We start from the raw sequence: 72,089 nt of genomic DNA, 5'->3' as shown, positions 1-72,089 counted from the left end.
GGTCAACTATGCTTTGATGATAGAAGTGATCCATGCTTATGAACCCAAGTGTCTTGAAGAGGCATAGGGCAATGATAGGTGGATGGAGGCTATGCAGTCGGAGTATGGCTCCATAATGAAGAACAACACTTGGGACCTTGTGGATCGACCACCAAAACACAAGGTAATCGGAACCAAGTGAGTGTACAAGACCAAGTACAAGTCCGACGGCACGTTGGATAAGTACAAGTCTCAGCTCGTGGCAAAAGGATTTGCACAGGTACATGGTTTTGATTATCTGGATACTTTTGCTCCGACAGCTTGACTAACCACAATTCGCAGTGTTTTGGCTTTAGCTACCTAGGGAAGCTGGCCCGTGTTTTAGATGGATGTGAAATGTGCCTTTCTGAATGGAGATCTCAAGGAGGAGGTATACATGGAACAACCACTAGGTTTTGAGATCCCCAGTTCAGAAGGTAAAGTCTACAAACTGAGAAGGCACTTTACGGGCTGAAATAGGCCCCATGAGCATTGTACTAGCGAATTGACGCCTACTTTCTGCAAAATGGGTTCAAGAGGAGCCCATCTGATGCAAATTTGTATATCTTCAGAAAGGAGGCAGGTGTATGATCGTGGTCCTTTATGTGGACGACCTTGTAATAACAGGGAACCATGAAGAGAAGATCTCGCAAACGAAGCATTTGCTAGGAAGAGAGTTTGAAATGACAAACCTCAAACTGATGCATTTTTGTTTGGGGATTGAAGTTTGGCAGGAGCCAAAACAAATCTTCATTTCACAGCTGAAGTATGTTGGAGAGATACTGAAGGAATTTGGCATGGCTGAGTGCAAGATAGTTGGTACGCCTATGAAGGTTGATGCGAAGCTCTCAAACGAGGATTCATCACCACTGGTGGACAAAGCAAAGTATAGAAGGCTTGTGGGCAACTTGATTTACCTATGCAACACACAGCCGGACATCAGTTTTGCGACTGGTGTACTAAGCAGGTTTTCCAATAAGCCCCAGGAGAACCATTGGAGGGCAGGGATGCGGGTGCTGAAATACATCAAAGGCACAATTGATTATGGCATCACCTATACCAAGGGCAACATCTTGACCAGATTCTGTGACTCGAATTGGGTAGGAGACATTGACAGCAGGAGATCAGTGACAAGGTACTATTTCTCACTTGGATCTAGAGTTGTGTCATGGGTCAGCAAGAAGCAACCCACAGTTGCTCTTTCTTCTACTAAGGATGAGTACAAATCTGCATGCTTTGCTTCTTGTGAAGCAGTGTGGTTGAGGAGGATTTTGGGGGACATGGGTGCAGTGTAGAACAAGCCTACGCAGTTATCATGTGACAATTAGAGTTGCATGGCGATTGCAACGAACCCAATGTTCCAGGCTCGCACAAAACACATTGAGATTCAATATCACTTTGTACACGAGATGATCATGGATGGAGAGGTCGACTTAGTGTACTATCCGACTACAGAGAATGCTTCGGACATCTTCACGAAGGCTCTTGGAAGAGACTTCCTAGAGAGGCATCTTCATAAGTTCACTTGCGGGTGGATATTAAGGGGGGGTGTTAGATATCAATGCTCCACTCTCGTGTAACTACACAGGAACTAGCTAACTCTACTTGTAAGCCCCCTATATGAGGAGAAGGCATTTGAGTAGCTCGGTTATCCAGTAGGTCCTGGTTTGGACACCAGATGGGGGCCATGTGTGGCTTGATGGCTGGATGGCTTCAGATAGAGTTGGCACACCACCAACTAGGCTACATGCAAGTGCAGGAAGGCATCCCTTGACTGACCCCACTAAGGGTGGATGGAGCATTTCCCAGGGCAGCCCACTCTCGAGTTGCAGGGCCCATTTGGAGCCTCAGATGATCCCAGATGGCTGTGGGCCGAACGGCATTCGTAGGTCAGTTGCTTTGTTTTGTGCATCGGGTCTATCGTATGGTCGGTGGCCTATTTCGAGACTGACCCCCAGTCGACCGTTTTGGGCGGACTGGGTCGGCCACCCAATTGAGCCTAACCAACTACGACTGGTGGCTATATAAGAGCAAGCCCGTGAAGCCCATCTCATCACTAGCTATAGCAACCCTGATTTCTTAGCATCCAGCCTCCGTCTTCTACTATTTCCAACATGCCATCGAAGCTTCTTTCATAGGAGCACACGGTTGGGAGGTAGCTCCATCTATTGTATTAGTAATCAAATTTTTGATTCTCCATACTATCTTGTTTTCTCTCTTGCGTATGAGATCCTGTTATCTGTTGAGCACAGACGTTGTATTATTTTCTTACACTTTGGTGTTGAGATATCGAGCTCCACTCGCGATATGCCAGGGTTATTTTGTCACATTTATTGATGACTTCAGCAGAAAACTGTGGGTGTATTTTATGAAAAGAAAAGTGAAGTGTTTGGGCACTTCAAAGCTTTCAAAGCTATGGTGGAAAAAGAAACAGGCCTGTAGATAAAATGCCTAAGGTCAGATGGAGGGGGAGAGTACCTCTCAAATGAGTTTGCAAGGTTCTTGCAGGAGCATGGTATAAAGCAGCAATATTCATGTAGTCATACCCCACAGCAAAATGGAATTGCAGAAAGAAAAAACAGGCATATTGGAGAGGTATCTCGGGCTATGCTAAATGAAAAAGATCTACCAGATTATTATTGGGCTGAAGCAGTTGCTACAGCAGTCTATATAATGAACAGGACTCCCACTGCAGCAATACATGGCATGACGCCAGAGGAGATGTATACTGGTAGGAAACCAGATATTTCTCATTTGAAGATTTTTGGTTGCATTGCTTATGTCCATGTGCCAGATGAGTTGAGGTCCAAGTTGGATCCAAAAGCTGAGAAGTGCGTCTTTATTGGTTATTCTCTGCAGCAGAAAGGGTATAGATGCTATAACCCTTCTACACGTAAGTTCACAGTGAGCAGAGATGTTGTTTTTGATGAGATGAGCAGCTGGTATAAACCAGTAAATGTGATGATTGATATAGATGCACAAAATGGTAATGCTGCACAGAATGCACAGTAGCAATCACAAAATATCAGTGGACCTGGAGTGTCCTCTACCAGTGGTTCACATACTTCGCCATGGACAGGCAGATTGAGATCAGGAGAATCCCCTCAAAGCAATGCAGAGAGTACGCAGGTATCACGAAAAGGAAAAGAGAAGGTAGATCAGCCCATGTTTGATGTGAATGCAGGTCACTCTTGTGTGGATGGTGAATCCAGTGGCTCAGAACAGAGCATTGATGATGAGTTGGGTATTCCTTCTGTTGTTACACCTGGAGTAAGGAAGACCAGGGATGTTTTGAGAGCACCTGGAAGTGAGCCTATTTTGCGCAGGTCTACCAGGGTTAGGTATCCTGTGGATAGGCTGAAATACGATGGATTTACAACCATTCACTATGCCTATATGGTCAAAGTGATACAAGAACCAGAACCCACTTCTTTTGAGCAAGCCATGGGAAATGAAAAATGGGAGAAAGCCATGGATGAAGAAATGGATGCCTTGGATGCTAATGCTACATGGGAATTGGTGCCTTTGCCTAAAGGCAAGAATGCAATTGGCTGTAAATGGGTTTATAAGATCAAGCACAATGCAGATGGTTCTGTGAATAGATACAAGGCAAGATTAGTTGTCAAGGGGTATGCACAGACATATGGCATTGGTTATGAAGAAACTTTCAGCCCGGTTGCAAGGATGGCAACCGTAAGAGCAGCCATTGCTATGGCTGCATCAAAGGGATGGTCTTTACATCAAATGGATGTAAAGAATGTCTTCTTGCATGGTGATTTGCAAGAAGAGGTCTTTATGGAGCAGCCAGCAGGTTATGTTCATACTATTCATCCTGAGTTTGTTTGCAGGTTGAAGAAAGCCTTGTATGGCTTGAAGCAAGCACCTAGAGCATGGTCTGACAAGATAGGACAGTATCTTGTCACTATTGGCTTTCAGATTTCCAAGGCAGATTTCTCACTCTATGTGAGAAAAACAGAGAAAGGGATTATGCTGCTGGTCATTTATGTTGATGATTTGATCATCACAGGTGATAGTGATGAAGATATCCTTCATGTGAAAATGCTAATGAGGCAGAAGTTTGAGATGAAGGATTTGGGAGAGCTGCGTTATTTCTTGGGCATTGAGGTGATTAGATCACCAAGTGGGATACAGCTCTTGCAGAGGCAGTATGGATTGGACATGCTGTCCAAATATGGGATGACAGGCTGTAAGCCTATATTTCAGTTCCTTTGGAGCAGAATGTGAAGCTGAGCGCAGATGCAGGTGAGCTTCTGGAGGACCCTAGTATGTACAGACGCATAGTAGGAAGTTTGATTTACATGACTATTACCAGGCCAGATTTGAGCTATGCTGTTGGGTTGGTAAGTCAGTTTATGCAGGCTCCAAGGAAACCGCATTTGGATGCGGCTAGACGCATACTCAGGTATGTGAAGTCCACATTATAGTATGGACTATTTTATGAGGCTGGGGTTCAGATACAGTTGCATGGATACACTGATGCTGATTGGGCTGGTAGCATTTCTGATAGACGATCTACCAGTGGATATGTGTTCTCTTTTGGGAGTGCTGCAGTCACTTGGAGCAGCAAGAAACAGCCTACAATTGCCTTGTCGAGCACAGAGGCTGAGTACAGGGGTGCAGCAATGGTTGCATGTGAGGTAGCTTGGTTGCATAAGCTACTCTATGATATGCATCAGTCTACAGATGGGCCAGTTGTCATTTATTGTGACAACATGAGCAGCATACACTTGGCAAAGAACCCAGTCTTTCATGCTAGAACAAAGCACATTGAGGTGCATTATCACTATGTGCGGGAGAAGGTTTTACTAGGTCTTATTGATCTAGTTTATGTCAGCACAGAGGATCAGGTAGCTGACATATTCACGAAAGCATTGGGCGCAGAGAAGCTGCGCAAGTTCAGAGACCTGCTTGGTGTGCAGGAATTGGGATTGAGCTCGAGGGGGAGTGTTGAGATATCGAGCTCCACTCGCGATATGCCAGGGTGACTGTTGTGCATTTATGTCACCGACTTGTTAGCTAGAGATGCGGTTGGTACACCACCCACGAATAATAGCTAGATGACAGCTATCCTTATCTACACTAGTTCGTGGCTTAGTTAGTATGCCACCTTAGTTAGTTGAGTTTGGTTTGAGACCCACATATAGGGTTCTTCTATTTCTTTGTACTAGAGTTCTTTTGGCTTTCACAACTAAGAAGAGGAAAACTGTTTTCAGCCTCCACCTTTGTGTGTATTCCCCCATTTGTGCATGTGAGAAAGCCGCAAGTGAGACTCCTTCCCTCTCTCCCACTATCTTCACATTTGGTTCTTTAGATGCATGGATTAGAGGAGTCTCCTCTCTCCACAGATCAGCCCATAGCCATGTGCTCATTGGGGGGGTAAGAGGGGACTGGTTTCAGATTTCCAGATCAGTCCGCCAAGGATGTCCTCTTGCCCCTTTTCTTTTTCTATTTGTGGCGGAAGCTATGACTATCTACCTTAGACTTCAAGCTGATATTTATGGGCTGAGGCTTCCTATCTGCTTGGAAGAAGAGCTCCTGGATAGTGAGCTGGTAGATGACACGGCTATTTTTTTGGATGCCACCCCCAGGACACTCACTTCCTTCCAGACAGCCTTGGATTTATTTTGCATGGCTACAGGTGCACACATTAATTGGCATAAATCCAATGGTTTTTGGATTTGTGATGGTGACACATCGGATTGGGGTAATGATATTGCCTTCATTTGGGTACAAAGGAGCGTCTCTATCATATATTTGGGCTGCTGGGTTGGGGTGGGCATCTCTCCCTCACAATAGTTTGCTCCGATGTTGGAGAGCATTAGAAGAAAGCTCCTTTTCTGGAGCTCAGCCAAACTTGACTTGGCTTCCAAGGTGGTGGTGGTTAATCATGTTCTTCTAGCCACAGCATGGTTTGTTTGCTCTTGTTGGTGCCATTCTAGGGATTGTATCACTCAGATTAAGAGGCTCGTACGAAACTTTTTATGGAGTGGTCTAGATGGCACAACTGATGTTACAACTAGGGTGGCTTGGGAGACCTTGATTCTTCCTACAAGAGAAGGGGGTTTGAATATCACCGACCCAGATCTACAGTGTAGAGCCTTACTCTACAAGGTCGTTGTGAGAGGACTTATGCCAGGGCAAGAGCCTTGGAAGGATTTCTTTATCAAATGCATACAGTCTTGCACGCCCACTTCAGGAGAGGATTGGACACATAGCGCCAGATGGGTTTTCACCACAGCCCACCTCAGATCTCCCTCTTCCCCTCTTATGGTTGCTATCCTAAAAGCATGGGCCAGCTTCAAGAGTACACTTCGCAAGATTCCCCCATCCACCCATGAAGAGATTGAAAGGTAGCCTATCATGTGGAATGATAGTATTTTGGATGAGCATGGCAGACCACTTGGAGCTTCTCCTTACATGCAGTGGCCAAGATGGGAGAGGGGCCCTGCTTCTATTGTGGGAGCATGGAAAGCATTCAGGAAGATGGTTCTTAATCTCACAAGAAGTGTAGGGACAGCAGTCTAGCAGATTGATGTAGCCTTGCCCTTGGATTGGGTGGACACAGATGACATTCCTATTTCTTGCTCCACCTGGATGGGCGCATTTTCTAGATTCGGAGTTCCTTTACAGGTGATTGCTTTTCATGACACACATGAGGATACCTTAGTCTTTGATGTTTCTTTGGGGGGTAGGCTATCCAGATCCATAGAAGATATCTTGTTGAAGGTACCATTTCAGCCAGTCAGGATAGTGGGCTTCTTGGAGCATGGCTCTCTTTCACAATGGAACTTGGATCCTGACCCGCTTCTCATTGCCCTGAGCTCATGGAGGCTGTGGCTCTATGGAGGTGTCCCAATTAAGTTTTTGTAGTGGGACCCTGGGGAATGGGAATGGATAGATGAAGGTCACCGATAGAAGGGCATCCCCTTATTTCGTTACATGGTCAGTAATGCCAAGAAATTCCAGCTCAACTCTAGGGGTTGGAGGCCTACTAGAGCTCCTCATTGGGAGAACTTTCAGATTTCTGCTGACTTGCAGAAAATTTTTTGGTAGAGGCTCTAGGAATCCCACCAAAATAGAAAAATCACTCTCTTCTTTTGGCTCTCTATTCATGGTGGGATAGCAGTGAACCATTAGAGATCCAGGTTCGGGGTTCACCCTACTTGCCCTCATTGCCTTTCTGCTTTAGAGACAATACAGCACTGCCTTTGGGATTGCAGATAAGCGAGAATCATATGGAAGGGGATTGCAAGACTTTTTGGCACTTTTGTTCACCTCCCCTTCTATATGACCTGGGGATCAGTGGCTTGGCTCATTCTTTTAGGGCCCCAGGTTTTCTTTGAGAGACATGACTCCTCTTGGGCTCTTCACATCCGATGACACCTTGTGGAGTCGTGCTCTCTAGAGGATGTTCCAGAAACTCTCTTCAAGGTTTCTCATTCCTCGATTGACTCTCCACGGCACATCTTAGCTAGCATTGCAGCATGGCACATTTGAAGAGCCTGATGCACTAAGGCTTTGGAGGGTTCTTAGGTTCACCCTTCTTAGCAGTACTTGGAGAGATATAGTACACACTCTGATAGCCATTTGGGCGACCATGCAGGGATCCTCTCAAGAAGCCTCCTCTAGGAGAGTTGCTTTTCTCAGAGATTGGAGAGACTCTCCCTTCTTTGCTGAGACTTCTACAGGGTTGAGTTGGCATTTTCAATCTCAGCCTTGGTTTCTTTCTACCTCATTCTTCTAAGGTGTTTTTTTTACATGCTTAGCATGTTGTATTTCCACACAGAGCTTGCTTTAGTGAGTTTCTTTCTTACTTAATAGAAGTCTCTTTTTTGCAAAAAAATAATAATAATAATAATAATTGGAGAGGCTCTATGGAAGTGTCAATGGCGTGAGGGGGCTAGAAACAAGGCTTATCGAGAAGGTGGAGCAGAGGAAGGCACAATGTCTATGGTGAAAAGGCTAGAAGCTAAAGGGAGGGGGTTGGGCTATTGCTAAGAGGATTTAGAGGAGGTAGGGGATGCCATTGCTCGACCAAGGTTGTAGAATGACATTTTAAAAAGTGGTCAAGGAAAAACAAGGTTGGATGTTGTAGAATGAAATATGGAAGACAAAAGCAAAATAGAGGTATATATGGCTCCCAATGACTTTCTTTAGCTTGCATGCTACAATGCGTTGTCTTAATTAGGTTATTTTCATCATTAAGTACAAAACAATTGTAGTATCAAGCTGTGTGATCCCCATGTTGATCCCAATATATATATACATATATATATGAAGTACACATAAATATATGTTTATCCCAATATATATATACATATATATATGGAGTACATAACACAACTCAATATATATGTATATATATATTGGGATCAACATGGGAATCACACAGCTCGATACTTCCATTGTTCCATACTTAATGATCAATCAGCTCGATATTGCAATTGTTTTGTATCTCAGGAGGCTCTGTTGTAGCATGAAAGCTAAAGAAAGTCATTGGGATGCATATATACCTATAATTTACATTTATTTATTTATTTATATATTTATTTATTTATTTATTTATTTATATATGTATGTATGTATGTATGTATGTAATTAGACCACCATCAAGACCACTAAGCCTCATGGAACGTTTAAAAAGATGATGTGTTTGAATGGATGACCAAGATGTAGTTACTAGGTAACTTCAAGCTTGGTATGTCTTTACTTGACTACCATTGAAAACTTTGAGGATAACTTAGCCTCGGAGATCTACTAGTTGTGTTGTCTCGTTATCAAAGTCCTAATAATCTTATATGGTCCATTCCATCCAAGCTTTAAATTAGTTTTAATGGGACTGTTAGAGCTATATATAGCTTGCCCTAACTTAGCCTAATCCTCAACTATATATATGCCTATGATCTATGAATAGAATCACTTCCTTGGGAGCAACTCTTATGTCTATCTCTCTCCTCTTTTTCTTCCTCTCAACATGTTTTCTTTCAATGTTTCTTTTCTATTTAGCTTTGATATCATTACTTCTTGGATATGTTACTTCACATATGCAAAGGTGCTTCTCACATGTTTTCTTTTCGTTTTCAAGGCACTCATTTGTTTTCAAGGTGAGCTCATATCTTCTCTTTCATCACACTCAGTTGTGTCTCTGAGTAGATGTAGGTTTGCACAGGTGCCTAGATACAATCCAATGGACTAAGTGCACATTCGATACCCATAGGATGAGGACATCTACTTTGTTTTTCATACTCATCTATATTTACAAGTGCATGCAAGGTCTTGCTAGAGCAGCAATCCTTTCCTTCTTTTTCTATTAAATTATTGATGACTTATGGTATTATTTACTTATTGGTGTACCTTATATCTTCAAGCAAGGCATACTTTATTTCGCCCTTTATGTGGTGATGTATACTATATGTCTTTCACGACGAACACATACGGTTGACTTATTGAGTACTCGTTTGGCCGTGGCACCTATGGATTACTTATTGCGTACTCATTTGAATGTGGCAAGGTTCATGGTCTTTCAGGTGACAATATTTATGAATGCATATGGCTCACTACTTGAGTAATCGTCTAGACGTGGTACATGGATTATTAATGATTCCTCATTTGGATGTGACACATATTTACTCATCTGGACATGGTACATGGATTATTGTTGAGTCCTCGTTCGGATGTGACACATATTTATATGGCTTTCACGATGGACACATATGGATTACTTATTGAGTACTCATTTGGACATGGTCATATTGTGTACTCATTTGGATGTGGCAAGGTTCAACGTCTTTCAGATGAACACATATGGATTACTTCTTGAGTACTCGTTTGGACATGGCACATATGGATGATTTATCAAGTACTCGTTTGGATGTGGCACGTACGGATTACTATTGAGTACTTGTTTGGACGTGATCACCGTTCTCGGATGCCCATTTTCTTGGTTACTTCTGGATGTTCTTTCTAATCTCGGATGCTCGTCTTCCTGGTTGTTTGGTACTTCCAGATGCAAAGATCTTGTTAGCCATGAACCGAGGATAATATGTAGTGGTAGTGTGGTCATTACCATGAATTCCTTGGTAAGATATTCAAACACTTCCTTAGTGAGAATAATTTCTCATTCATGTGGCATCACCCATCAATGTAGGAAACCATGTGCTCCTTGGTGATATAATTGTCCTCCAATCAGAGTGTTCTTCTAAGATTTCAATTTCAATTGTCTTTGTTTGTCCTTGGGCATCTATTTTGGAAATGTACCTTGAGATTGATGCTGCATTAGCTCATCGTATTCTGTATCAACGAATCCCATGGCAAAAATATGTGCATTCACTCCCTAGTGTGTATCCTATGCAAGTAGCCATGACAAACAATCTACATCTTTTCACGACTTATGAATGATCTTAAAATCAAACTCTTGTTGGAAAACCATACATCTTACCAAGCATCCCAAAATAAATTTTTTATTGATTAAGTGCCACATTGCTTCATGATCCAGGTAGAAATAGAATTCATTCCCAAATGAATAGTGCCAAAATTTCCATACATTGTATACCATACCAAGTGCTTCTTGTTCAATGGTACTATAGTTACACTCAGCAAAGTGTTATTAATCTACAATTTGCATAATAAATCTGTATGGTATAGTTTACCCTCTAGCTGAGCCATGGCTAGATGCATCCACATGAACATGGAGGATGGTATTATCCCATCTTGGCTAATGTAATATTTTATGTTTCCATGATTTCTTAAGTTCATGAATTGCCTATGCCAGCTCATTGGTTCAAAGGAACTTGGTTATTTTTTTAGTCATTTCATATAAGGGACTTGCAATTTTGGCTAATTGTTAATGTAAAACATGTGATAGAAGCTTATGCAACCCACACAGGATCATAACTATGTGAGATTTTCATGTTAAGGCTTACTTTCAATAGGCTTTCATTTTCCCCTGTCTCTCTGCAAATGACTTCCTTAGAAATTATGTTACCCACTACATCTAAGTGTTAGACATAGCAGATCTCTTGACCAAGTTCTTGATAAGCTTGTTTGTTTGTACCTAGAAAATAATTTACCAAAGCAACCAAGATGCATGCATAGATTCCTCAAACTAAATAAAGAAAATCATGCATGTAGATGCAATGAACGTGATTAAATTATCACAAAATGTTTTGACCATAAACCTTTGAGAATTTGATGGTGCATTCGACACTCAGGGGGGGTCACTAAGAAATATGTAAGCATAGCACATGAGTTCAATAGTAGGATTTTTTAAAATCTCCTTTTTACACATTTTTCACATACAAAATGGTATCATATAAAGGGGGTATTCACATTTTGAATAGGAAAGGGTGTCTTTTATTTATGATAAATTTACAAATAAGGGGTTTTACAAATAGCCCTTGAATGCATGTAATATATAGGATCTATACATATTGGCCCCCCTCGAGATTCTGCAATCCAAATGACATAATGCTAGTGACATATACACTCCATTATATTGTGAATGATATCTTGAGACTTGAACTAATCTTTGAGAGCAATTTACATCTTATTTGAGCCACCATTGTACCCATGAATGAAGGAATATATGTTTCGACCAGCTACTTGGTGTAGAATTACATCCATCAATAGAATAGAAAACATATCGTATTGTTTGAGCATTTATATTTCTATATTTGACAAAAACTTAGAATTCCACATTCTCTTTTGTACTACCATGATAGGAAATAACCAATCACTGCTCTCGATGGCATAAATAAAACTTGCTTGGATTAGTTAATCCAAATCTTCATTTTCTTCCTTGGTATAGTTAGGATTCATGTGGTAAGGTTGATGTTTGACTAGCTTGGCATACAAAATCAATGGGTTTCAATGTTTATAGACTTCTAGAAGTACTCTCCATAGATAATCCCTCAAGCTCTAGAAACCATAGAAACTCTACAAGTGACTATATGTTTCTTCGAGGGTTCTTCATCATCAATACCTTTGAAATCTTGAAATTTTTCCTTGATAGGTGTTGAATAGGCAGAAGCACATGTTTTACATCATGACTGAAGTCCTAAACTAGATATTATTAATAGCTATTCTTTGTTTCTTGTGGTATGCAAGGCAATACATTTTTGAACCTTAGTTAATTGCCAACAGATATGAAAAGGCATGACTTTTTGTGGAGGTTACATGATGCCTCTTGTAATCTGATTCTAATCCATCGTCTATTAAAAAAGCGCAGTTTTATCAAAGTGATGTCTATGAAGGAAACTAGTGTTTTTGAGAAAACAGAATGTGTAATCGGTGTAGTATGGTGATCAGAATAATGAATCTATTTGTTGTTTATCATTCTGAATGAAGAATATTCAATTGTTGTGTACAAAGTAAGCCTGTATGAAGTCGATTTATTATTTGAAGTAAATCAGAATGCAGTTATTGTGTGTAGTTTGTATAAGAACAGATAGCATCGTCTTTGTGAAGAATGAGTAATCTGTTGTGAGGGTGGTGCTAGCCCTTACACTTGGCGATGCAACGGTTCAAACCTTCAGAAGATCATAGTAAGAGGAGCCATTCTTGATGCTTAAGCGCATGGCTGATTACTGAGGAGAAGCATGCACTACAGTTGGTTTGTATCTTCAAAAGATCTTGGCAGCAGCAGTAAGACATCATCAACAATTTGTTCAAGAGGCAGCATATGATAGAAGGCTAAGCAGTTTCTAGTCTGATCAAGGTTGCAAGATGGAGGTTCCGATTTTTTGCTCGTAGCAATCTTGAACCAGGGCCATTCCTGATGCTGAATTCTTGGTGTGATACGTGCATCAAGAAAACCGTCATGTTCTCGAAGATGATAATAAGAAGATCCGGTTTCGCAAGCAGTAGAAGTGTGACACTTTGGAAAATATTGGCAACATAATTGTCATGTGATGAAACTACATTGTGGATCCACCACAAAACCGAATGCAAACAGATTGATCATTTGCAGTGTAATAAGAGAATACTCAGTCTTGATCAAGTCAATCTGTCGACGGAATCAGCAAATTAATGGTACGATGCCATTGAAGAAGTGACTTTTCTGTGGAGTTTCGATGGGAAATGGAGCAAGTCTCAGAAGAAATCGACAGAAGAATTCTTGCTATCATTATTGTCAGCCTTTGTAAACAACTACTAGTAGCATGCAAACTTGTGGTAATTTTTGGAAGCGGCTAACATGCGAATTGGTTTATCTTGCATGGAGCGCACGTTCCTGAGGGTTCAATTCTAGACTATTCTTTTCAGATCCTACCCATCACATGTTGAGGAGGAGTAAGATATTCAAGTATTCATGCAAACTGGCAAATCCAATTCTTAATTCCGATTCGGCGAAGTCATTTGAATCTCCATTCGGCTGTCACAATTTAGGTCTAATTCTGATTTGAAGTAAGGCAGAAAAAGCAAAGCAATATGATAGACATTATGGACAATGGGTCAACAAGGCCAATACAGTGAACAGTATGGAAGCATGGCTTCAAGAATTCAGCCGATGGAGAACAGATGCTAAAGAAAGAGAGGAGTTTGCTCAAACTCTTCTGATAGAATTCACGAATCTGAAAACAGATTTTGAAGAAGCAAAGGAATACAATACAGAATTTCTGAATACATACTTGGAGGAATTGCCTGTTGATGTGATAAGAAAGGTCAGAGACAGAGTTTGGAAAGCAACAGAGCAGAAATGGTGCAGAACAGTTCTTCCTTTTGGACGTATTAACATGCCAAGGCAACAAAATTTTTGGCAACATTGCAACCACACATGTGTAAAGGAACATGCAGATGTTCTGGACCTCACTTCTAAGTAAGGCACAGGAATAGAAGAGCATTTAGAATTCCATCAGAGTTCAGAGAATTGAGTGGATGATGTATGTCGGAACAATACAGAGGTGAAGGCTTGGGGTCTTATTACACCAGACTTCAGGCACAGAGAGAACAAAGAGAGAAGACCCTTCAGCAACACAGAAGAGTTGATACAAGTACTCAGATTGGAAATCTGACTGAGGAAGCCACAGTTGTGATCAAGAGGCTCAAACAGAGGTTGCAGGTAGTAGCAATGTGGAACAGACATTATCACCTGAAGAACAGGATAGGATCAGAAATACTTTCTTTGGATTAATAGCATGGACAAGAATCCAACAACAGGTAGTGAGAAGACAACAGTTTAATCCTGTGCCAAAGAGGCAAGTTAGAAGGAGAATTTTACCACCACTAATTAATCCAGTAATGGCTCAACCACCTAATCCAGCAAACCTCAAAGTTAAATTTGCACATTTTGAGGGAAAATCCAAGAAGGAGGACCCTGATGCCCATGTAGCTCAGTTTGAGACAAAATGGGGTGCAAGTGGATTTAATGGGGTGTATGGAGATGATGTGAAAATGCAGCAGTTTGCTGCCACATTGGAGGCCAAAGCTATGAATTGGTTTAGGCAGTATTGTATTGCTCACTTCAATACTACTCAGGCATTGTAGGAGGCATTTCTGGGGAGATTTAGAAAAGAAAAGACTCCCACAGATATCAGAACCAAGCTGCAAGGATTGAAATAGAAAAAATTGCTTGTTGAGGATTTTGTCAGAAGTTTTTAGATCTAAATGGATGACTGGCTGCAAGTGAGAGGCCCACCAATGAGACATTGGGGGAGTGGTTCTATAAAGGACTCATAAAATCTCTCAGGACATCAGTTGCAAGCCAAGATATTCCTGCAGGTGCGGGAAGATTCAATGCATTGGTAGGTGCTGCTAGAAGAGCAGAAAAGAGAATGGGGAAATACAAAGGGTCACCCTCTAAGAAGAAGAGCAAACACAAAAGTAAGAAGGACAAGAAGCATAGCAAGAAATTAGATTCTTATAGTGATTCAGATGAAGATTTTGATGATGAGTCAGACTCAGATGCAGACTCTAACTCAGGTAGTGAGAATTCAGATTCAGATTCTGAGGAGGAAGAAGACTCAGATTCTGATGATGAGGACAGGAAAAAGAGAAAGAAGAAAGGTAAGGGAAAAAGCAAGGAAAAGTCCAGAAAACACACGAAGTCCAAGAAGAAGACTTCAGAGGATCTGGGCAAGATGATTGCTGATACCCTAAAAACCATGGGCATTTCATCAACCCAAGAAAGAAGTAGAAGATATTGTAATGCTTGTAACATGACTAATCATGATGACAGTACCTGCTGGTACAGACATAAAAACATAACAGAAGTAGTGCAACCACCAACTTCTGCAAATATTGTGCAAGCTGAGAGTAGTAGGGGACCAAGGGGACCACCAAAAAGATTCTAGCAAAGGAATTGGGGACCACCTGGCCCACAGGCTTGTGCATCATCATCATCAACATAGAATAGCTGCACTTATTGTGGAGGAGATCACAGACAGGGTCCTGATTGCCCACTTTGGTGCAAACACAGAGAGGAAAGGGGAATACCAATTATAAGGTATGATAATCAAAGGCAAGCAACTGGCAAACAGCCAATTCAGTCAAACAAAATGCCAGTCATTGTGGATCAAATGGAACAGAAAACCATTATGGAGGAGATGAAAGTGGACCAGTCTGATTCAAAGGTGTTGCATGTGGAGTGTGACTGCTCTAAATGCATTCAAGTAGAGGAAGTCCCTGAAGATCCACCTGAAGTTTTGGCTATCACAAGATCTGGAAAGCAGTTCAGAAGTGATTTAGATGTTTCAGAATTATCTTTAACGGATCCCAGAGTTTGGGAGGCACAACAGCAGTGCAGAAAGACAGTGCTCAAACAAGTTCACAAGTTGAGGAACAAAGTATTAGAGCTTCAGGAAGAATCAGATCAGAAGAAAATGTAAGAGCAGATGGCTGATAAACATGTACAAGATCAAATCCAACAAAGTAAAGATATTTCTAGGATGATGGAGCATACAACAGTCACATTAGATCAGTTGCTAAGTTTGGTCCCTGAATTCAGAAAGAATGTTCTGACAAAGTTTCTGGGGTCAGATCTGAATACAGAGGGGAATACAGGGTCAGATCTGAATACAGAGGGGAAGCCAGATGATGTTAATGTTGTCAAAGTAGAACCAGAAGATGTGGACTATCTAGTTCCCAAGATAGAATTGCAATTCAGCAAAGAAACAATTCAGGGAGTTCTGTTGGATGGAGGTTCAGGTGTGAACATATTACCAGAATTCCTGTATAGGAAGCTGAAACTACCCAAATTGGAGGAGGTGCCATTCCAAGTAAAGATGCCTGATCAGAGGAGGATACAGCCATTGGGCATACTCAGAAGACAGGAAATAGTGGTGGCAGGTTTGTCTTACCTAGTGAATTTAGTGGTGCTTCAGATGGAGGAAAATCACAGTCCATACCCTTTACTGTTAGGAAGACCATGGTTTAATCAGGCCAAGCTTAAAATGGATTGGGGAAAGAGTAGAGTTACACTCAGAAAAGGCAAAAAGAAAATCAGACTAAATATGGTTCCAACTACAATCTTACCAATTCATGCAAGGGCATTGCATGCTCAGGCAATTAGCATGGCAAATGAAATAGTGGAGGATGAAGAGGAAGCATTCCTCAGGTCACTTATTCCAGTCTTTGACATAGATGTGGTAAGAATTGTGGAACAATACAAAGTGGAGAAAGATCAAAAGAAATCTGAACTAAAGGATCATTCAGAGAGCATGGAACAACCAGATTTGGAAGGAGCAGACCAATCAGATATAGATACTCTGAGTTCAGAACAGATGCAAAAAATGCATGTGCAACAAATTATACAAGCAGAGAAAGTGTTTAAGGAGCAAATGTCCAAAACAGCAAGGGTCAGACAAGATGAATTGCAGGATCTGAACTTGGGTTCAGAGGAAGAGCCTAGAATGGTCAAAATCAGTGTCCATGTGGAGGGTCAGTTCAGAGAACAACTAACTGAACTTCTCAAGGAATTCAAAGATATATTTGCATGGAAGTATACAGACATGAAGGGGGTAGATCCACAATTCTGTATGCATAGAATAAATCTGAAGAAAGATGCAGTTCCTGTAGTATCTCAGAGATATAGGATGAATCCAAATTATGCAAAAACAGGTCAAGGAGGAGCTTGATAAGCTGCTCAGAGTTGGATTTATTTATCCCTTGGAAGCAGTGACATGGCTATCTCCTATAGTCATAGTTCCTAAGAAAAATGGCAAGTTGAGAATCTGTGTGGGGTACAAAAAATTGAATGCAGCAACACAAACAGATCCTTTTCCATTGCCTTTTCAGGACGCATGGTTGGATGCAGTTGCTGGTCATCAAATGTATAGTTTTCTTGATGGACAGTGCAAAAAGACAGTGCAGAAAGACAGTGCTCAAACAAGTTCACAAGCTAAGGAACAAAGTATTAGAGCTTCAGGAAGAATCAGATCAGAAGAAAATGTAAGAGCAGATGGCTGGTAAACATGTACAGGATCAAATCCAACAAAGTAAAGATATTTCTAGGATGATGGAGCATACAACAGTCACATTAGATCAGTTGCTAAGTTTGGTCCATGAATTCAGAAAGAATGTTCTGACAAAGTTTCTGGGGTCAGATCTGAATACAGAGGGGAAGCCAGATGATGTTAATGTTGTCAAAGTAGAACCAGAAGATGTGGACTCTCTAGCCCAAGATAGAATTGCAATTCAGCAAAGAAACAATTCAGGGAGTTCTGTTGGATGGAGGTTCAGGTGTGAACATATTACCAGAATTCCTGTATAGGAAGCTGAAACTACCCAAATTGGAGGAGGTGCCATTCCAAGTAAAGATGCCTGATCAGAGGAGGATACAGCCATTGGGCATACTCAGAAGACAGGAAATAGTGGTGGCAGGTTTGTCTTACCTAGTGAATTTAGTGGTGCTTCAGATGGAGGAAAATCACAGTCCATACCCTTTACTATTAGGAAGACCATGGTTTAATCAGGCCAAGTATGGATTGGGGAAAGAGTAGAGTTACACTCAGAAAAGCAAAAAGAAAATCAGACTGAATATGGTTCCAACTACAATCTTACCTACGTTGAGTAGCTAGAGAGCTTTGTTTATAGAGGGCAAGAATAATTTATGTAAGTTCAAAAAGGTGCTTTAGAGCTTGAAGTAGGGGCAGAGCAATCGTATGCCATGATTTCCTAGAAAAACTTTTATACATCCAACTATTTACTATAGAATAAAATATTGGAATAGAAGCACACTTGTTCTATTTACAAAAGTTTGTTTATCGAAGTCATTTGAAGTGACAAACCTTGAATTGACACATTATCATCAGGCATTGCAATATGGAAGCTTCAGGACAATAACATTTTGTCACACAAATGAACGTCCTATCACAACTTAAGCATTTGAAATATACCTTAAAGTGTTTGACATGGAAACTATAAGCTCCCATAGATGGAAGTGATCAACTGACACTCAATGACAACTAGGCTTTATTAGTTTCCATGTTATATACACAACTTTAGACAAATAACTTGTGGGTAGTCTTTACTACCGAGCCTAACATAGTATATGCAATCCATAAAGTTATTTTTTTACTTATAGCCAAGCAGGCATCATAAGAAAGCAACGAAGAAAATATACAAGTACCTTATGGCTATCATGCATCTAGGTTTGATGTATACTAGAGTGAAGCCATAGATCTTCATGGCTTTATGGGTGAAAGTTGTGTTAATTCAATGGATGAAAGGAGACCAGCTTCCTGGTAGATAGTATCCCTTGGGCCAAGTGTTAGCAACAGTTAAAAGAAATACATAGTTGCATTAGCCTCCATTGAAGCAAATTACAAAGTAACAAGCATGGCATGTGTGAAGGCATGAGAAACGTGCTTTAATGTATAGTAGTCAAAAGCTACATATAGTTGCATTATCCTCCATCGAAGCAAAGTACAAAGCAGCAAGCATGGCATGTATGAAGCCATGAGAAAGCCACTTACTTAAAGGTTCTTGTAAGAGAAGTTGAGGGAAAATACAGCTATGTTTTGTGACAATAGAAGTTGGATTTGCTTGATTTTTTTTGCCATGTTTTATGCAAGAACAAAGCACATAAAAGCACAAATTTATTTCTTCAAATAAAGTTCTAACGTGCAAGATGGAATTTTACACCACAAATTAGTACGTTGATGATGTTTTCATAAATCCATCCATTGGCAAGAAATTTGAATGGTGCAAAGACATGTTAGGGTTTCATCACATAAAATTGAGCATTAAAATAGTGCGTTAAAAGTTAATGCTTAGTATACTACTAATGCCATTTATAGACCAAGCACAATCAAAATCAATTAGGGCAATATTTACTTGTACAATGGGAAAAAAATTTTGGGCATGTTGCGTGAAATACATCATTTAGGGTTGTGAAAATTCTAATTTGAGACTAAATAGCTTTACTCTTTTCTTGTTTTGTTTGTTCACAAAATAACTCATGTGCATCTTGTCCCTCTATAAGATGTTTTCAATGAAAGTGACCCCTCCAAGGGGCCTAATACCTATACTTCCATAAGACATTTCATTTGGCATGTGTATAAAAAGAACTATCAACCTTGATCATACAATAAGATGTTTTTTGCACGTATGAGTAACGACACCCATCCAAAGATCCACCAAGTAGACCATACTCATACATACTTAAGTATGGCCATCACATATCTTGGCTAAGCTAAATAGTATGGCTTGATTCATTGATCTGGGTAGGTAGATCATGAATGACTCTTTGACTTTTTAAGCATATCATTATTAAGGGAAACGAGCAATGCTAATATGCATGGGTCATCAAATGGTTTTCACTTACATGACATGTCTATTAATCATCTATGGGATACTAAGCCACATGATCATTTGTTTGCTCTAGGAATCCCACATCGTTTGAGCTATGCAGCAAGATGGCGATACAGTTAAGGGATAACATGAGGGAGATGCCCCAAAAGGATAAATCCTTAGCTTCCTTAAATGTCCCAAATAGCACAGGCTTTAGCAAACAAGGATGCAAGCATGATGCCCAAGGTGCTCGACATGGAAGAATTGGCCACAGATCTATTAAACAAGTTGAGCCAACAATGGAAGACAGAAGCACTAAAGATGCCCTTAGCAACCCCCATCTATTTCCACAAAGAGATAACATATGGTGTGGGGTATGCACTAGAAATCATGTCCCACTAATGAATCCCCTCATTTTAGAGCCATGCCAACACTCTACTATGCCCATTGTGTTTGTTGGGGAAATCATGACACATCCCAATGTCATTATCCTAGGGTGATTCCTCAACCCATGTATCAACAAAGCCCGCATCTACCATTGCCTGCACCACCCAATCCATCCAATCAGGCACAATGGGCAATACAAGGAGCCACATCAGCCAATCAAGGGTCATTCAAGGCTCAAAATATTCCATTGCCCCTGCTAGTACTGGGACCTCAACCACCACCTCCATGAAATACTCCCTAGAATCAAGTATTGGTGGAAGAGCTACCTAGTGATTGGGGAGACCCCAAACCTACCTACAATGGACACAACTATCCCCAAAATGGTGACAATGCAAATTGGTCTAGCATTATAAGTCACTACATTATACAAGATGACCGATACATCTCGGTTTACCAAATGGCACCAATTCCTTAAAAAATGGGATATATGAACATCCTAGACAAGACACCACCCATTCAATGCCATACGTGTCAAGGGCCACGCCTAGCTAATGAGTGTCCATATAAGGGGCAAAAGAAACCAATCACAGGTGCACCAGCATCTATTACACCACCACCATTATGCACTAGGTGTGGTGTGGACCATCTTTTAAAGGATTGCTCAATGAGAGGGCCATCTAAGTCAACAAGGCTTAACTTGTTAAGCATTGAGAGAGGCTAAGTGTCCTCAGTATCCTTGAATGTAATCACGAGGTTACAAGCTAAAGCCCTTAATAAAAAGCTTTGCAAACAAACCAAAAGGGATAAAGCTAGCACATCAAAGCCTACAGAGGCAATTGAATCAGCACAAGTAAGCACCAAGGGTGCAACGAAGATTAGGTGCAAAGGACACTACCATAGCAGGGTAGGATATGTCAAAGTAAATGTCAACTACTTCTTGTCAAGTCATATCTTAGTTTGTGCAATGCTTGTAAAAGTGGATCCCATAACATCTTGCCTGATGAGAGAGTAATGAAAAATGTTGGTAAACCTAATTGTTGTATCATAGCAAATAGATTCTTTTTCAACTTGTGTTTGTAGTCCAACGATGTTCTCAAGCATGTGAAGTCCCTAAACCCAACATTGGCCCTGAGTAACTTCTCAATGTTGGTGTCATGAATTGCATCCTTTGGTTGTATTACTCTTCCTTGGAATTGTATTTAATTTAATTGTAATTGTAGTTAGTACTCTCGCGTAATCTATCCCTCGCCAAAAACCCAACCTTTTCCCCTCAACCTAGTCCTTCTTACTTGGGATTATCAGCCCCCCTTTATATATATATATATATATATATTTGTATATAAGTAATTAGTTAACCCCCCTTCTTAATTAACACTCGTTAAAATTTTACCAAGAACTTAACACCTAGCCACCGCCCCAGGTTCCCAAGTGCATGGCACCACCATCTTCGATCTAATTGCCAACTCACTTTATTCTTTGCTTGGCTGGCCTTTTCCTTGCCTTTATAATATTTCTCTCTTGATTCTTCACTATGGTTTGACTCTTCTCATCTACTCTCTCTGTGCCCTTCGCCTCCCGTTCTTGATCTCATAGCCTCCTTCACACATCTTGTTGGCGACTCCTCCATGATCTAGTTAGTTCTCCTCCCTCACACTTATCTCTCATTGTAGGCTCTTCCTGCCTATCCAATGAGCTTCACGTCGACTTCTCCCTCACGCTTGCCTCGCAACGTAGGTTCTTCCTGCCTATCTCTCCTCCACTGTCCATTTCTCTCACCACCTGCATGGACCACTCTCACACTCTGCCTCTGCCTTTCTTGCATGCATGGACCCATTTCCTTTTTTTCCTCTTCATCCATGTTCGACATGCACCATAGTGTTTACGAGCAAGTAGCTTGGCTTGAACAACTTCCTTGATCTCTCCTTACGAGCTAGTACTAGGTCAGACTCTGTAAACTCAAAGCATGAGGCTCGTGTCCCGCCCGTGTCCCCTACCAACCTGTTCATTGTCACCTCTACTATTCAAGACCTTCGATGCATCTCGCCACTCGTTCAAACCTGGTATACACTCACTTACTACTCCTCTCCTCTTATACACTTCTGAGCTCTCACGACATCTTTGTGATAATTGTCATGGTGTTAATAGTCCTTATGGACTGAGGGAAACCCACTTAGAGTTCAATATATATTGTATCATGTTCATCTTTTATTCATTTTACTACTTGACTTTCATCAACGACTATAGTAGATATTGTTGGGTCTACTTTTTGAAAGAGAAATCTGAAGTGTTTTCCTAGATTTCAAGAATTCAAATCCATGGTAGAAAACCAGATAGGATTAAATTCATGAGATCAGACAGAGGAGGTGAATACATGTCTTTAACATTCATGAAGTTTTGCAAAAGTCACGGCATTCGAAGACAATTCACACGTGCAGATACTCCTCAGCAGAATACAAGAGCTGAAAGGAAGAATGGTACTCTAGCACACAATGCTAGAGCAATGCTTAGTGAGAAGCATCTTCCAAATCAGTATTGGGTAGAAGCAATAGCCACTGCAAACTATTTGCTTAATCCGCTTCCGACCGAAACCGATTCAGGGTATGACACCTTATGAAGTATTCACTGGACACAAGCCACGCATTCACTGGACACAAGCCATGCATTCACTGGACTCAAGCCATGCATTGGGCATCTCCGCATATTTGGTTGCATAGCATATGCCCACATACATGATGACCATCGTAGGAAATTGGATGTGAAGTCATGCAAATGCATCATGGTTGGCTATAGTGAAGACAGCAAAGCATACAAGTTGTATGATCCCATCAACTGCAAAGTCATTATCTCCCGAGATGTAATCTTTGATGAGGAATCAAAATGAAAAACCTCAAACACATAGGAGATAGACACACCGACTACTCAATCATCTACAGAAAAGGTCGATGAAGAAGAGAAAGAATTTCCAGAAGCACCCCAAGAAGCAGCAGAGTCACTATAGCTCAAACGGTCTACTAGGGAAAGTAGACCTCCAGCCAGATTGACATATGCTCAGAAAGTCAAAGCAATTCAGGTTGAAACCACCAACTATGCTCTTACGACTACCATCATGGCTACAAAAGAGCCAGTGTACTTTGAAGATGCAATAGACAAGCCAGAATGGCAAACTGCTATGAATGAAGAAATGGATAAGAATAATACTTGGAAATTATGCAACCTTCCACCAAGAAAGAAGGCCATAGCAAACAAATGGATATACAAAGTGAAGTACAATCTAGATGGTGGTATTCAAAGATACAAAGCCAAACTAGTTGCAAAAGGATTTGCACAGCAATATGGTGACTATAATGAGACTTATGCTCCTGTAGCAAAGATGGATTCCAGATGGTTCTTGCTATCACTAGCGACACTCAGCCAATGGAATGTGTATCAACTCGATGTCAAGAATGCATTTCTCAATGGTTATCTAGACGAAGAAGTCTACATGGAACAACCAGCAGGTTATGTTGAACCAAGAAAGGAGAATAAGGTTGGCCATCTCAAGAAAAGTCTCTACGGCTTAAAGCAAGCACCCAGAAGTTGGTACAGCAGAATCGATAAGTATTTTGTTGATCTGGGATACATGAAGTCCAATGCAGATCATACTCCCTACTACAAAGTTCAAGGGGAAGACATTACTATTGCACTTTTGTACATAGATGATCTGATTGTGACCGAAAGCAAGGATAGCTTCATTTGTTGACTGTCTCCTGAAGAAGTTTCATATGGCTGATTGCAAGATTGCAGCCACTCCCATGGAATAGAGTTTGAAACTTACAAAAGATTTAAAAAAGCCTACAGTCAATGGCAGGTACTACACGTAGCTCATCAGATCTCTTATATATCCGACTATCACATGGCTAGATATTTGTTATGCAGTAAGCTCACTAGAATAGTTTATGGCAAATCCAAAATAGTCTCACTGGAATGCAACCAAAAAATTCTTGAGATACATCAGAGGTACAAGACAGTTTAAGATAGAATATAAAGGAAGTCATCTAAGGTTGCATGGATACTGTGATAGTGACTATGCCGGAGATCATGAGACTAGGAGATCCACACAAGGATATGCATTTTTCCTTGGTCAAGGTGCTATATCATGGTTGTCAAACAAACAGCCAACAGTTTCTTTGTCTTCGACTACTGCAGAATGTAGAGCACTCACTATAGGTGCATGTGAGGCTATATGGCTCAGAAGACTATTGTTAGAAACAGATTACTTTGATGAATCAAAGCTAAAAATAATATACTGTGATAATCAATTAGCTCAAGCATTGGCCAAGAATCTAATGTATCACTCTAGTACAAAGCACAGAGCACTTCATCAAAGAAAGAGTGTGACTTGGTGACATCACACTGCAGCATTGTGATAGCAAAGAGAATGTTGCAGACATCTTTACTAAACCACTCAGTAAAGAACTTTTTGCGAAACACTGACAAGCTCTTGGTTTGATGCAGAGGAAGTACATTCCCATTAAAGGAGTGTGATGGAATGTAATGCTCAGTCTTCTTCGATTCCCCAAAATCATCATCTTGAGGGAAGGCCTACTTCATGATGTTGATCTTGAGGGAAGGTGTTGAGAGACCACGCTCAACATTATATGATTACATGTGCATAGCATTAACACATATAGAGTGCTATAAAAGAAAGGGTTGGATGCCCTAACCCTAACCCTAAATGGGTTTGTATATATTCTACATTTTCAACTAAATCTAGTGTACAGCTAGTCATTTGTGGTGTGCTCTCTAAGTGTGCCCTCTCTCCTCATCTCCACTCTTCTCCTCTCCCCTCTTCATACTTTGTCACTTTGAAAAAACGCAAGGGAAAATGGCCTTCAGATGGTGCAATATGCATGACCAAATCATTGTGATTAACAACTTGATGCTACAACGCATACAAGCCATGGAGTAGCATTTTTGTATCGAGGCTTACATCATCGGTATTATCATGTGCAAGATTGGAAGACGTGGGCACTATTGGCTAGCTTTCCTTCAATTTCGTAATGTGGTGGATCCACTCATGATTTAGTGTTCTGTTATTTCTCGACATAAAGTGAGGTTGAGATTAGCTTATGAAGTGTGGGGATTAAAGGCCATTGTACCTTAACCCCAAACACATATATATATGGATAACATAGAAGATTAGGGTGTTCCACACTCACCAAAACTTGTGTGGCTCTCTCTTTTAGCTCTCCCTCTCTCTCAACTTCTTCCATTCCACTTTCATTGTTGAGATCTCTCAAGTGGCATCAGAGCTGGAAGATAAGGCCATCGCCAACTCACAAGAGAAAGCTCCAAAAGACAGTTTATTTTAGACCTGAGAGTCTTGTGATGAAGATATCTTTCTCTAGAAGTTGAATCTTGCCCTAAGATCAAAAGCAAAGTTGTAAAAGACTTTGAGTACTTTTTTTTTTTTTTTTACATCTCTGTCATCCAAGTTTTCAGTGAAAAGTTACAGCTCCTGGCAAAAAGTGATGAAATTCAAGTTCTTGCATGGATTTCACGTGTTGGATCTCCATATCCAGGCCATCATTTGCAATTCTAACACTCCCAAGGGATTTGGAGCTGTCCAAAACTTCTACCTGTGAAGTTGCTTCCAATTCTGTGAAGTTATGAAGCTATGGTGAAGCTTTGTCTACTCCAATGTCTTCATTTCATCATTTCCTGTGTGAGTGGGATCTCAACATCCGAGCCTCCATCTACAGAGCTGTCTATCCCATTGGATCCAGGACTACCTGAAACATCTGTCTACAAAGCTGCTTTTGCCATTCCGTGAAGAATCGAGGGAGTTGTGATTCTTTGTGTTTTTTTGTCGCCTCTTTGCAAGAAATTTCTCAAAGTTTCCAAGACCTTCTCATTGATTGCTATGTGGCAGATAAGGCTACCCCTATGTTTTAATCTGCCTAAGGTTCATTTTTGCAAGTAAATGCAAGCATTGACTGGCTCTTACTCCATCCTCGGATGAGATTTTGGAGTTCCAACAGAAAAGAGATATTTACAAATTTTCTTGCCAAGTCTGATTATGAAATGATGCCCATGTTTTGAGGCATCCCAAGTTCTATTTTCACTAGTGTTCATTGCCATGGGGCCATGATTCTTTTGGATACACCTTATGCAAATCACTCTAGTTATAGTTTGAGCAGTGTGCACTCATTCTCGTGGTTTGCATTGGGTTGCAGTGGATGCTTTACAGGCCATTTGGATGCATTGTGATCCTTGTTGGATGTGCTGATAGGCGCAAATTGCCTTGTGGGATGCTTTATTGATGGATGTTTGTTAGCACACAGATGCTATTTTATGCTAACGTAGAGCTTTGACATATTGTAGTGGATGCACAGGTTGTGCTATGATCTCTTGGATGAGATTTTGTTGATGCATATGCTCATGGACAACATTTATGCTTGAGGCATTTTGGCACTTATTGGCATTGGGATTTCCATTGTTTTGCCATTGCAGTTGGCATTTTCTTTTAGGCCAAATTTGCTCATATGGATGCATAGTATATGCACATGAGTCAGATGCATAGTATATGCATATGAGTCAGATGCATTTTGATGCTTTGAGCCTTGAGATTTGGTGACACTATCCTTCACTAAGGCAGATATATTTGGGTGCACCTGGTATTTGGTGTGATTTCTCTCTTGCAAGTACTAGCATTTGCGATTTTGTTTCATTTGCATCATGGCATCCTCTTCCATGTCTGAAAAGGATTTTTTCAACATTAAAAAGTTTGATGGGACAAACTTTTCTTTATGGAAAGAATAGATAAGGGATGTGCTTATTCAAAAGAAGCAAATTAAACCCTTGGTAGGGATTGGAGCTAAGCCTGCAGATATGTCTGAGGACGATTGGAATGAGTTGGATCTTTACATATTTCAAAGCTTCAACCATGTACAAATGATGGAATGCTAAAAGATCCTACAAGTCGAAAAATGCATCTGTATATTTTAAATTGTGAATAGTAATTACAAGGTTTCAAAGAGTCACAGTAAAAGTTGTATGTATATTACACAATTCTAATGATGTACTGCTAATAGATTTTAGTATGATACTATTTAACTTAGAAATTTGTAATGTTTCTAATATTCGCAAACCAATAATACACTTAGAGTAGATAAGAATTGAATACATGATTATAACAATGCACAGTTTCAAATTTTGAGTGAATCACCTTCTTACCATATCCCAACTTTGATATCCATTTCAAGAAAGCATCCAACAATTCATTTTCCAAATTAGTTATTGGAATTAGGGTCAAGATGGTCCCGTCAACGATTGAAATTTTATTGTAGCATTGTTTCCACACGCCTATGTTGTGGGCAACATACATCGCCAAACCATTCTCTTGGAAGTCACTCTACATCTAATGGTATTCATGTTGTCTTTATGGAACAGATGGTGATAGCTGGCAACAAACCCATAAACAAAAGATAAATCACATGAACAATAAGGTAGAACCATAAACTAAAGTTTAAGAAAGAGTAACTACTCTTGCTTGATCAGTTGACAGCAATCCATCAATGGCTAGTAGCAATTTAGCCAAACCTCTAGCTGTCTTAGGGACTCCATCAATATTCACAACCATAAAGGCAATTGCACCAATTGGTATTTATTAAGAAAGAATCTTATATCACAAGGAAAAAATTCATCCTTGATGATTGTAGTAGTCGCATCAACTAGAAGTGATATTAAATTGGATGTTGCACCAGCATTATGATTCTTTTTTTTCAAAACAACCCCTTCAATGTGTATATATGTGTTAATTTCCACAATGCCAACAAATCTTGACAAGAAGAGTTTGGAGACAATGAGTCTTATGGTTTCTTCAGCTTTGTAATCTATCAAGTTAACCTTCAAGAGCTTATGCTAAGGGCCCATAGCAGCATGGAATATCCCATATTTATCCAAAAATTTCCCCTCCAAAGAAAACCTAACAAAAAATTTAGAGAGCTATCTAATCCCCACACAGAAATAGCAACAACATAGGCTAGAGGTTGTTTGGATGGCACAATAGCAATTCCCCCATAGCATGAAGCAACTTCAATCTTACAAGGGACCATGACAGACTCAGTTGTACATGTCTTGATTCTTGCAAGTAATTGTATTCTCTAAGCATGATCAATTAAAGCTTAGACAAGCTTCAATTAACTCTTGCACCAACCCAAAGAAAAGTAATTCTTACCTTGTTTTGGCATAGCAATTTGTTGCCCGTATGCATGCTTCAATGTTCCCATGGCTTTTATCTATTCATGTTTCTTGCAATCATTTTTTATGGATGGCCAAGGGCAATACAATTGCTACCTTGTTCCCAAGAGCATCATCAATGCAGGAGATGCCATCACTTGTACCTCCAATAGCGCTTAGTGTCCGGCTTACATTATGCTTGTACAACATGGAAAGACGTACTACCTTAGAATCACAAGTGTTGCATCAATCTCATCTTTGAAATTTCTTATAGAGGTATGCACATAGATTGGGATTGCTTCTAGGTGCCTTCACTTAAAAAGATGATATCATTACTACTGATAGGAGACTTGTCGACTTTGGTTTGTAGAGGCATAAGCTCATTGTGGTGAAAGAAAGAAAATAATGGGTTGCGCTCAGCACCAAACCACTCCAAAAATAAAACAAGACACTAGCTCTTCCTTGTTTTTGGCCTGCTACCATAGGCAAGCCTAAGCACTTGTTGGGCTATTTCACTATCTATGGGGATTGCGCAAGGGCTTTAATGGAGGGCTTGATGGTGGGTATGATTGGGTAGAATGGTTGGCTCTTAGGCTTAGGTTGTGGTTAGCTATAGTTACCTATGTTTGAAGAAACTTTGTACGTTTCTTACCTTCATACTTACTTGGCCAGCACTAGAGCATTTTATGAAACTCTAAAATCCTATGAAGCCATGTGGCACATTGTAAGCCTTTAGATAACTGGCCTATTATTGGTTACTTACAAAATTCAAGTAGTGGGCCCATATACTTAGCAGCTGGCCAAACATTCTAGTTTCATTTCTTAGACCTGCATGGCGGTGGCGGCGAGGCTCTTCAATGATCCTTACCTTTTTGTTGCTTTGCCTTCTTTGCCATCCTCTACATATCGGGTGTGGATGCTTTGGTTGGCTTCTCTTTACTGCATGGATGCTTTTTTTTCTCTTCAGCTTTGGACACGGTCTTTTATCTAGCTCTTCATTGGAGTGCTGAAGGTTTATCGCGCTCTATGTTCATCTTGTCTTAGAGGATGGACAGTCTTTTTCTTCATTAGGGTAGCTATTAGACTACTAAGTTCTTTGCTGGCAATGCTCATCTTTGAACAAGATGAGGTCCCCTACGTTTTGGCTTTTGCAAAGCTCAAAGGGTGCCCTACCAACAAGAGAGGCATTCTTGGGCTATGGTATTTCCTTAGATAGCGAAGAGAAGATTTTGACTTCTGTCGATCATCGAAAGATTTGGTTTGATATTCTTGTATTAGTAGTTTTGTCCTTCGCAATTATTAGTGTTCCTTTGGCTGTCGATTTTGAGCATGCTTTCTTGTAGTTTGCACTCAAGAATCGGCTTTGGAATGAATCTCTACCTTATCTAGAGCATATCTGTTTGTCTCTCAGTATGGATGCTTTCTAGGTAAGGCCTTTGATTTTGGGCACTTCTGCCTTTCAAACTATCAATTGGATTGTATCTTTTGTAGGTCGAATTGTGGATTTGATGCTTAACAAATAGCTATACTCAATTGTATAGCTTTACTTATCGGTATGGAAGAGTCTCTAACCAAAGTTACTATTTTTGCTATGGCCCTCTCATAGTGCATTCTTCTTCAACTTTGCATGCACTTCCATACTACTATTTGTGGGAGCACAATGTCGTCTTTGTACCTACAGATGTCTATCTCTTCGAACCATCAAAGCATGCCGATATCTGCTTCATGATATCTTCATTTTACATGATGTTGAAAATTTTTTTGTGTGCCTTTAGATGAATAATATTCTTATCTAGTTGTTTGGTTGTTATGTGTGCGTCTATAAAAAGTGACTTCTATTTTAACACACTGTAGTAGTCACTGCTATGAGCATGGTTGTGCATGTGCCTAGTGGTTGTATGAGTCGAGCTGCAATGTGCATTCTATTGCAATAATGTGAATGCTGAGTTCTATGTAGAGCAACACCCATTGAAATTGTGATGATGTGAGGCCTAGTGATTTTTCTTAGGCATATTTGTACCACCAGTCGGATACCAAAAAGCTTAGCAGATTCAAGATCAACATTCCATACAAAGCAGTAGTGCATTGCAAATTGTGAAATCCCTAGCAAGAGTATGTTCTAGCCTATGGACAAGCCATTCAAGTGCTCGTTCTGGCTTTCTCTTTGCATCAAGATCACATCAACAATGCAACACAAGTGTTGAAAATGAGCATGTACCTTATCCAACATGAACTTGTAAACAAATTGCTCACCTAGATTGATGGCACATTGTGAGATAGATGTAATCCCATTGACTTGTAGCTATCTGAGCCAATAATTTACAAGATTTGCACTCAAGTGACAGGGTGAGGCAAAGTTTTAAATCATGATTGCAAATCTGACTCTTGGTGGTCAGAGGAGGAGAGCAACAGTCGAGATGCAAGTTTGCAGGGAAAGTGAAAAGGTGTGGTTGAGGGAATGAAAGTGGAAGAAATGGTGGGATAAAGTGGCAGAAAGTGTGATGGAATTTTGCAAGTTTGCATCAAAATTAAAAGAGAGAGAGAGAAAGAGAGACAGAGACAGAGAGAGAGACACAGAGAGAGAGAGAGAGAGAGAGAGAGAGAGAGAGAGAGAGAGAGAGAGATGATATGGTTGTATTAAAGTCCACATGAGGCCCTTCAAGATCTATGGGATGTGCATACAGAATTCGGGCCTTGAACTCTGTGGCCCCGCCTTCTAGGCCTTTTAAGAGTTGATCCCTTTCCTGCCCAATACAAGTAGCTACACTCAAACCTTGTCGCTATGGCAACCTTTACAAAAGCTCTAAACTCGAATTTCTAATCTCATGTGCCCGGATTTCCAAGACAACAATGTTTTTTTGTATTAGCAATGAGAAGTTTTTTTCCCATGAAGGGTTGGTAGTTCTTTTACCTCTTTTTTGAGCCACCCTATATGGCAAATTTGCAGAGTCCAAATTCTCTGAAGTTGAATTTCTCACAATGGACTTGCAAAAGCAGGCATGAGTGCAGTGTCTAAATTCAGCAACTTAGACCGTTTTGGTCAGTTGCCCTCAAACATCTTACTAGAATTATTGACTTTTTCAAATAGGTTTTGCTATGAAAACGTGAAGATTTCTTGTGAGAAAAAATTAGCATCTCTTGTAAGAAATTTACAGGATGCAGCTTTTTTCATGGATTTTGCTCTTGAGAAGAATGCTCTTGCTCTGGTACCTAAATGCATGCTATGGTAACTTCCTCCCTCCCTACATATAAACAAGTTGCAAGTCTTGTCTATACTCTATTGAAGGAAGTAGAAATCTCATGATGGTTGGGCACTCTTCCTTTGCTCTCTACTTGCTTTTGAGTCATGCACCAATGGGTCAAGACCTCAAATCAGAACTCTTGATTTTATTAATATAGCGATTAAGGAAAACTATCGTTTCACATAGGCACAACACATCAACTGGGCTAATGCGATGTTAGGCAGGAAGCAATACAGGGAGTCTCAAAGGAGCTTTGAAGAAACTACAGGAGAAGATCGTGTGTATTATTTGGTCGCATGTATTCAAAGGTGCTTTGAAGCTACTACAGGAGAAGGCCACGTGTATTCTTTGCTAGAGTTGCTATAGCAAAATGCAAAAATGGCCATTATTTTGGTACTTGTAAGGATTCCACCAGCTTGGTCTCCAATCACAAACCTACTAGGTGGATGGGTCATGAGAGATCTATGTATTGTGAAGATCAAGTGAAGCTAATGGATTCGTAAGAGATAGCAATTTCAAAAGCTAAATTCACCATATGGTCCTTAAAATAGATATGTTCTACCTTTCTCCTAATCTAGTCTCTAGGTGTCTATTTGTTTGTTACATAAACTTTTCATGTCAATTATTTCAAATATGTGTATCTGAAGCTTCAAGAATATATGCTCTTGCATTTTGTAAATTGTTACATTCAATTTGAGATTGAATATTGCCTATGAACCTCTCTCGTATACATATGAGTCATCTTGTACGGCACATGAAGTCGATGAGAGCATATGCAAGTTGTGATTGATTCACACCCTCTGACCATGCAACAATTAAGGGTAGTCAACTAGAGTGGGTACAAAAGGGAAATGGATCATCCATCATCAACAATAATGGCTTGATAAGGCGATTACATATGTAACAACATCAATAGGTAGCCACCACAAAGTGGAAATTCGAAGGATTTGCAAATCCACTTACATCATTTCCTATAGAAACCTAATTAAGATCATGCTTTTTTTATGCTACCTAATTGCTATTAGTGTAAGGTCAAAAAAAAAATTGGTTGCAGATTGAGCTAGAATGGCCTTAAAGAAGGCAATGTCGCAACGACAATAGATAAATTGAAACAAGAAGATGAGCTTAGATATGCTAAAAATACAAGAAATATTCATACACTTAATATATGCCAACATTGAAGGTCAACCATTTGCAATAAAATGAAGTTGTAGAAATGGAGAAAAAGAATGCTCTTGACGAACAAGAGGTGCAAACACATGCTAGTTCAATATGCTAGTTCAATATTAGTGGAAATTGCAAATTTTTACTGCTTGGACATCGACGTCTATTGGATTAGTTGCTCATAACTTGAAGCCCAAACATTAAAAGAGTTGGATAGTATTCAATTTGTAGCACGAAAGATCAAAGGGCATGCTACCATGGGGTGGAAGCACACACAACATCAAAGGAGATATTCTCTCAAGCAGCTAGTGTTTCAAAGGGGGAGAGAGAGAGAGAGAGAGAGAGAGAGAGAGAGAGAGAGAGAGAGAGAGAGACAGTTTATTGAATTAGTAAAGAAGGAATTTCTTCCATTCAACTATGAGATATAGTTCTACAAGTCCTATTAGAATCTGAGGCAAGGATGGGACAACACTATGAAGGACTATATGGAGACCTTCTCATACAATCCATTAAATTATATGTATAGGAAGTTGAGAATATGCAAGCCATGATGTGGATTCTTCTTGGGTGATACTGGCGAATGGATATCTTGAGAGCCAAATGCACAGGCCTTGGATGGATCCTAGGTCCACCCTTCTCACACTTTGGCAGTATTTGGGCAGATACTATTCATACGTTGATGGCCATTTGGACGAGCATGCAATAGACCTCACGAGCAGCTTCCACCAAAAGGGCTACATTCCTTAAGGAATGGAGGGGCTCCCTGTTTTTCTCGGAGTCCACTATAGGGTTGAGATGGCACTTTCAACCCTAGCCTTGGTTTATTTATTGTTTGCTCTGAGAAGCTTTTTATCAGCCCTTCTAGGGTGTTCTTTTCCATGCTTGCATGATGTATTTCCACATTGAGCTTGTTCTCACGGGTCTGGTTCATACTTAATAGAAGTCCTTTTCTTGAAAAAAAAATAAATGGGTTTAAATAGTCCATTCAAGGGAGCTACTACCATTGAAAAGGGATATCAAATGGTTGCACATATGGAAGAAAGGATTGAACATAAATAGTACAAGAAGTCAAAAATAACCCATGTGGGAGAAACCAACCATCTAGTCAAGGAAGAAACCAAGAAGCTAGCTATCACATAAGTTATGGCAAAGATTCTACAAAGAAAAGTAGAACATAGATCAATGGTTTCAAGGAGGACAAGGTTATCAACTCTCTAGAGGATTGCAATGCATGGAGATATGGAAAAGGCCAAGAAAGAGGCAATGAAAGCATCATGTCATGTAAATTTGTTGTGCGAGGCCACAAGTTTTTGAATGCTTGAGCTTGAAGAAAGGGAAGACAGTGGCGTAGCAAAGGGAATTTCCAAGATGGATGAAAATAATTTTTGTGTTTAGCCTAAGGATGAAATTGAAAAGCACATCAATGGCTATTCATATACAATGGTTTACACTCACAAGAAGCATGCCAAAAGGAAGATGATATACATTAGAGGTTATGGTAAATCGGGCTCACAAACGTGAACAAGGGAGCCGAAGAGAATGATTAACATATAATGATTGTTGTGGACAGGTTCAACAAGATTTGGCATTTCATTGCTTTGTAAGAAAACTGATGGTCTTATTTTTTAGAAAAGTGGTTAGAAGTCATGGATTGACAGTGGGTAAGATAATTGTTTTCTTTGTTACTTTTGGAAAACGTTCTCAAAGAAGACTGACATAGAACTATTGTTTAGTATAAGTTGTCATCTACGTGCCATCCTTAGATTGATGGTTACACTAAAGTGGTTAATACAAAACTAGGCAATATGCTATGGTGTTACCTTTGGGTGTTTTGTAGGAGAGCATCCAAGTATCGAGACGCCTGCTTGGGACAAGAGAGTTTGATTATAATAGCAAGCAAAATTGGTCTACAAGCTTGTCACTTTTCTACATCATTATAAGACAACTCGAGGTACCCAATAGAGGTATGTGATGATTACGACATGAGTAAAGAGAAGCAAAGTGCAACAAGGCATCAAATTTATGGAAGGCATGCAACAGATTTTCAAAGAAGCAAACAATAAATTTGAGCAAAAGCTCAAATATAAGAAGCATGCAAATAAAAGAATGTTAGTAGTTTGAAGAGGGTGATCTAGTATGTGTATAGGTATAGGTGTACGTATTGGTATTGGTATACATCAGCAAAGAAAAGCAATATGAAGAGGGTGATCTAGTATGGGTATACATTTGCAAAGTAAGGTACCTAGAGGTGAATACAACAAGCTCAAGAGGAGAAAGATTTGACCTTGCAGAGCATTGAAGAGTGACGAGGAGGTTGAGCTACCAATGAGCTAATTTTTAATGTTGTAAGATTTACATGACTACCACAGTGAGAATGAGCCTCGTACAGACGAGAAACCTAACCGAGTAGATGAAGATGTAGACCAACAAGCTGGTCAATCAATAATGAAGATGTAGACCAACAAGCTAGTCGACCTAACAAATAAAAGCTAATCAATCCTCGACCTCATCAATTGGACTTGAAGGTGAACTATATCCAGACAAACGAATAGTGAAGGCAAGAACAAAAGAGTACATAAAGTACTTTTCAAAAGAAAAGGAAAAGATGTATCAAGATGACATTTTCCAAGAATCAATACACATGCACAAGTGTATGGGTGTGAGGGGTACCCCATCATGTTGAGCAACAATGCATGCACACATCATAGCATTAGAGACATTCAATACACACATGCACACATGCATGGGCAACGGGTGAACAACAATTCATTTATGCATCATATGCACAACATACACATGCAAACATCTGTATGTATTCATACGTACATTGTATGAATGTACATTTTCCAATCCAAATACGTTTGCTCACCACTGGCAATCACATTGAAAATTGTTGGGCATAAATTTTGGTTGCATGAAAAAGCTGTAACACACACAAAATACTTATAACTATGAAATCGTACACAATACTTTGGACTTTGAGACACAATAAGATGTTCAGAATCCCTCATCAAACCCCTTCAATATAGTATACATACAATCTTGGACTTCTTTCACTAGACTCTTGAAAATTTAATCTATATTGCAACTTGCTAGTATTCAAGATATTCACAAGCCTAGTTATAAAATAACCACCCCTAATAAAAGAACTTGCAGCCTGACCTTGCATAGCATCCGGAGCAAGAAAGGCATTTGGTTTTTATTGGAAAATTGTCATATGGAGCAAGAAGCTTCTTTGTACTTGATTATTGTGGGGAAACTGCCATATGTTCACTAAGTGGAAAAAGAAGAAAAATAAAAAATCACCATCAATTCAAATTATTCCAACTAAGAAACATACTTGTTCGCAAGCATCAGATTACACTTGTGCTCTCCCAAAAAATATATTGTACAATTGTGCACATGCACTGATCTTTCTTAATTCAGAATGTCGATTAGAACTCTAGGAATTCCTGCATGTTTGCACATGTTCCTTCTTGACTCTCGCTTTGTATTTTAATCTCAGTAAAGCCGGACCTTACAAAAGCAGGCCTCTAATGTCATCCGCTTCAACATGAGACAATCCACACCTTTGACTATGATAACATACAATGTTAAAGACTGGCAGAGAACGGACATGGTTACTTTCAGAGCATATCCCAATGCATCCTCGGAATCAGTCCATACTTTCAACCGTCTACAACCAGTTCGCGAGCATTTCTGTACTTGGGAAACAAAAGAGACCCTTTTGGAGCCTCAAACCCATCAGGCCCTTCAATACTCGTGATGAAGATACCCAACCTTGGATCCTATCAACTCACTGTTGTTTCTGACACACCCCAGATCTCAAAATTTGCTACAGGCTTAGTCTCACAGCCTTACTGCCTTCAGAGATCAAGCGAGGGCATGGGCATGAACAAGCTCTTAATGATGCAATGAGTGTAAGAAATTTCCCAAGCTAGTTGCCCTGCCAAAACGCCCCACTTTGAGGGATTATGAACCTGGGTCACACACGGCCTATGCTGTCTCCCTCACATACGGATCAAAAAGAGTAACACAGGGGTTGGCATCAAAACGCATGATCTTTGCAGCTCTTTGAAACTCATCCCGTAGAACACGTATGCTGTGCTTGTCAACCACACGCCCTAAGTCGTGGGAAATTTCAAAAGGATCCTCAATGCAAATCAGATGCCGTTCATTACCAATGCGTCTGGTCCAGTCCTTTTCGATTTTCCTGTAAATCAAAACATCAAAATAATCTGTGGCTCTTTTCTTTCTCTCAATTTTTTTGGTGCCACAGACAAGTTTTTTTCTTTTTTGTGTGGGTGGGTTGGGTTTTGTGTGGGTGGGTTGGGGAGGGGGGGGGGGGGGGGGTACCAAATCACAAAGACTACACGAGACTCTAAAATGTCAGGTCTACCTTATAAAACCTCCAGTTCTGATAGAGATAACAGCATGGCTGTAATCATGTCTGAAAGCCCAGTACTCAAAAAATGATGTTAGCAATTCTCCCAGCGTCTCCTTGTTCTGTGACCCGAAATTCTTGAGTGTCTCAACCCGATTATAGTAAGCACACGTTACATTGCCTACGGTTACACGATAGGTGGGTTCCATTTCCTGCCACCAGAGCCTTCCATGAGATAGAAAGAAAGAAACTTCATTTCAAAGAAAGATTCATCCCCAATAAATCACATATAATATCATCAGGCAAGCTGCATAACAGCTAGAGATGGCACCAATTTCATGAACACTGCAACCACGCCATCAACTGTTCCCACCAAGAGGTGACTCATAGTGACTTACTTGCCCTCTTTTAGAAAGAGTGAATGTATGAACACAAAGACCCAAAAATCTCCAGAAATCAAACAATGTATGATTTGTCTTCACTTTGCTTCACTATCTGGCCACTTGATCATTATTTCACACCAAAATTGGTTCCATGCTTTTCTGACTATTTTGTAAGAATATTACACCACTTTGTAAGAATATTATTTAAACAATTTCGGATAATCTGGCATAAGCATGGGAACTGTACAATCAAAAAATAGCATTGACTTATTGGGCAATCCCTCGGCCCCTTTTGACCCCAGTGAGAAGCATTTGCTTTTCATTTGATGAGCCAATGGCCCAGAGCCTAAATGCATGGGCTGTTAAACTGCTCTGCATTGAATCCTCCTTTTGACCCCAGTGAGAAGCATTTGCTTTTCATTTGATGAGCCAATGGCCCAGAGCCTAAATGCATGGGCTGTTAAACTGCTCTGCATTGCCCTGCACATCCAAGGTGAATTCCTAGTAATACATCAATGCTACAACCTACGTGTGCGGACGTTCTAGATTACCACTGATCGCATGAACGGCTCGGACTCGCAATGAGCTTGTAAGAGATTACCAGGCAGCTTATAAGAAGGTAAGGGAAGCCAACCAAAAAAGCCACGAAAAACAGGAGCCCACATGTAAGTGACAGAGGGACTTTTATTTGAAGGAAGAACGATCAGGTCTTCTCAGGTTTTGCAAAGGAAAGATAATTAAAAAACATATTAGATTCTCTCTCACATATGATGGACCTTTGATCATGCACACACTTGATGATGCAACATTAAGACTAGACTTACCAGCTCATTGGCAGACTCATGATGTATTTCATATCAATTTATTAAACTCTTTTGTACCACTGGTCCTATAGAGCTGTGAATGAAGATCCACGTGTCTTGTAGCCCCATCTGGACGGTGCTTGTTGGCCTGTACTGGGTAGGAGTCGTGTGCTTTGGTGCGGTCTTTTATGAATGCAACGATCTGCTCATACAACTCGGTGATGCGATCAGCTTCATCGAAAGTGGCCATTTAATCAATAAAGCTCAAGAAGACTTGCTGACAATCAAGTCACAGATGAAACAGTGCTAGGAATAACCCCACCAGGAAGTGTCTTATCAAAATCGAGCTAGAATCTTCAAAAAGTGATGAGATTCTCAGAGAGATTGTGTCATCAAATGGAGGGCAAGAAAAAGTCTTGTAATACTAAGAGCTGCTACACATCGCTTCAAATGTCTCCAACCCTGCCTGAAAAATGTCTCCTTGCTGTTGTAATAGAATTACTTCAGTGGGACAACTATATTGCTGGAAAAGTGCTGTAAATCAGCCACAGGCCTGCTGTACTCGCTCTAGAAATTCTCCTCTGTTTGTGTCATGTTGCTTCAGTCACCTTCACTTTGTTGCTGCCCTCTGTTTCTGCACTGTTTCTTGCTCCATCCTGCTGGCCCCAATGTGTAAATATGTAGGTTTCTAGCTGCAATAAACGGTACTTGAAACCGGCCTCAAGGCCAACAAGAGGGCAGTAAAAGCCAACTAACCAGCCAATGCTTTCACATTAATAATCAGCATATATTTCCAATACAAATTGGGAGCTATCATGCTCCTGCTCAAAAACACGGACACAGATTGTCCCCAAACCCTTGGTGCCCCTTTCAGTATTTCTTTATTGCTTGGAAGACCCTACAGCAGTCACAAATCCTCTTGCATTCAGGGCACTCCACATTTCATTACGCATCAATGCCCCTTTGCCTTAGCCCTACTGGGCTCTGCTTTCATTAAGCATACAGTAAGCATCCGAATCTGTCCCAGCAATCCATTCCCTGCCTGCTAACAAATGCTCACGGGACCACTGATGTGTTCAAACTCACATATGAAAGCATCACTGACCATCCAACAACTTTAGAGTATCAATCTAAGCCCATAAATGAGCTATGGCATGCAAATTGAGAGCACCCTTTTCACACTGCCGCACAGGCAGCCTTGAATCCGTACAACCCTGCACATAGATGGAAGTCTTACACAATCCTGGAAATCACGTACAGCCATACTATATCATGCAGTCCGTACACAGACCTGCAACTCTGTACAGTCGAACTCAGCGCCCGTACGGCAGCTCTAACAGCCGTCCGTATATGAGCGGTCCATACCATCCAGTCCGTACGACAACCTGCAATCTCTCTAGCTGCGTGCGACATGAACTCGTCGTCTCCACGACCAGCCTTACATGAATTTTCAGCTCTTACACAAAGTTACTTGCCAAATCGATCCAAAACTTGGGAAATGCCACATGGCATCTCCCTTCTCATTTGCCCCCATTACCCCTTCTAGTGGGGCATTTCTTGGGACCCAACCAATGGCCCAACTTGAAACCTTAGGGCCCTTTAGCCCCTCTCTGGACCAAACAACTAATTCACTCCCAAGGCACTCATTCCTAGGGAGCGACCTTGCACACCAACAACCTATGGCCTTGCCCATCTAATTTTCCAAGGTCCTGCCCACATACAAGCTCGAAAACTCACGCCCTCATGACAATACTTAATTTGGTTAAGTATTGGGAGGAATTGCCACTCAAATACAAGTGCTAGATGTAACTTCAGACCTAGGGTACCTATTTATACTTGAGCTTCAACCTCTAGAGCTCCACGTCTAGAAGTTTCTCGCTCAAATATTTTTACCTAGAACAGATGGGGGACAAGTGTCCCTTAAAGATCTACAAGAATCTACATGTTTCTTACAAATTCCTCCTTAACAATGCTTATGTGGCATCCATGTGTGACCCAAACTTCTTGCAGCCTCCGTTTTTCTTGAGTGGTGTCGCTTAAGTGGTGTCCAATTTGGCATCCTTTTTTTAGCAGTACGAGTAACGTGGGTAGTACGCGTAAGGACCACTTGGATGAGAACACAAAGATGGACCACTCGATCAAAGTATGCACAGAACTGAGTTTCAAGATGTCTAAAACTTCCTCACAAATTATTACCGGCATGTGGGCCGTTCTTCTCCATTGAGGCGACACCACGACATGAGGGCGTATCTTTTTGTGTGCAGGCTTCGCGTGCTAAACAGTCCGCAACTCTGTTCAATGCTCTTGGGATGTGCTGGTAATTTACTGCTTCAAATTCTTTAATATTGTTCTAAAGGTTTGTGTGGTACAAAAGGGATTGTGGGGATGGAACATGGTCAGAGATTCCACTACTATGTGTGTTGATTGGTCTCAAAAAGGTTCACTAAACATGAGAGAGAACTCACCTAGTACCAACTTCTCCACTGGGACTAGACAACAAATATGGAGTATAATGACCAATCATTTGGTGACTCCCATCTGTAATAAAATTATAGCCTAGGCAATGAACTCCCTGTCTAAATTATTTATCTGTGCCCTAAGAATTGAAATAGTCTAGACTAGGACTGTACAGTCAGCCACAATTAGTTAGAGCTCGCTAGAATTAGGACTAGTTCTGTTTCACATGACAAGATTACTCACATATGTTCCAAGTGTATTTCTACTTATACTTCTAACGCTATGTTCCCTATCACAGGTTTTTTTTCAAGATGTTACTCAAATTTGAGATTGACAGATGTTTTTTCTTTTCTGCCGATACAATAAACTCTCTTAAAGAAGCATGAATACCATTTTCTCATCATTTCTGTAGCGAAAACGAGAACCTGTAAGACTTCCCTCTTCTTCTAGATAATTATTCGTGGAAAGGGCTAGAGATGAACAGGAGATATCTGCCTTAAAATATGCATAGCATTGCCTCAAACGTTGTACGTCCCTGACTTTCTCTTTTTTGCAAAAAAGTACTTCTATTAAGTATATATATACCTTTGTAAGACTAGAATAAGTCCAATCATACAAATTTAGATTTTTTGTTGTTCTAAAGATAAAAAATCTACACAGAAAATAAAAGAGAAAATAAAAGAGAATATGAAAGAGAAGAAAAAAGAGGTAAACAAAAACTTTTAAGAAAAACAAAAGGAAGACATACTTAGCAAGCAAAGCAACACTTATGTCGTCATCAGTGCCCAAACATAAGCAACTATACTTGGTCTCTAAAGACCGCAGAGTCTCTTGGGCAAACCCAGTGCTTACTAAAATACATCAGATAAACAAAAGAGAAAGAAAACAAGAAATAAATAAGAAAGGAAGCCACTGACTAAGCAAAAATAAACAAGCAAGTCAAGAAACAAAATCTTCCAAAAAACTAGAATATCGCTCTCTCTCGCTCTCTCACTCTCACTCTCATTAAGTATGAATGAAAACTGCAGAGCAAGCGCAATGTGAAAGTACATCATGTCAATAAACACATGAGAGAAATCAAAGCTCAAAAAGAGCTAGCAAATAACCAGGGATGAGGCTGAAAATGCCAGGTCAACCCTTGGTCCCAGATTTTCTCACCTAAGTAAGGCACTCTTAAGGAAATGTCTCGACCTCAGTAGGCACCAAGGCCCATCTAATACCATGTGTAGAAACAATTGAATAGAGGCTGATGTAGGATCGATAGGCAAAGAGAGCGAGAGAGTGCAGGTAGCAAAAGAGTCGCACGATAGTTCAGCCGTCACATCAAACTTAGATGATGAATAAATCTAAGTACAAGGTACTTGTACCTAGACCTAGGACTAAGTGTCCTAGGTGTCACATAGGACTAAGTGTCCTGTGTGGCCTAAAATGCACTAACACTACAAGTGCCTACACTTATGCCTACAAGGCACATACCATGGCCTTTAGGGCATCACTAGAACCACCAGAAGATGGCCTACAAACCCCCCTCCATGGGATGGGCTGAAGTACTCTGGAAACGTCTCAGAATACCTAGTAGTTTCTGGTCATGGTGGCACATGTTCATCCAAAAGGATATAGCCACCTATGAATGTACAAGGGATGTCAGATCATGTAACAAAGGGAACCAAGTGTAAAGCCTGTCGGAAGACTTCGAACTTGGGACGAGGAAGTGCCTTTGTAAACATATCTGCAATGTTGTCCTCTGTGGGAAGATAGGACAACTCTATGTCTCTTGCTGACAACCGCTCCCGAACATAATGATAGTGAACTTCAATATGCTTGGTACGCGCATGAAACACTGGGTTACGCGCAATGGCCAAAGCACTCTGGCTGTCAGTGTAGACAATAGTGAAGGATGTCTGGCAAATACCAAGATCTGTCAGTAACTGTCGAAGCCAAACACACTCTACTGTAGCGGTGAAAGCTGCCCTGTACTCAGCCTCACAGCTAGACGTGGCAACTGTTGGTTGCTTCTTGCTGAGCCAAGAGATACATGAATTGCCAAGCAAAAAACAATTGCCAGTATGTGACACTCTGGTGTCGGAACATCCTGCCCAGTCACTATCCGTGTAAGCATGCATGGTAAGTGAACCCTGATCACCATAGAAGAGGGTTAAATACTGAGTGCCTCTAAGATATCTGAAGACTCTCTTCACTGCCTACCAATGCTGTGAACTGGGCATGTGCATGAATCTGCTGAGCTGAGATACTGCATACTGCAAGTCATGTCTGGTGTGACATAAATAAATACGGCATCCAACAGCCTGCTCGTAGAGAGTGATATCACATGCTGGGCTCCCACCATGAGCTGAGAATTTGAAGCCAGGGTCCACTGGAGTAGAGATTGGCTTGCAAACCTCAAACTGAAAACGATCAAGGAGCTGTCCAATATACTTGGACTGAGACATCATGATACCCCCCTCAACACGAGCAAACTGAATGCCCAATTAATAATGGAGCCGTCCCATGTCTAACATGTCAAAAATCTGCTGCGAATCAGCCTTGAAAGCTGCAATTTGCTGAGTATCTGGGCCCGTGATGAGCATATCATCCACATATAAAATCAGCACTAAAAAATCAGATGCACTCCCACGGACATAAAGAGTGGGTTCTGTGGGACTATTCTGAAAACCAAGGGATAGTAAGTGTGCATGAATTTTGGCATACCATGCCCTGGGTGCCTGCTTCAAACCATAAAGGGCTTTTCTAAGCCGGCATACCTTATTTTCAGAATTAACAACCTCAAAGCTAGGAGGTTGTGTGACATAGACTTCTTCCTGCAGATCCCCATGAAGAAAAGCGGTCTTGACGTCAAGTTGGTGCACTTGCCAATGATGATGGGCTGCAATGGCAATGACACATCTAATGGTAGTAATCCTGGATGTGGGAGCAAATGTCTCCTCAAAGTCAATGCCTTGTTGTTGGGCATACCCTTTTGCAACAAGACGGGCTTTGCGGGCTTTGTATTGATCTATGCTGCCATCAGATTTCCTTTTTAGTTTGTAGACCCACCGCGTTCCAATGGCATGCTTGCCAGGAGGGAGATCTACCAATTCCCATGTGTCATTTTTGGCAGTAGATTGTGACTCAGCTTTCATTGACCATGCTTTCTATTCCCCGATCTTGTCCGGGCAGCAAAAGGCTGATCTTGTTTGCTGTCCCTCAATGTATCAAGAAGCCATCTGGGAACTTGCCTTTGCTATCTATTGACAGCTCTTTCTTCAATGACTGCATCATGAGTAGTGGGATCATTTTGTGCCGGAATAGAAACCTGCAAATCAGCATGAGGTTGTGGCTGATTATTGCTTAGTGGAGCGCCTGCAGGAGGCTCGTGTTGCTGGTCAAAATCCTCTTCTGATGATGGCAGAGGTAACCAAGATTCAAAGGCATCAAACATGTCAACATCTGGCTTTGATTTGCAGTCCACAAGAGGAGAAGCTGAATGTTCAGCAAAGATCACATCTCTACTGACAATAATCTTCCCAGTATATGGTTGATATAACCGATACCCTCTGCTCTCCTGGCTGTAACCAATAAATATGCATTTGATTGCCTTGTCATCAAGCTTATGTCTCAGCTCAGAAGGTACATGAACATATGCAAGAGACCCAAAAACTCTCATGTGTGAAAGTGAAGGCTTCCTGCCTTTCCATGCTTCATAAGGTGTATTAGTCTTCAGTGCCCGTGTAGGTGATCTATTCAGCACATAGTTGGCACACATTACTGCATCAAGCCAAAATTTATTGGGCAAATACTTGGCCTTAAGCATGCATCTGGCCATCTCCATTGTGGACCTGTTTTTCCTTTCAGAAACAGGATTCTGCTGAGGAGTGTAAGGAGTAGTGCATGAGTGAATAATGCCTTGTGAAGACAGAAATGCGTCAAACTCCTTTGACATATACTCTCCCCCCTATCTGTGTTGAGGGTGACAAGCTTGCATCCTGATTCATTCTCAACCATATTCAGCCATCTCTAAAAGCATAAGAAAACTTCAGATTTGGCCTTTAAAGGATATACCCAGCAATATCTTGAGAAATCATCAATGAGAGTCATGAAATACTTATACCCCCCAATGGCATTTGTCCTCATTGGGCCACAGACATCACTGTGTACTAGCTGCAATTTCCTTTGTGAGAGTTTTGGACAATTCTTTTGAAAAAGAAATCGATGCATCTTACCCAAAAGACAACCCTCACACACATGTTTGAAAACTGTGTGAGTTTGAGGTACATCAGTTGCCATCTGTTGTGAATGTAGCTTTGCAAGAGCTCTATAATTGAGATGGCCCATTCTCTCATGCCAAAGATGACTTTCAGCAAGCTGTGAATCTGAAATAGCCAATGCTTCAATAGAAAGTGCAACTGAATGATGATCAAGGTGATAAAGCCCTTTTTGCAAAGTGCGAGTGAGAACTATGGCATTATCATCACAAAGATCATAAACTAGACATCTGTAGCCATCAAAAATTACTCTGAAACCTGAAGTAGCAATTGCTGAAATTGAAATCAAGTTGACTTCAATGCCAAGCACAAAAAGAACATTTGTCAGAGTGACAGGATGGCTTGAAATGGATGTGAGCTGCACATCTCCAACTCCTTTTACAGCATATGAAGCATTATTAGCACATGTAACAGTCCCCCCTCGAGGTGCATCAGCTAAAGAATGGAACAACTGTCTGCAAGATGTGACATGCTTGGAAGCACCAATATCAAAGTACCAGGACTGAGCATCATTAGCAGTAAAGAGTGCATCAGCTTTGGAGGGATCAAATGAGCAATGGACAGCCCATGCCCAATCATCCTGAAAATCATGTGCATGTGAAGCATCTTCTGGCTCATGGGATTCAATAGCATGAGAGGCATTAATTGTCAATCCTGCTTTCTTTTTCTCTGAAGCAATGTGCTTCCTGCATTCTGAAATGTCATGTCCAAGCTTGCGACAATAGTTGCATCTTTTCTTCTTTGACTTATCTGCTGTATTTTTAGATGCATGGGAGGAATTGCAGCTGCTATGCGCAGATTTTGGCTTGCCCATAGGCTTGGAAGCCTTGCCTCTTCCTGTCTGCTGTGAAGCAAATGCATGATCAGGAATAATGGCTTGTCTACTAGCTCTACTTTGCTCTTCCTGCAAAAGCAAAGTAACCAGCTGATCAAAAGAATAGTGGTCTGGATTACCCATGGCCACTAATCGAAGGGTTGTAGCAAACCCTTGATATGTATCTAGCAGTCCATTCAATGTGGTACTGACAAGCTGTGAATTTGGCACCACCTCATCAATGTTAGCAAGCTGTTCCATGAGGTCCTTGACCTTTGTTAGGTATGCATCCATAGAGTCACCTTCATTCATACTGACTTCCTGTAATTGCCTTCTCAAATATGCAACACGAGCTTCATTGCGAATCTAATAGAGAGAAGCCAATTTATCCCAAGCATCCTTTGCTCTCCTGCAGTACCGGATGTGTGGAATAATGATTCTCTTGCATGATAAAGCAATGCATGAATGTGCATTTGCATCTCTTGCATCCCATCTTGACTGTTCTTGAGTTGGAAGAGCAACAGCACGAGTGCTAGAGGAAGAGACATCAGGTGGAGTACCCCCTGCAGAAGGACCAGCAGTAGAGACAACCACTGTAGCATTGGCTGGCCTCAGATCAGCCCCAGAAACAATATTCCACAAATGCTTTGTTTCATGAGATAAGACCACATCGGATAGTTGGTGCCATCCAACTTATCATCTTCACGAAGAACTCCAAATAAATCTTGATTGTTCCCAGCCATAGCAAATGTGATACCCTGAAAAAGACCTGAAAACCCAAAAGCCTCAAGGCTATCACTACAAAAAGCTGGCTGTCCAAAAATGACAGCAAATATCTGCAAATTTCTGACCCAAATCAAAGGGCAAATGCAGATCTGACCCAAATGTGACTGTGACAGACAATGTTCACTGCAAAAACAGCAAATCTGGCAAAAGCCCCAAATTTAATGACAGCAAATAGGCCAAAAAGAGGGCAAATGCAGAAAAGCCCCAAATTTTGCTGAAATTTTTGCAAATGTGACCCAATGTATGCAAATCTGACTCAATGTCCTGCAAAAGTGACTCGATGTCTGAAAATCTGGCTCAATGTCCTGCAAATATGACTCAATGTACTGCAATCAAAAAGAAATTGCAGACCAAATCCCGATTCTCTAGTGTTCTTGCAAGAAGTTGCAACTAGAGGAGATGAAAGGTATTGAAAGCCTAAATTTGCCAATGTCCTGCAAAAGACTTCACATGTGCCAAACCTGTACGGAACTCTCGGGACAAGTACGAGCTGTACAGAACATGTACGGTGTAGTTGTACAGATAACGCACGATTGTACGAAAAGTGCAACGCAATGGAGCACAGTACGGCGCAGTATAGACACACTAGAGTTCAAAGTAAGGAATTCTGTAAGCAAGCCAAGAGGGATAGAATGGATACAGCCCAACCCAAGGATAAAAACCGTATAGGTGCGGTACGTAACAGGTATTGTGTACGGGATCCAACGTACGGTGGTGCAGATATGTACGGAGGTACGGCTGTACGGCCGGTACAAACCCGATCAGTAGGAGACGAGTCAACCTAGCTCTGATACCACTGTAGGATCGATAGGCAAAGACAGAGAGAGAGTGCAGGTAGCAAAAGAGTCGCACGATAGTTCAGCTGTCACATCAAACTTAGATGATGAATAAATCTAAGTACAAGGTACTTGTACCTAGACCTAGGACTAAGTGTCCTAGGTGTCACATAGGACTAAGTGTCCTAGGTGGCCTAAAAGGCACTAACACTACAAGTGCCTACACTTATGCCTACAAGGCACATACCATGGCCTATAGGGCATCACTAGAACCACCAGAAGATGGCCTACAGCTGAGCTGAACAGAAATAAAGCGTTATAACAGCAAAATCGGAGTACAAGGATGAGAAGGAAAAGTACAAGATGAAGACCAAAGATGCACACCAACTTGCATCCGAAAATATTTTGTTTGATATCATTGCAAAAAGAACATGGAATATAGGAATCATTGAATAGGAAATGGATCTAGTCTTTTTAGAGAATGTGAAAGCATTCTCTACAGTCGGACTCTAAATTTGCAGAGAGGGGTGAGTAAGAAGAATCAAGAGCATGCAAGGAAGAAATAGCTTGCAATCAAGCTTCAATGTTTTGTACATTCAAACCCCATGCATATAAAGATAGATAGACAGATAGATGGGTTGATCATAGCAGAGATGGTCTAATTTTGAAAAGATGTAGCTGGGTATTTCGAGGACACTCATTGCAACCTTGATGTGTGACTCCTGAACAAATGGTGGCTTATGAATTATTTGCAAACATAGATAGTGTTTTGAAGCCGCAGATACTGCCATTCTAGCGACATAATGCTATTAAATGGTTTTACAGTCAAGTCATACATATAAAACATTTGTACATGCAACAGTTGTCTCCGGGGCACCTCTCACAGTAGATTCTTAAGCCAGCACACTGACATTTATGAACTGAAGATCAAGGGAGCCCCCGACTCGGCAATAAGTTGGCAAGCTAATATTTGATATTTATCAGCATATGGCATCTCTTGTATCGTATCATGCATCCAAAAGTTTAAACTTTTGATGATTGCCATAACACAATATTGCTTTACTCAGCTTCAAAGAGCAGCTTTGTTACACTAAAAGCAAGGCACAAAGACGATGATGATGATTTTAAAAGGGACCACCTTGCTTATCCACCAGGTTGATTGCCACAGTGATTGACAAAGACGCTCAAGGTAGAAGCGTATAGAGGGATTGTCCAACATCAAGACATGGACACTTTCAATTTGAAACTGAGAGTAACATTTTTTATTTTATTTTTTTTGGAAGGGGGGGGGGATGTCAGTAACAGAACTTGTTAACAAGACACATGATTGTTGACATGAGTCTATTATTTCATTCATAAGATCCCTCCAAAAATGTACACCTCTATCTGCAGAAACCTTCGCAAAATGAAGCGTTCAAAAAGTGCAGATATGCAATGCAGGCAATACCTGAAGACATGGAAGCACGGGAGGCTTTCGTTGCTGAAGAAAATGTATACACATCAGAACATACCTGCAAAAGGAAAAAAAAAGGGAATGGCCATTCAGTCTTAAGAAGCATTTCCCTTTTCGGAGAGCAAGTCGACACCATTGCAAGGGGGGGGAAACAAGAGGAGAAAAGGGCAAACAGAAGGCAAGAGACACATCAGAACATACCAAAAAAGGAATGGTCATTCAGGCTTCAGAAGCCTTTCCCTTTACTGGGAGCATTTCTACAACATTGCAAGGGAAAAAACAAGAGGGAGAAAGGGCGAACAGAAGGCAAGGGGCAGGGGGTGGGTAAGATTCACTATTCATCAACCGTTTTCATATAGAAGTTGTTCACGAGCAAAAAACTGTACATTTGCACTATTGTCCATGAAGAGCTCATGATATGCGTGACAGTACCTGTACTGGCCATGTTGAGAATAGAAAAAAGGGTAAGGACAATAAATATTGCAAGTATAGATATACCTTCATAAGACTAGAATATATCCAATCTTACAAATTATAATTTTCTTAGGAACAAGCGAAAGAACAAAGGAAAGAAGGGAGTTTGTAAGAAACTTTAGACAAAATTATGAGTAAATGAGAAAGATAAAAAATGAAATAAATAAAAATAAAACTGACCTAGGAAGCAAAGCTACCCTTATGTTCTCATCAGAACCCAAGGATAAGCTGCCATCTGGGTGTGAAAAGATTCAAGAATCTCTTGGGTTTCGAAAGATAATAAATATTGCAAAAAAAACATGAGCACAAAGTTGCAGCAAGTGCATCACATAGACATCTATATACCTCACAAGGCTGGATCTTACATAATGAATCATTAGAAAAATAAACGAATGCTTCATGCTTATCTCATCCCTGGCAGAAATTTCTTTTTGACATACCAAGCACTGAATTTCCTTGACCTTAATACCACCAACATGACCTCAACAATAAAACCAGCATTCTGGTTAATCACATGCATCACCTCTATCATTGTAACAGGCACATGAGCTAAGCTAATCTCTGATTAGCCTGTACAACTCTTGCTAAGGTGAAGCGTGACTGAACTGTAGTAGACTCTAACTCTGGGCATGCATTTCCATGGATAAGTGCAGAGAACTAGTGAGAAGCAACTGCCCCCCACCATAGCATATTCCTTCTATTGATTGAAGAGACAAAAGGCTGCTGTTACAACTGTTGGTAAAGGCTGGGAGTCTTCCTGAAGGGGAAGAATGGAGAGAGGCAATCACCTTTTCTCCTACTACACAACTGGCGAATAGAGAGCACTACGCTAAATCCGAGGATTACTAGAATTCGAGCGAGGTGGTGGTTCGAGCGAAGACTTTCATAAATTTTGACATTCTAGTGTGATGATTTATGTTCAAAAAGTATCATGCATTGCTTACTTTTATGGTGGTTGTCCTACCCATGATATTAGGAGTAATCAATTGTCTTACATATAAACAACAATTTCTAAAAATGTCTGGCTATGTTTTTGCAAGGGTCAAGGAAGGAGGAGGGGTTGAAGAAAGGGGTCAAAGGATGTGTTTTTCTTGTGCAATTTCCATTTTCAAGGAAAAATAATAATGGGAGGAGGAGCCTCCCAAGAGACCCCGATATCGCGGCCTCTTGGGAGGCTCCTCCCGCCAATTTTATTTGGGCCATAACTTGGTCAATCAGACTCCAAATATGGTCACGTTTGTAGTCAGAATGATCAGAAAGGAAAAGGGTGGCATTCATAACCTAGCTGCTGCTGCTCCCCGCTCCTCTTGCTGCCCTCCTTCCTGCTCCCCTCCTTGCTGCCCCCTCCCTCCCCTCCCCCCTACCTACTGCTCCCCCCGACTCCCCTCCCTCGCTGCTGCAGCCCCCCCCCGCCCCCACTCTCTGCCTCCTCCCCCGCACGCTGCCTCCTCCCTCCCCTCCCCCCTACCTACTGCTCCCCCCGCCTCCCCCCTGGTTCCCCTCCCTCGCTGCTGCAGCCCCCCCCCGAACGCTGCCTCCTCCCTCCCCTCCCCCCTACCTGCTCCCCCCCCTCTCCTCCACCCCTCCTCTCCTCTATCCTCCCCTCCTCTCCCTTCCTCCTCTCCTCTTGCTGCCCCCCCTCTCTCTTTGCTGACTCCTCCTCTCCTTGCTCATTCCCCTCTCTCCCACCTTCCTTTCACCCTCTCCCTTCATTTGGAGTACCCTATTCTCCTTTAGGGGTCTCCTAGGCTTCAGGAAAGCAGACGGAGTTCTTCTTTGTGTTTGAATCGGCCTTTCCCACCTCGATTGACGAATGGGTTCCCACTCAGTCAATCCGTTACCGCCACACCGGCCGCGAGAACCATCACTTTCTCAAAAGACGAGCTGCAGCAGTTGCAAAAGGATTTGGAGCATGGGTGTTCCACGACTCTCTTCGCACACATCCATGGCTCCCACCCCTCCAGGTCACAAGCTAGAGATTGGATGCTTGTGGCACTTTCCCAGGACCTCGCCCCCCACCTTAAGGATGTTCGTTTGTTGGGACGAGGTTTCTTTCAGGTGTGCCTAGATTCCCCGAACGTCACGAGAGACCTGCTACAAGCCAGGTTTCTATTTCTAAGCTACAAGAGGATTTTTTTGTTTCCCTTTCAACTGGGCTTTGAAGAGGACAAGCACGGAGTTTCTGTTTTCATCAAGTTCCCTGGTCTCCCCTCAGTTTATCACCGGCTTCTTTCAGTTATTGGCGAGAGGTTTGGTGTGGTAGCAGAGATCCCCCCTCTTCCTGGTGAGCCCTCTTCGACTACTAAGGCAGTCAGGATGGATGGGGTACCCAAGGTTAGGATCATTGTCTAGGACCCTAATATTTTAGATGACCACATCATGCTACAGCGACCCGATGGGTCTTTCTTCCGCCAGAGATTTGAGGTTGCAGGTCGTCAGGACCAGTGCAGGATTTGCAAATCTTCGAGACACTTCGCCAGAGATTGGCCAAAGAAGAAAAAGAGGCCTAGAAAGCAACCAGCTCGTACTAGCTTATGACAAAAAGCAGGAGCGGGACCTGCCGCTCCACAGGCACCACCTCAAACTCGGGCTTCCCCCCCTCCTAGGACTACTCGAGTCCCTCCTACACCCCGCACCACCTCTGGCCCACGGTGGGTTTCGGTCGCGATTAGGCCCTCTACTTCAGATCACACCTCCACCGCTTCGGAGGCTACCCCCTTGGAGCCTCGGGAGGAGACTAGTGTTCAGAAGCCTTGTTCGACTCTACCCCAGGATCAAGCTGTACCTTCCTCAGCAGCACCTTCCTCAACAGCCCAGGTTGTTGGCACCTCATCCGCAGCACTTCTTAATCAGGACTCAGTACAGGTGCCTCTTTCTATGGATAGAGGGAAGGGGGTCTTACATTCTCTCCCTGCTTCAGTAGGAATCCTTCGTAACCCCCTCCCCAGGACTCGCACAGCGGAAGTACTTTTCTGCTCTGGAGGACCTCTCTAACCTCCCAGATGATGATTTTGTACCTTCCACTTTCGGAGAGCCAGTTATCGGCATCCCTTTTGAGAGATCTTTCTCTCTCTCACATGTGGACTTTCCTCCCCTTGGACCTCGTGTGTATGGCAAGAGGTCAGCTCCGGTGGAGGGTTCTTTTTTCGCCACCAGGTCGGGTAAGGTATTCCAACCCGCTTCCTCCCGCCAATGAGGATAGCCAATTGGAATATACAACGATTGGGCGGCATCCCTCATCACCGTCGCAGACAACTGATCAGAAATCAGCTCCATCCAGGTGTTTCAGGTGGTTTCCTAGACATTCTTTTTCTTCAGCAACACAAACCGGATGTCAGAGATTGCTCCAAGTCAGGTAAGCTGCTTTCAGGCCGGACTTTTTAGCTTCCTGCCTTGGGAACCAGAGGAGGTACATGCATATCAGTTTCAGATTCCATTCTCCCTCTAGTCATTGGACACGGTACCATAACCCCCTCCAAGGCCCAGTGGGTTTTACTTCTGATTGACGGACGTAAGGTTGGTTTCCTCAATCTCTATGCTCCGAACAACAGAGGGGACCGTGTTTTGTTTTGGAAAGAGTTGCTCTCGTGGGTTGACATTGCAGATTCGTGGATTATTGGAGGTGACTTCAACATGGTTGAGGCACCTTCTGATAAGCAAGGGGGCAGAGAAGGTGGTATTCATTCCCTCGAGAGAGCAGCTTGGGATGCCTTCTTGTTCAGGTTCAGTGGCAAAGATGTTTGGTCAGATGATGCATTTCATGTTCAGTCTCAGTCACTTTTGTTTTCATGGTCGAACCATAGGGTGCACATGCCTATCCATGCCCGGATTGACAGATTCTATGTGGATGACTGGGCTCTTGATAGAGGGGGGACAGTTTGCATTGCACTTGGGGTTTCCACTTCCGACCATTTTTCGATAGTTTTGTCCATCTCAAAGCCCCATCTGAGAGGACGGTCTCACAGTATCAGGATCCCCGATGCCTTATACACGGATGAGACTCTCTCAGAGGCAGTCTTGGAGATCTGGGTTTCTCACATGCAGGGGGGGTAGCCGGTCCTTCACATGTGGCCACAGCACTTACCAGTATCAGCGACTTTTATCACTTCATTGCTAGTGCTCGGCGAGGTGAGGTACTAAGGCGGGAGGTTGGTATCTGCCGGCAGTTGGCAGCCTTGCAGAGGAGCTCTGCTACTGGCACTAAAAATGTAGAAGGCTGATGAGGCTGAATGAAAGAGTAGAATGGAGGGATGGCCCTTTCATAGGCTGGGGCTGTCCAGGATCTGGCTGACATATCATTGAGGCCAACTAGGCTAGTGTATGGCCCTTCTGGACATTTCACAGACCTGACCTGCTGTAGGGTTCCCTTGCATTGCTATGCAGCCATCCAACCTGTCTGTAGCAGACCCGACCAGGGCTTAGCAGACCCAACATGGTCTGGGCCTATGTATAACCTAATCTACTCCCCTGCTGTAGATCTGCTGCACGGCCCCAGGATGATGTGGCAGTCTGCATAGCTGCCACAGGGGGCTCCCCTGCTGCTCTCAACTCTGCCTCCTGATGTGGCAGTAAAACGGCCTGGCTGCTCTGTTTTGCTGCTTTTCCGCCCACAGATGATGTTGCAGCATGATTGGCTTCACGTGGGGCCTGTTGGTGCTGATGGAGCCCTGAAGCAGCCCCATCGGGTGGCTGCCATGTGCCCAAGGCTCATATCACCACATAAGAGTATGTCATCAGCTGAGGATGCAATTTAGGGGACATTGAAAGCCTCCTTGTAGGCTGAAAGGAGGTAAGGATCATCTGAGAAAAAATCCTCATCAACCCATGGTTCCTTGTGAGAGCCCTGGAGCTTGAATATGACTGCATACAAGCAGTGTCATTTGCCAGTGCATTTCTTGAACCTGTGAAGCAGAATCTGATCGGGCTCAACCACAACTATGTTGTCAGAATCTGCTCGGGCTCAACCACCTCTGTGTTGTCAATGATCTTGAGCTGCTCCACCTCTGGTATCTCTTTAATGCTGGTCCCACATTTGGCTTAAGCCATGACACATGAGACACTGGATGCATCATCCATGTCTTGGGTACCTAAAAAACTTCATAGCTACATCATTGATAACCTGAATGATGGGGAATGGTCTAAAACTCCGATGGGACAGCTTCCAGCACGTCTTCTCAAGCTGCTTGAGTCTATTCTTCGTAAGGTAGACCACACCACATCTCTATGTGCTGGTGGCCTGAGTGTAGTAAACCTCTTGTGCTTTGGCTATCATCCCCTTCAGTGACTACAGAATCTGCTCATAGATTTCCGAAATCCGGTCTGCTTCCTAAATGGAATTGAATTTCTTTCCAAAGTGTGTTTCATAGGGAGTCGCATTTCAGTACGTCAAAGGCCAGATGATTATAAATCTCTGTATGGCCATCTCTGACTGTGGATGAAAACTGTTGGAGAAATTCATAATAAATAAATGAAAAAAGTAAATCTGGACATCATGGGAAAAGTAGGCCTAGTCTCAGACGAATTTTTCATATTCCTATTTCATTTTTGTTGAAGGATCTAATAAGGTAGGCAACCAGCATAGTTTGTCTGCGAAGAGGAGAGACAGATCTTAGATGACTACAAAGATTGCTTCCTACAAAACTTGCCCAAGAGCCCACCACCAAAGAGACCTGCAGAATTTGCCATAAGTTTAATACACCACAGCATGACAAGATTTGAACGAGGATGAGGAGGAGCATAGAGGGCATTTGAAGGTAGTGTAGCAGATTCCGTTCCTCATAAATGCAAAGAAGAGTGAATTCTTCCTTTCAGAGTAACCTTTTCTTGGTCATGAAGAAATTGAGATGCATCTAGATAAGTTGAAGGCGATTCTTGAGTAGCCAGACCTAAAAAATGTGAATGCTTTCTTAGGACAAAAGTTTGAGATTTAGCTTGCTTAGGTTCCTCCCTGCTCAAGTCCTGCCACTAGCACCCCTCCTCTGCATCCCCATTGCCTCCCCCCCCCTTGCCCCGACCTTGCCTTTTTTCCCCCACTTGCACCGCCCCTGCTTTGCCCCTTCCTCCTGTTCACAGCTGGTCGCCGGCTGCCTTTGTGGCCTGCTTGTTTGCTGGCTGTAAGTCCGTCACTGGGCTGTAGCGAGGCCCAGCACTGCCTTGCCGCCCTCCTGCTTGTGCAAGGATGGCAGCTTTCACCAGGGCTTTGAGGCTCCCTAGCCGCTGCTGCTGTTCTTCTACCCCATACCCCCTTTTTCAATCCTTTTCAAGCTGCCTTTTGACACCGTGAAGGCCTTTTGGGGTGCCTATAGGCTGCAGGCTCTCCCCCCCCCCTTGTTAAAAATAGAGGATAGAATCACTCACACCTCACACTCCCGATCTAGCTCATACAACACTCAAAGAGACGGACAGAGAGAAAGCAAAACTCAGATATATTCATCCACAATAGTGGGCAGACAAAAGCTCAAGAGATGAGCGTATACAACAGCCAACAGATGCTGTCCAAGATGCTGAGCCTACTCCTCTCCCTGCGCACTTGCCTGTGCAACACTTGTCTGTGCAGGTGATACGAAATGAAGGGGGGAGAGGGGGCCTTTTATAGGCCTATTGCTGGGCTGAAGAAACCGACCAGCAGGGGGTCAGCCCCCCTGCTTGCAGCACCGACTTTCTGAGCCCCTCCACCAACCAGGCTGGTCGGCCTTTTGAAGGCTGAACTGGCCGGCTTGGGCCAAGGCCTATATATTGGCCCGTGTACCCAGCACATGGGCTGTTGGACGCAGTCCGTAGGCCCTGCCTATTGCTGCTCCAGGAGTCGCCTAGAATGCCGCGCCATTCTTCCTTGCTGTGTGGGTTCAAGCCAAGTAGGTGCTCTGCCCTGTTCTTCCCCTACCCCCCTATAGTCTCCTGCCCCCTTGTCCCCTCAAATTGGGGGCTCAGAGGTGGGGCAGCGACTTTTCTAACACCCCCTCTCAATGACACAACTATGGGCCGATCCCCATGCGTCGAATGAGGTGTTCCATCTGCTCCCTGGGAAGGGCCTTCGTGAAGACATCTTAGATGTTGTCGTTGGTCGGGCAGTACATCAACTCTATGACTTCTTCGTCGATGAGTTCTCGAACAAAGTGGTAGTGGACCTCAATGTGCTTCGTCCATGCGTGAAACACGGGGTTGTTGGCGATCGCTATGCAAATCTAGTTGTCGCACATAACCACGGTCGCATCTTCTTAGGCCACATTCATGTCCTCCAAGATCCACCTCAGCCACAATGCTTCGCATGCCGCTGTACAAGCAGCCATGTACTCCGTCTCTGTAGATGAAAGGGCGACAGTAGGTTGTTTCTTACTCAGCCATGACACAGCTCCTGATGAGAAAGAAAGATATATTTACGCCCTCAGGAGGCCTCGCCGGCCTATGGGACAAACACACACCAAAACATCACTTATAGATTAAGAGTCTCTTGTGAGTGTATATAGCACTCGCAGAGTTATTATAGGTTAACTACAGTCTATTACCAATGATAATCAGCCAGCATTACATCAGTTTAAGACTGAGAGTCTTTAGGCTTGGATTTGAAGTCTCTTAAAAGTGTTTTTCCATCTCTGTAAACAGCCCATTTTCCTTCCTTTCGAGCATTCTTCACTTTAGCCAATTTAGTGGCCTTCATTTTGAGCTGAGTTGGGGTGAGATCCTCTGCTATCCATATTTTAGTGCCTTTCAGCTTATTGGTTTGCCAAGAATCTTGCTTCTTTTCATCTTGTTCGGATCCCATTCTAGTTGTGGGGTTCTTTCCATGATATTTTCCTGTTTTTCCTTTTGAGTTCCTTCAAACCAGCCCTCTGGTAGCCCCCCTACGGAGGGGCTAGCGGGAGAGAGGCTGAGCGGAGGGGCTAGCGGGAGAGAGAGGTGGCGGCTAGCGGGGGGGGGGGGGAGAAGAAGAAGAAGAAGAATATATTATCGTCCTCTGAAGACCAAAACCGGCCTATGGGACCTGAGCAATACAATATCACAAGTACATGAAAGCTCCTCCCGAAGATGGGAGGGTGGAAAGAGAAACCACCTTCTAGGATTCAGGTGGATTCCTATGCTTGAAGAGCTTATACACAAATGTTCCTAAAGCTGAAGGTGACCCTTTATGCAGCAAATCAGCCAGTTTGTTATGTCCCTCAAGGAGGTGATTGAACTCTTCCCTAATGTGTGCATAGTGAGAGAGAGAGAGAGAGAGAGAGAGAGAGAGAGAGAGAGAGAGGAAGGCGAGGGGGGGGCGAGAGAGAGTAAGAAACAATATCTAGAGGTCGATCTCCGGGTATCAATATCACCTGCCCAATCACTTTTGCAAAAACCTCCCAACTCAATGCCTCTCGTATAAGTGATGCTCGGAGCTTGCTTCAAAACTGCTGGAGTCCCCGTCCACAGCAACCTCGGTCCTTGCAAATGATGGACCATAGTGATTGCCGAGTTTCCTAAGTCTTGCCAGAGGAGATTCTTCTAGAGACCATGGATGGTGGCAAGTTCAGACAAAGGATCAAGGTCTCAAGGCAGCCCCACTCGCAACCTCAACTAGGACAGCATCAGGAGAGCTGCGAGGATAGACCTCCCCACACAAACAAACAATAGCGCAAGTCATAGACCCTTAGGTTGAGCCAACCAAGGGCTTTTGGATTCGCATGGACTGCAAAACACCTGGCAAGAGAGCTACGAAAAACCAAAGATGTGCACGTCAACGACACCAAGCGAGCACGAGGTCCATATCAACCTCCCCCACCTATGAGGAGTAGACAGAGAGGGCCCCCTCGAGACATCCTCCAACATCTTTTTTATCTTCCACCTAGCACCTCAGGGTTCCCAGCTAATTGAGAAGTATCCCTTGGAGCCAAGTGTTACCGGTCCAGCCAACCTAGCTCTGGTAGGTCCATCTCCGGTAACACTACGGGCTCCAACACCCTCATCCCGATTGAAACCACATCTGTGAAGCCCTTAAGGCTAGGCGGCATTTGTCAAGGCCTTTATGGCCATGCCACATAATCAAGTTCCGACCACTGCCGTAGGCATTTTAGCGGCCAGTAGTTTAAATGACCGGCATATATCTAGATGAATCGAGGAACATGCCCAAACTCATCAACGCCAACAGTGGTTGTAGACCATTGTATAAACATATGTTCTCACTCATACACACACCCACACATACTTGAGCATCCATTTATACAAGGTCATTGTACTGTGTTTATATCGGCACTCTAGAGGTGGATGGCAAACTCAGCCATGACGAAGGCTAGCAATAAAGGAGAAGGCTAATTAAAAAGTAGTCCAAACTCTCTTCATTCAAGTGACAACTGCGTGAAGACTAAACGATTTCATTTTAGTCTCCCCCAGACGAGCATCTAAATGTAGTTGATAGGGCAACGCACCACTTAAGATAGAAAGCATTATCGCAATCCCAGTAGACATCATCACAAGTCATGAATGACCGTTGGCGGGAAAGGAGGTTTATAGGGCACATTGCCCCATTGTAAAGAGGTTGTTTAACTTACAATTGCTTTTTGTAATACAAAGTATTCTCAGCTTTGTGACCTCCCACGTTGAGTGGTTGGACTCCACGGTCGTGTAGTAGATGTATTCTTTATGCAAAGCTCCTAACTTTTCTTTCAGCTATTTGTTGTATTTCTGTTCTTTCTGTTCTACATCTGACAGTGTGTATTTAAGTTGCGACCCGACCCGACCCGAAACACGAGTTTCTCCAGAATAACCCCAAACCTTGTCAGTCTATACGAGGTGGATGTCGTAGCCATACTTAATAGTAACCACTTTCCCCAAGAATCAACACTGCTCACAAAGAGCACGGACAAAGAGAATGATTCCAACATTCTACTACCAGATGATGGCATGCCCAACAATCCTGCCCTCCGAACACCTACTCAAGCAGAGCAAGCCTTTGATCACAAACTTCAACATTCCCAACATGTCAAAGAAGATGACCTGTCTTGGCTCGGCCTCCAACCACAAAATTGTCCTGTCAGTACCCAACGTACTCCTAAATTCCAGTCAGACCTCCAGGTCCTCCTCGATTCCTTTATCAACATTTTCACCTGGAGTTACATTGATATAAAGGGCATCGATCCTTAATTTTCCAGCACCGGATTGTGCTCAAGGATGATGCTAAGCCAGTCTGATAGCAGAGATATCAGATGAACCCCAATTATGTCCAGAAGGTAACAAAAGCAATCAACAAGCTGTTGCAAGTGGGCTTCATATATCCCATTGACCGGGCCACGTGGATTTCTCTGATCGTCATCGTCCCCAAGAAGAAGAAGAATAAGCTGCGTGTTTGTGGATTACTACCAGCTCAATGCAGCCACCGTGACCGACCCTTTCCCATACCCCTTCCTCGATTTTGTACTCAATGTTGTAGCCGGCCATGATGTATTAATTTCTCGATGGGTTCAGTGGTTACAACCAAGTACGCATGGCTGAGGAAGAACAAGAGAAGACTACATTGATTATCAAGAATGCACCGTTGGTGTTCTAACACCTTGTACAAGAAATTTTTTATAAGTACTTAACATCCTTCATGAACATTTTCTTGGACGACTTCAGTGTTTTCAGTGCCCAAGTAGAGCACCTTCATCAACTCCATCTATATGCCGAGCAGCCCAACTGTCACTCAATCCGACAAAATGTGTCGTTGCTGTCGCGGGGACGTGAATCTCATGTGCAAATAACACATAGTGCAATTTCAATCTTATGACAGTCACAAGGTTGAAAACAATAAACTCCACCATGCATAGCAGGGATGACATCCCCACTGACGTCATCAGCACCCAATGCATGATTGTTTAAAAGTGGCAATGTGTGCACGCGAGATACATAGGATATGGACATAATGGTCCAAACATAAGCATACAGCGGAAGCAAGGATTTACAGGACTAGTTACACTAAACATAAAGGCCAAATCAGGCTGAAGCATAGAAAGTACAAAGTTACTCCCAAGCCATGCTCTCTAACTGAAGTGTAGCCTTCACAACTTGAATGAATTGGAGGGGTGCCACCCCTACTTATAGAAGAGAGGAGTACCCTGTAGACCAGCAACCACAAGGCCTTCACAATTCCTCAAGGTGGCTGACGAGTGAATGAATGAGAAGGGGCCCTACTTATAGAAGACGGAAGTACCATGTAGCAAGGCCCGCGTAGTTCAGCTCCCATGCCACATGACCAACATGGCACATTTGCCCCAACCAGGGCCAACCATCTGGGGTAGACCAAGGGCACTTTCAGCCAACAGGCCAGGTGGTATACGCCAGATGGCAACGTGGACAAAATGTGGCAGGACTAGACAATATATACCACCTGTCCTTGGTCCATCTGAATGGCAGGCCCCATGCTTGGCCTGCCTGGCATTGTGCTTGGCACATGACTGATATCTGGAACAACTCGGTTCTCAGATCTTGTCGTTGTGTGCTCACTGGATTCACCTCATGTGGAGGCCCTACAGATTGGCAAGTAAGGATTGACCTAGAACCGAGAGGATGCATTGTTGTTATTCCCTTCGACTCTTGCTCTTCCACAGGCTATTCTTCTATCACTGCCCTCTTTCCTCCTAGATATTTCAATAATTAATTTTCAAAGATTCTCAAAATGTGATGCCACATACTCTCTTCAATGTCACATTATCTTTAAGTACATCCATATTCAAGCAACATAGGCATTTCATTGCCAATGCTCAAGCCCTAGCTTCAAGCTTTGAGCACACTACTTCAACAAAAGAACGTCATATCTATGCTGATAAATATCACTCAGAACTAATTAGCTTGATCCCTACAATGCCAATTGACCATAGGAGACCCCTAACCCATTTCAAGCACATGAGTTTAGAAAGAAAGTAACCGGGCTCATGACTACACATTAAAATCCCCAAACAAAAGGAAATGAAAATTATCGAAAACGATCAATCAGCCAATTAAAAGTCCCTAAGAGCAAGAAAGGAAGAAGAGCATCAGTAATATTGAAAAAACATACGCATAGCTGGAAAGAGTGCCCCGATATGTTTCGTTCACTTGACGACGCTTAGCCCAATGCTTCACAATGAAAGCTAATTGCCGCAATCGAACATCAATCTGTGCATAATCACGTAGAAGTCTCGTATTCACAACAGCAAGCATGTTGTTGATACAGACATCACATGATATGCCAGTTTTTGGATCTGAGTACTTCACAATGGGAACTCTTGCGTGGGTTAATGCCTGCATGACAAGTTGTACAACAGCCTGCTTTTAACCTTGACTCAACAGAAGTGCTTCCAGTTTCAGAGCATCGAGCCCAATTCGTGACCACACCATTTTCAAAGCCTTCAAAGTAGACAATTTCCACTCTGCATGATCATGAAAAGCCTAGAAAATAAATATTGTAATAGAAGGCAATCAAAGGAGGCAAGAACCCAGGACCAAATGCCAAGGCTACCTGAACATTCTGCATATGGTTGGCTCGGAGTATTTCTGCTAGTCTTGTAACTAACTCAGGTTTGCTTGAATGTTCTCCATTGACAGAGAGGCATATGTCAATGTCACTGTTGCATACTCCAAAAGCATTTGCACATGACCCAAACAAATAAAGACGAGCCTCGGGCCAGTTTTGGGAGACAAGCTCATCCAGAGATGAGAAAAGTTGATTCCTCCTTAATTCCTCATCTTTGAGGGGTATCAATGACTGGAAAATGGACAGCAACTGACCAGTGCATTCTTCCATGTCAGGACGATTCAAAACATCTCTTTTGGGAAATCTGCTTATAAGTTGCCTCGCTGGATGAGTGCCTCCATGCAAATCAAAGCTGAAGTCCTGCATGATGTAATGAAACTCGATTAAACAATATCAATTTGTCAAGCACAATTCCAAATTCACTTTTCAACCACTTCAAAGGTCTGTTGCAATCTCACCTTAGAAACAAAAGAACCCCCAGGTTTGTGCCCAGTGTGTTTTTTCTCCTCTGCTTCATTATCATTGTCAAGCTCCAAAAACCCCAGACAACCCAAAATTGTTTCCTCATCCTCCTCTTCCACGTCATCTTTACAGTCTGCAGAACTTTCATTCTGCTCCGCCAGATTGAAAGGGGGTTCCATCTCCGCATACCCAACTCTCTCACCTCGAGCTGTATATGGCAGGCTTCGCAAAGCCTGCTTTGACTGCTCTGTGGCCGAGCTAGGTGCAGAGTCCAAGTTGGTGTCCGACGGCAAACCTATATCACCTTGCTGAAGTAAGGATTGGTTTTTTGTTCTTGAATCTAAGTACTGTGGTTCTGCGTGATTTGCAGCTCCAAGCTGCTTTAGCCGCCATTCCTGAGATTGTCCTCTTCTTTTCTTGGGGTCATCACGTGGCTTCTGAACATTAGCACCTTCCTCAAATTTACTCCTTCCTGCAGTTTCTGGAAGCCTGAGATCCAAATTGTCTGCAACTTCAGCCTTGCTTAGAAATTCCTCGACAGCATTTTTCTCTCTAACGACGGCTACCCAGTGTCCCGAACCATTCCTATTGGTTCCTTTCCCAGCTCCGTCGGCTTTATAAAGGCCATTTTGTCTTCCATGTTTCGCCTTGTTCCGCAAACTGGTTCCATGCATGCCCTCCGGTTCGAGAACCTTGACTAAGCCATCGCTACCAATCCGATGGTTGGCATCCGGTACTTTTCTTTGCTCGCTAGCCAAATGGTCTGCTACATGATCATTCATCGAAGCATTCCATCCGTCCCAATCTCCCTTAGCTGCTGAAGTCTCCTGGTGGACTCTCTTCTGGGAGCCTGGCATGCTTCCGAATCCATCGCACTCGATTTTAACGGTGGCACCACAACTGGACGAGTCGATTTCTATCTTCTGTTGCACTGACGCGTCAAGAACGTGTGCGCCTGAGCTTCCAACCACCACGGACTGCGTTGAACGAAAAGCCTGAATCTCACAGACCCCTTGATGACATAATTCAGAACCCAAGGAGGAGCCGCGCTCAACCAAAGAGCGTGAAGGAAGTGAAGCTGTACAGCCTTCTCCAACCCCTTCCGTCGTGTTGCACGAGAGTGGCTCCTCGTCGTGAGTGATCGGACCGTAGTCCTTCCCAGCAAGGACCGCCTTCGACACTCTAGCAAAGTCAGAGTGTCCTGCCGCTGACAAGGAAACCTCTCGATCCAACCCCGATAAATTGACGCACGGAGCGAGATGGGTGTCTCTTGGATGCTCGCCGCTAGCAACGAAGAGGGCAAATGATTGCGGCACTTGCACAGTCGAAGCTGCGGGTGGTCCTGGCCAAGACTCGATGTCCGGTCCCAACCTCCGCCCGGGCAGGGAGCTATTAGGCCAAGGGATATCATGCACCCTTTGAGGGTTCGAAAACCCGGCATGCGAGAGAAACAGAGGCGGGGGAGGGGGATGATGAATATATGGGTGGTGATCCCCTGGAAACTGCGAGTATGGATACGGACGAGGTTGAAAATGCTCAATTGTGTTCCGGGAAGGCTGATGAATCGCCGGGCGGAGCAGAGGATCCAACGGGGAAGGTAAGAGACGATCGAGAGGAGGTCTGAGAGCGATATAATCAGGACGAGGAAGCGGGGGAGGATGAATCGAAGCATCAAAGGGGGAGGAAGCAGGAACTGACCAAACGAGAGGACGCTGATGATGATGATGATGATGATCGTGGAGGTGCAAGCCCGCTATTGTCTTATCGGAGCGGAGGGCTGAGAGGGGGTGACAGGGACCGAGGGCAGCAACGGCAGGGTCGCGGAGGTGCAAAGCGGACTGGTCGTCGATGAGGGGGGAGGCATCGGGAGCGCCATCGAAGCTGGAGGAAGAGCTGAAGGTGCCACTGCTGTGGTTACTGGAGCTGGTGCTAATGCCATCGCCGTTACGCTGGAGGAGGTGGAGGAGGAAATCGCCATTGCGGGGGGTGGGGGGGTTGGGGTTGGGGGAAGCCATGGCGATGGAGATGGAGATGGAGATGGAGATGGAGATGATGGCTAGCGATGGAAGGTGCAGAGGAGAAGGAAGACGAAGAAGAAGAAACCGCCATAGCCAGCTTCACATGAGCTTGGAATGGTACACAACGCAACGGAGTCCATCTCCACCAAAAAGAACACACCAACCAGACGAACCACATATAACTTACAAAAAACTATACACTCTTCCATAGATTTGGCATTTCGCCCCTTAGATTCGCCTTTCTCTCATCTTCCCATGCTCCCCTTGTGTTTTGCTTTTCCCATCACTTATATGTATGTTCATGAACAAGAAAATTTGTCACGCTCTCACATGTTCGCACCCGACCGTCCGTTCGATCGAGCGGAAGAACTTGGTGCATGTGTCCAGGGTTAAATGCTTTCATATATGATGATGTGTCAGGAAACCCATCCTTGCCCCATTGCCATCGAGAGGCCTTTTACCTCGGGTAAAACTGGCAAGCGGCTAAGGAGGGGTGGTAAAGGAAGGGGGTTTCATGAAAGTCATTGAAATTTTAATAAATCTATGAATTAGTCGATTTCGCTTTATAACATGCTGCCCAGTAGGCTTGCCCAATATTCATTCCATTGTTGTTGTTGATCCTGCTAATCTATACTTAAGAGGATGAATTGGAACTATAGACCCATGGCCTTGCTAAAAATTATTAAAAGGGAGGAGGGGATGGGTGCATCAAGAGGGGGGGGTTGGTTTATTTTTTATTCTCGATTTCTCTTCATCTCATCTTTAAAGAATTTCCAACCTAATAATCAAAACTCTCTTCCAACAAGAGGACCTTTTTGGTTTACTAGCCTCACCCACCAATCCTCTTCTTCCGGAGACTTCCTTCGGCATGTATAAAAATGGAGGTCTAGAGTCTCATTGCCAAGATCGTCTGATTGAAATCAACAAACACCTACTGAAAGTGAATACCTTTAGGGCTTGCATCAGTATCTGGGGCTTGCTCAGTGCCGATACATAAACAATTAAATACTTCGCCCATCGATCCAAAGCAATACATGTGCTTATAGTCATTTTGTAGTATTATAATTGTGTATTTCCAGTGACTTTGAGTAGGAGAATGCAAGGTATAGTCTCTTGGTTCCACCAACTAAGCCAGCACACTATGGCATCCTTCTTGCATGGACTGTAAGTAGCATCTATCATCTATCTCTATAGTGTGCTTTGGTGTGTTAAAAGACGATGACCTTAGCTTTGAAAGTTCTTCCAGAAATGGGTGCTTGTTTATGTCAAATGGTCCTCATCTGAAATTGTGAGCTCCCAATGAATAGGTTTGTTCCTTATCCATCAAGTGGACTACGATCCTTGAAGTTTTTGTGGCATGAAGATTTGGAGCACCTGTCGCTACTATTTTGCAGTTACTGGATTCAAGAGGGCAACTTTGCTTTTAAACTTAGCAACAATGTTCTTGAGCCAACGAGTCTTAATGCGAAGAGAAGCACTTAGCTTGGCTTACTTTGGGTCCATAGCTTTAGCTTGGTTCTTTGATTATAAAAGCCAAGCATAGAGGAAAATTGTTAATTGGCTCTTCCTATCTGAATCCAAAAGGACTCCCATGCATACAAGGCACACTCTGCTCTCTAATCTGCCCCTACTCTATAGCAAGGTACTCCTGAATCCAAGAATCCATAGGTTGTCTCTGCTTTTTTACAGGGCTACTAACTACCATGTCAAAGGCTCATCTATTTGAGAATCTCATATCTCCTAGTACTAGGGATGGTTTGATAAAAATCAACCCCCCTATGTGTTGAAGCTCTATCTACTGTCTCGACGGTTGCCAAACAGATGTCTATGATGGTTTCAGGGTTGCCTTCAATACACTCTACAAAGGGCCACCTTGTCACGGCTATTCCTATTGTGGTCTGTTCTCTCATAGAAGATTCCCATAAGGTTTTGTTTGTCTACTACTGACTAAAAAAATTATCAACTCTATTTCAATGCATGTCGTCGTCAGGCTACTGTAAGAGGCTATTGTTTTGTGATTGCCAAAGAATTGAAGGTCTTTGGTTTTCCATACAACGTCAAGTGAATTTGTTATTGGCATCTGCAGGTTCCATTACTGTCACTTCTGTTAATCACCATGGTGATTTTTCATCTGCCAGCCAATAGTTATGGAGCAAGAACTTCATCAAGGTTGTAATCTATTCTCTACTACTGCGTGTAGAATGCTTCTATGGTGCGTAAATCAATTAAGAATAGCTCAAAAAGAGAGAAATGCAATTAAAATCCTATGTTTTATTCACGAGTAGTGATGCGGCATACATTAATTTTTGGCCCCTTTCTTTTTTTCCTAAGGTGCAAGTCAACTATATAGTTGACTAGGCTGTTTAGCCCTTGTTTTCATGGATCGGTCATTTCAAAGGGGAGCTGCAATTATGGCTGTAATTGTTTCTTTCTTCCTTGGGTGTTAATGACCCAAGAACTTTTATTGGCAAGCATGTGCAAACATGGCAAAGTTCCATTTGTGATTGGCTCCTCCACCCACCCTTTGGGGCTTCAATTTTGTTGCTATGTAGGAGAGGAAAAGTGAACTCCTATATTATTTGATCTCATGGTGAGGGAACATATGTTTCATATGATGGAGGAGTAGTTGGGACCCCAGGGTAGGGAATTGTGGATTACTCATGGGGACACGACTATCTAGAAGTTGGGTCTTTTTCCATTATACAAATGCAAACTTGGCGTAGCAGTAGTTGTGCTTTGGGTTGGGCTGGAGGTTTAGCTTTCTCAGACATTACAATGGTGTGCTAGCAGGCTTGAGATAGATCTTCCCTTTGCAATGTAATGGGTTCAGAAGGTAGGCATCAAGCACGTCATGCCTCTGATGCGTTGTTCCATGAAGGATAACTATTCTCCTTCCAAACCCCCTTTGAAGTCACAAAAATCCATGGTTATTGTGTAGGCTCCCACCCATGAGACATCCTTGTTCTCCAACCCCCCTCCTCCCCATGAGTTTGAACATGGGGAGTTGGAATATGGATAGACTCTTCAGCAATAGCCACAACAATTCATACTTTGTTAGGAGTTCCAAAGGGTTGTTGGTAGGATAGAAACTGGAGTTTTTATTGATTTAGGATAATAATTTCTCTGCATTAAAATCAGTCACATATCAATTTCTTGGAGTTGTAGAGGGTTGTTGGTAGGATAGGAAATGGAGTTTTTATTGATTTAGGAGAATATGTTGTCAACATTGAATATCAGTCATCTAGAATGAGCAATGCACAATTGTTGCCATAGGTTTGTGGGACTCTAAGCTTCCTGATCATGTGTTTGCAATGAATCCCATGTTGTTTGAGCTATGTAGCAAGATTGCAATACATCTAGGAAATAATATCAAGGAAAAGGCTCAAGGGAAGAAGTCTTCATCCACCTCGTCCGAGGTATCATAAACCATGAGGGCCCCAAGTATGGGTGAAGCCAAAGAGGAAGCCACGATTGCTAAAGGCATGAACATGGAGGAGTTGGCTACCAACCTATTAAATTAGCTAAGCCAACAGTTGAAAGGGGGAACAATGAAGGAAGTCATAAGTAACCCTCATCTATTTCCAAGGCATGATAATGTGTGGTGTGGGGTATGTATAGGCAAGCATCCGATGAGTACCCTCACCTTAGAGCAAGCATATCACCAATGAGTGACTCGCATTAGGGCAAGGCCTGCACTCTATTGTGGCCAATGTGTGCATTGGGTAAATCATGATATGTCACAATGTCATTATCGTAAGGTGATTCCTCAAACCGTGTATCAACCGAGGCCATAGCTAGCCCTCCCTACACTACCTAATTTGGTGCAATTTACCATTCACGATATAATGCCTACTAACAAGGGGGCAATTTAGGACACATAATGTGGGGTATGTATAGGCAATGAGTGCCCTCACCTTAGAGCAAGCATATCACCAATGAGTGACCTTGCATTAGGGCAAGGCCTGCACTCTGCTGTGGCCATTGTGTGCATTGGGTAAATCATGATATGTCACAATGTCATTTCGTAAGGTGATTCCTCAAACCATGTATCAACTGAGGCCATAGCTAGCCCTCCCTACACTACCTAATTTGGTGCAATTTGCCATTCACGATATAATGCCTACTAACAAGGGGGCAATTTAGGACACATAATGTTTTGTTACCCCCACTAGTATTGGGACCTCACCGACCACCACGGCACATCACTTCCATGAATCAAGAGTTAGTGAAACACCTACCCAGTGAGTGGGAAGACTACTACTAGGAGCATAGTGGAATCATACTCCTAGTATGATGAGAATGCGAGTCGATCTGGCATCAGAAGTCATTATATTATGCGTACATACCAGTCTACTAGATGGCTCCTATATCTCAAAAGGTGAGAGATATGCACACCTTGAAAAGGAGACCACTAATTCAATGCTATACGTGTGAAGGTAATGAGTGCCCATACAATGGAGCAACTAGTCTTCCGGCCTCCTATTTTAAATGTTCAAGAAATTATTGCTTAAAGGACTATCCCTACAATAATACCCCAACCACACCAACCACATGGCCCCTTCAAACACACCAACAACAAGGTGCATTTGGTATGAAGTTGACCACCTCTATAAGCACTACTCAATGTGGAAGACCAGCAATGCTAGCTATTGTGCCTAAGAGTGTGAGCCTTATTCTACTTAGCATTGAGAGAGGCTAGGTGTCCTCTATATCCTTGAATGTAACTATGAGGTTGAAGGCCAAAGCCTTGAATAAAGAGCTGCGTAAGCAAGCAAAAAGAGACAAGACTAGTATGTCCCAACCTAGAGAGGCAACTTGATCTATACATGGGAAATGCTAAAGGCACCACTGATATTGGAAAGGGACATGATAAGTTAATCATCCAAGATGATTTTGATGAAGACACTGCCATCCTAGCCACATCATCTTCTTTTAGTGTGGCCTGATCAAAGAAGTTGAGGAATCGCTAAGAACCCTTGTCCAAGCTAGAGTGATAATTCCCAAGGGTCATGATGAGAATACCCAAACACCTTGGTAGAGAAACAATGCGTCATTGAGGTGCAAAACTTTGTGTACAAGTGCCAATAAAAGTTTGAGCAAAGACTTAGCGCTCGAAAGAGTGGAAGAGGAAATTACCTCATGCTCTTTAACAGAGGGTTCCACACTAATGCAATGAATATTTGAAGAAGACCTTGCTTTGTAACAACAACAACATGTCCTTCTATGGATTTGAAGAGCCAGAATCAATCGGCTTGGAACTAGTCACTAGACCCTGGGACATTGCTAGATTGGCCTCGTTCCTATCCATCGAGTTAAAGATTCCCATTGCAACACTATTATGGGGTCCTACTCTGTGGAAAGACCTCTTCGATTGGATGCATGGGCATATAGTAGCTCCTAAGCTCATTGATCTTGAGATGGTCCAATCCCTTAATAAACCCCAAAGGTACTAGTCGACAAATTGGGCCAGTACTTTGAGAGTGATGATACACATGTAGTGCTACCCATATCCTACCATGATAAATAAGAAACGGCAATCTTGGATGGAGGAGATGGTGTTAGCATCATCATCAAACAATGTTGGGCAAAGTGAGGAAAACCCCACATGGACAATAACTCCTTGATGGTGAAATTGGCTAACAGACCTAAATCTCAATTAGTGGGGGTACTAAAGGACACTAAAATCAAAACTTTTTCCCTCTCATATTGGGTGTGCTTTGTTGTTATGGACTTCCACAACCATCCAATTTGTACAAAATCATAGTGGGCAAATCTGTCTTGCATATGGTAGGATTGGTCCATGACTGGAACTCCAATGTGATTTACCTACGAAAGGATGAGCAAGCTATGAGGGTGAATCTCCAAACTTGGAAGGCTCACCCTATGTCCATAATAAATTTATTTGTAGTAGTTGAATCTGATACCACCAATAGCTTAACATTGGAAATGTGTTCAAAGCTTATAAGGAAGAGGACAACATGAAGAGTCCTAAAGACTCTTGGTGTGCTCCTTTACGTACGGGCCTCACGAAATTGGATACGTACACTAGCCATAATAGATTTGCCGATTGCTAAAAAGGAACTCAGATTATACACCTTGAAAATGAACAACCTACCACCATTACACCTTTTACACCATAAGAGTGGTACTACCTTGAAATTGGACTTGCAATTGATAACTCCATTGATACTAAGAAGATAGGCATTACTTCATCTCAACTTTGGGTGGAGCTGACATCAGCTGGTGCAACATGCCGAATCCAAGTCTTGGCAGATGGTCAAGCAACCAATAACCTCATCTCTTGGGAAACATTAAAACATCTCGGTCTAGTACTCCTTGAAGTATGTGATTCTCAAATTCAATCCATAGGAGGTACCTCAATAAAAGTTGCTAGCTCTTTAGTGGTGATTGCTTTGATGGACAATCACCTTGTGCCTTGAAAGTTTTTTTATATTTCTTTTATATTCAAGCATCAACATCAACATCTACTTCCACCTCCCAAACTCTACAAGAGCCTCACCAGCAAAGATGACAAAGAAAAAGAACTTGATCTACTTTGGCAACTACATAAGAACCTTCCTTAGTGAGAGGAACTTGGCATCAAGCTTCATGGCAGCTATACAAGGACTTATCACACCAACCACCCCAGACATAATGGAAGTGACACAAGAACCTTCCAATGTGAATGACAAATTATCTTCACGGACAACTTCTTAGAAGCAATTTGGGCTCAGCAAAAATATAAGATCTTTGAGATATTGTGGTCCTACTCACATTTGTTACAAAGAACATATATCACTTTATTACGTGACGATACAATGGAAGTTGAACATGTGGCACAAGAAACCTGGATCATGAAGGAAATTAACAAAGGTACAAGAAAGTTGGGATTAGGAAGAAACTACTGCAAGCTCAAGGATATTACAATGACAACATGCAAATGTGGATCCCTAAGCATCATCAACATAGTAGCACACCTTCTCTTGCTTGGCTAAAGAGCAAATTTTCTCCTCTTTAGCCACAACAACAATGAGAGGGGAGACCCTACACCAACAATAAAGAATGCATTGACAATAGTTTCATAAGAACTTGCTCCTAAAAAAGGAATGGTGCCACAAGAACCTACTGTAAGGTCCACAAAGGGCAAGGCAATGGTAGCTCAAAGGCCTTGATGACGTTCCCCAACAAGTAATTACAAAACAAGTCCTTCAATGTGACATTCAATTCACCTCAATAGCAGTAAACTTACAAGAGCCTGCCACATAAGAAGCTGCTATGATAGAAGATAGCAAAGGCCCTAAAAAAATATTGCCACCATGGGAAGAACATCCTCACCAATAAGGTCCCCATTGGTGTCTTGATGACAGCTCTTCCCAGCAATTACTGAACTATGATGAAGGCATGAATAATAGAGTCAACTCATAAAAAAGTCTGCAAACCTAATTACTTCATCAAGATCAAGGGCTAGTCGAGGTTATATCAACAACCAGTGTCCTAAGGCACTTGTCTATCAATGGAACAATAAGTGATTCTACACCAATAGCTCCAAAGGTTGAGTTTGATTGCACGTGTTAGTTTTGTATTTTTCTACTTCTTTCTCTAAAAGGTCACAAGTACTTAGTTTTGATCCATCCACTTAATGTTTAGCCACTACAACTGCTCATGCCCTGCAATGCCTACTCATTGAAAGCTAGTGTTAGAAGCAACACATCACCAGCCAAAATATTGATCCTACTAGCAACCATTTGAATCCACTAAAAATCTTGAAGCAATGTAGCCA

General features: G+C 42.4%; 1 protein-coding gene across 3 annotated transcripts; it reads right to left on the bottom strand.

The window, feature by feature from the left end:
- Nucleotides 1–36,088: 36,088 nt before the first annotated feature.
- LOC147890737 (Nucleotidyltransferase family protein) lies at nt 36,089–64,445 on the bottom strand. 3 transcript variants are annotated; one of them, XM_087389452.1, is made up of 6 exons: nt 62,288–64,445; nt 61,815–62,189; nt 61,374–61,597; nt 48,890–48,953; nt 37,177–37,373; nt 36,089–36,990 (listed from the first exon to the last, which is right to left on the bottom strand). In XM_087389452.1, exons 1-6 carry the CDS (start codon nt 64,304–64,306, stop codon nt 36,774–36,776), a joined length of 3,096 nt encoding a protein of 1,031 aa, XP_087245578.1. In that variant the 5' UTR covers nt 64,307–64,445; the 3' UTR covers nt 36,089–36,773. The 3 variants fall into 3 exon arrangements, with proteins under 3 accessions (XP_087245578.1, XP_087245579.1, XP_087245580.1); XM_087389453.1 differs by lacking the exons at nt 36,089–36,990; nt 37,177–37,373 and adding an exon at nt 37,448–37,931; XM_087389454.1 differs by lacking the exons at nt 36,089–36,990; nt 37,177–37,373 and adding an exon at nt 37,943–38,024.
- Between the last annotated feature and the right edge of the window lie 7,644 nt (nt 64,446–72,089).

Source organism: Dipteris shenzhenensis, chromosome 18 (genome assembly GCF_047967505.1).
Source record: "Dipteris shenzhenensis isolate YYH24624 ecotype China chromosome 18, Dip_SZ_1.0, whole genome shotgun sequence".
In the NCBI taxonomy this organism is placed as follows: Eukaryota; Viridiplantae; Streptophyta; class Polypodiopsida; order Gleicheniales; family Dipteridaceae; genus Dipteris; species Dipteris shenzhenensis.
Note: the sequence above shows the minus strand (reverse complement) of the source record. Positions and strands in the feature narration are given on the sequence as shown.

Excerpts from the sequence above, each read along its gene's own strand:
- LOC147890737 (XM_087389452.1), bottom strand. The coding sequence starts at position 64,306 with ATGGCTTCCCCCAACCCCAACCCCCCCACCCCCCGCAATGGCGATTTC. Across the intron at positions 37,374-48,889 it reads CCGTGCTTCCATGTCTTCAG|GAAATGGAACCCACCTATCG; the intron begins GTATTGCCTGCA and ends CTCTGGTGGCAG. Across the intron at positions 36,991-37,176 it reads AGAACTGGAGGTTTTATAAG|GAAAATCGAAAAGGACTGGA; the intron begins GTAGACCTGACA and ends TTTGATTTACAG.